The sequence below is a fragment of the Calypte anna genome, chromosome 9 (assembly GCF_003957555.1).
Source record: "Calypte anna isolate BGI_N300 chromosome 9, bCalAnn1_v1.p, whole genome shotgun sequence".
NCBI classification, from domain to species: domain Eukaryota; kingdom Metazoa; phylum Chordata; class Aves; order Apodiformes; family Trochilidae; genus Calypte; species Calypte anna.
Window position 1 is genome coordinate 5,396,747 of NC_044255.1, and position 67,065 is coordinate 5,463,811.

The window sequence follows — 67,065 nt, forward strand, 5'->3', positions numbered from 1 at the left end:
AGCTTTGGGAAGCTGCCCAAGTTGGGGAGTTAATTCACATCAAACTGGAGTGACTCCTGCAAAAAGGAAAAGGATACTGTCCTGCACATCTACAGAACCCAGATGCAGGCAGTAGCTTGAGGCATTCCTGCCTAAAGCCCTTGTGCTGACCTTGTGCTCCCCCTTGCCATGCAGAGATGCTCACCTGCATCTGCCCAGCCAAGCAGAAAAGGGATTTCCTCTCATCCTCAAGCTCCAAAACCACAGCCCCAGCCATCCTGCAACTTTTCCAGCCCGGCAGAAACCCAGGAGGGAAGAATTGTGTGCTGAGAAAGGTAGAGATGAGATTTCTCAAAAAAACCCCAACCCATTTCTCAAATAACAGCTCTTCCTGGCCAGTCTAAATTTTCAGAGCATGCAGGAAGCAACTTCTTAGCCTGACTTTCAGAAGGCACAGATTTAGGGGTACCAAAATGCTTTGGGATCTGTCTCTCCAGCCCCCCATCCACACATAGCTTTGCTTGAAGGCTTGGGAGTGGTTTTTGAGTCTGGTCAGACTGAGTGCATTCAGTTAAGGAGCTGCACAAAGTCAGTGCAGGATCCCAACCTGGTTTGGTTTGCTGTACATTTGAGCATAAAAATGAAAGACTTGTGTTCCTCACCAGCCACCCTGGGGGAAATTCTCAGGCTTGCTCTACAGCAGAAGTCCCTCTGGGCCTTTGAAGAGCCATCCTGTCCATAAATAGCCCATGAGAAACATCTGAAAAGTTTAAAATTAGCCCCAAAGACACGGAGATCACAAATATATCAGCAGAAAGTTTCACAAGCTTCTTTTTTTCCATGGTGAGACCTATAATAACCTCTCCACAGCAGCTCAGCCATGAACCCTTCCATCAGCAGAGGGTCTGCATCCCTGGCAGCACCCACCCAGAGCTCAGAGATGCCCAACTCAGGTGCACATGGCAAGGTCCATGTGGCCCCTTTGTGCATCACAAAGTGGGTGCTTTCCAGTCCTCCACTGCAAAAAAAAAAAAAAAAACAAAACAAAAAACAACCCCCAGCTTCATGGGTTTTGTTATCTTGACATGGCTGTTTTACAATTGAAATACAAATAAGGTAGAGGAAAAGAGAAAATGCCAACTCACTCACTAGATAACAAAAAAAATTCCTTTCAATCCAAAAGTAGAAAATAGGCTTTTTTTTATTATTGGTAGAAGTGAGAGGTTTAAGTGTTTTTTTGAAATCAAGGTTGGAGTTATTCTTCCCACTAGGATGATCATGTCTTAGAGGCAGCTTTTATGACTTGCTCTGTAAGCCAAATTGTTGCTGAGCTGGTGAAATCATCCCCAGCACCATTCAGCATTTCTGGGTTGCTGCTAAAGCTGTGCCCAGGCACTTCAGGAGACAGTGAAGAACCTGTTTGATCAGACACACAGAAAAACTTATGCCAGACCCAAAAAGAGGAAGGAAAAAAGACCCCCAAAGCATTTCTCCTTGTGTTATCTCTGAGAACAAGGACTTAGAAATAAAATGCACTTGAAGGAAAATGAACAGTGGCTGCAGGGACTCCCAGCAAAAGCACTGGAAAAAAAAAAGTATCAGGCAGGTTAAATTTCATCATTTCTTATTTGGAGGTGGGTGACAAGGCAGTGATTTCTGCTGAAGGGCTCAGTTTTCTCTGTCCTTTTGAAGAACTTCAGGAAAAAGTGAAATATTCCTAGTGCACATTGAAAGCGAAAGGGGAGCTGCCTCCCAGACTGCCCCTGCCACGTGCCTGGATTTGAGCTTGGGTATTAAAAGCCATGTGCTTGCCTTGCCACATTCCTCCGGGGCAGCAAGGCATGCACTAAAGCTATTTTTTTTCTTTTGTCTGGAGGCAGACTTCTCTAACAACTCCAGAAAAAGGCAGGAGAAACCCTATAGGGAGCCCTCACCTCACAAGATAACCCTATAGGAAGCATCTTCTTAATTCCCATAAACCAGCCACTGCTCTTCTTCCTGAAGCTAGAGGAAATGAAAAAAAAAATTAATAAGAAAAAAATAAATATTCAAATCTTAACACATTGTTAACCATCTAATTTTTCAGCCCTTGTTTCTGTACAGCTAATTTTTAGTGAAAAAGTCTTTCTGCTTGGTCAAGTTCAAGTCTAGCACCTCTCACTAGACTCCATGAATGTCCTTCTTTTACTGTAAAACCCAAAAATGTGGGCTGGCCTGCCCACATTACCTTGCTCATACTCACATGTGATAGATGGAGCTCTACAAATACAGCACAAAACCCACATCTCTTACAATGAGCTTTGGCCACAACAAGCCCATGGGGAGGTCCAGGCTGGGCACAGAGTGGCTGAGAGCAGCCAGGCAGAAAGGGAGCTGGGAGTCTGGATTGCCAGGAAGCTGAACAGGAGGCAGCAGTGTGCCCAGGTGGCCAAGAAGGCCAATGGCATCCTGGGCTGGCTCAGGAGCAGCGTGGCCAGCAGGTCCAGGGAAGGGATTCTGCCCCTGTGCTCAGCGCTGGGGAGGCCACAGCTTGAGTCCTGTGTCCAGTTCTGGGCCCCTCAGGAAGTTCAGGAAGGAGCTTGAGGTGCTGGAGCAGGTCCAGAGAAGAGCAAGGAGGCTGTGAAGGGATCCAGCACAAGTGCTGTGAGGTGAGGCTGAGGGAGCTGGGGGTGTTGAGGCTGGAGAAGAGGAGGCTCAGGGGAGACCTCATCACTCTCTACAACTCCCTGAAAGGAGGTTGGAGCCAGGGGGAGGTCGGTCTCTTTTCCCAGGCAACTCTCAGCAAGACAAGAGGGCAGGGTCTCAAGTTGTGCCAGGGGAGGTTTAGGTTGGATATTAGAAAGAATTTCTTTATGGAGAGGGTGATCAGCCACTGGAATGGGCTGCCCAGGGAAGGAGTGGATTCTCCGTGTCTGGAGATATTTCAAAAGAGCCTGGATGTGGCACTGAGTGCCATGGGCTGGGAACCACGGGGGGAGTGGATCAAGGGTTGGACTTGATGATCTGTGAGGTCCCTTCCAACCCAGCCAATTCTATGATTCTGTGGCACAGGAATAAGATGCATCTCAAGAGTCTATCAGAAGACACATAAGGTTTAGGGAAAATAAAAGAATGTTTGAGAGCATGTAATTAGGAAGACTCACAGTCCAAGGCTTCATTATCATCAGAATTATCTAACCCAGAACAGTATTTATCAGAGAATAATTTCACATTGGGAAAAGGCACAAGAGATGATAGAATAAAAAGCAGTTTGTGGAACAAAGGAAGATTTGGTAAATCCAAGCTACAGTGAGAGCTTCATTCACTCTTGTGCCCACACTCTGGTTTTAAATAGAATTTACCTAAACAGATGAGTCTGGGTTTTTGAAAGGACTTTCCATTTCCTTTTCTCTGTTAAAGGAAAACCAAACCTGACACACCACTAAATCAAAGATTTATAAAACAGGCTTTTCAATAAAAGAAACGTAGCTGAGTCTCTGAATAATACTGAAACCATCCTCACAAACCAGTTCAGCAGCATCAAGTGCACTGGGAAGGGACCCTTGCCCCTTGCTCAGCACTGTACAAATTTCCAAGCCCTTCCCTGCAGGAAATCTCTTCCTTTCCTGAATTCTCCATCTGATCCCAAACTAGAGATGTTTACCCCCTGTCTGCATCAGAAAGTTGCTCATTAACCTGGAAGGTCGTGGACATGGCTGAGTGAGAGGGATTTTCCAAGAAAAGAGAGTGGATGTTTCTTTGGGTTGCAGTTCTCCGAACCCCTTTCCAGATAAGAACGAAGGGCACGTGGCCAATGGAGGCACTGGGGAGAGAGAAAATCCATCCAGACCTGCTGGAACAGAGGGGTGAAGTGGTTCCAGAAACCAACACACTCTGGGTCAGGCTGTGCTTCCCTCCAACACCTCCCCAACCCCATCCAGATGCCAAGCATCCCAAGTCAGATGCCCCTCAGGTACCAAATGACCCATTCCTGAGATTTCTCTGGGGGACAATGGGTTGGTGGACAATCCCAAAGAAAATGCCATTTCCCTGTCTCCCAGGTGGAGGTTTTCCCAGCAAGATGCTTCAGGACAACCAGTTCCCTGGCTCCAACCAGTGGTATTTGTGCCAGTCAGACCAAGGCTTGAGCTTCAGGTTTCATTGCAGCAAAAACAACTGAAGATTTTTAGCCTCCAGCTCCCCCACCAATGCATTTTATGAACACTTTTAACAGCATTTTTCTATTTTAATAGAATTATTTAATAATTCTAATGTTTCTATTTAAGCAACAGGTAAGTATTTGTATTTTTCAGAGCCAGGAAAAAGTGATCTCAAGCTACCCAGTTACCAGGCCATTTCTCTTGCAAGTTTGTGGTCAATCTGTAGGCTGACACCTTTGGCAATCTTTATTTTTCTCCCAAATAGCTTAGCAAAGGGTCTGCAGGGAGCCAGATGAGCTAAAAGCTGGGATCCCAAGAGGCAGGAGGGGAGAAAGCACATGGACACCAAACCCATGAGGAGTTCCCCCACTCCCTGGGGGTTTATCCCACACCCACCCTGCAAAGCACTACATCAGCCACCACCTTCCCAAACATCCAGACTGCTTCCATAAAAATACCTCTCCCAAGTCTTCCCCCAAAGATACACCATGGGCACGTTGCTTCTTCCCTTCAGCAAACTCTAATTTAAGGTTGGGGTGTTTCTTGTTACTGCTGCTGGCAGGAAAAGAGCAGCTAAATTAATTTGTAATTGGCAAAGCAACTCCCAGAGATGAACAGAGGCATTAAATCCTGGGAGGATAAATGTTAATAACGTTGGCTTCAAGAAGGGAAGTATGTTAGAACATTATATTTAGGAAAAAAAAAAAAAAAATGTGCAAGAGGGCTAGAGCCACGTGCAGATATTTCAGTGGCTGAGCTGAATACTAAACCAGGGTCCTTTTCTCCCAGTTTGTTAAAAATAGACAGCAACTTGAAACTGCTGGCCCAGTGCAAGACTTTCTCTCCTGTATGCAGAGGGAAACTGGTATTTCTTCCCACCACCCCAGTTCCAGCTCTCCTGCCAAGCCTTGGCTGGACAGCCAGATACTGGGAGCTCCAAGCAGTCCCATGTGTGAGCTAGAATTAGCCAGGGATTCCTGAAATCAGGGCAGCTGGGTTCTGAGGGGAGAACACCAGCACACTCCATGCTTTTCAAGGCTCTAAACCCCATTTTAAGCACCTGATTTCTTAACCTTGTAATGAGAAAGTTACAGCTGTGAGGCTGGTTGCATTTAAAAATATTTTTATGGACTCTTTTTCCCTGTCTGTTTGTGGTTGGGGTAGGGGTAGCCTGTGGTTTTATCCCATTTAATATCTTTCCTCCGTTGATTTGGTGTTCTTTTCTTTCAACTCTATGTCAAAAATTGCCAATCTCAGGAGAGAAACTGTGGAGCAGCTGTGATCAGGGAAGAAGGAGAAGAAGGAAGGAGAGGAGAAGAAGGAAGGAGAGGAGAAGAAGGAAGGAGAGGAGAAGAAGGAAGGAGAGGAGAAGAAGGAAGGAGAGGAGAAGAAGGAAGGAGAGGAGAAGAAGGAAGGAGAGGAGAAGAAGGAAGGAGAGGAGAAGAAGGAAGGAGAGGAGAAGAAGGAAGGAGAGGAGAAGAAGGAAGGAGAGGAGAAGAAGGAAGGAGAGGAGAAGAAGGAAGGAGAGGAGAAGAAGGAAGGAGAGGAGAAGAAGGAAGGAGAGGAGAAGAAGGAAGGAGAGGAGAAGAAGGAAGGAGAGGAGAAGAAGGAAGGAGAGGAGAAGAAGGAAGGAGAGGAGAAGAAGGAAGGAGAGGAGAAGAAGGAAGGAGAGGAGAAGAAGGAAGGAGAAGAAGGAGAGGAAGGAGAAGAAGGAAGGAGAGGAGAAGAAGAAGGGGAGGGAAGAAGGAAGGAGAGGGAAGAAGGAAGAGGAGAAGAAGGAAGGAGAGGAGAAGAAGGAAGGAGAGGAGAAGAAGGAAGGAGAGGAGAAGAAGGAAGGAGAGGAGAAGAAGAAGGAGAGGAGAAGAAGGAAGGAGAGGAGAAGAAGGAAGGAGAGGAGAAGAAGGAAGGAGAAGAGAAGGAGGAAGGAGAAGGAAGGAGAGAGAAGAAGGAAGGAAGGAAAGAAGGAAGGAGAGGAGAAGAAGGAGAGAGGAAGAAGGAAGGAGGAGAAGAAGGAAGGAGAGAGAGGGAAGGAAGGAGAAGAAGGAAGGAGAAGAAGGAAGGAGAAGAAGGAAGGAGAAGAAGGAAGGAGAAGAAGGAAGGAGAAGAAGGAAGGAGAAGAAGGAAGGAGAAGAAGGAAGGAGAGGAGAAGAAGGAAGGAGAAGAAGGAAGGAGAAGAAGGAAGGAGAAGAAGGAAGGAGAAGAAGGAAGGAGAAGAAGGAAGGAGAAGAAGGAAGGAGAAGAAGGAAGGAGAAGAAGGAAGGAGAAGAAGGAAGGAGAAGAAGGAAGGAGAAGAAGGAAGGAGAAGAAGGAAGGAGAAGAAGGAAGGAGAAGAAGGAGAGAAGGAAGGAGAAGAAGAAGGAGAAGAAGGAAGGAGAAGAAGGAAGGAGAAGAAGGAAGGAGAAGAAGGAAGGAGAAGAAGGAAGGAGAAGAAGGAAGGAGAAGAAGGAAGGAGAAGAAGGGAAGAGGAAGGAAGGAAGGAAGAAGGAAGGAGAAGAAGGAAGGAGAAGAAGGAAGGAGAAGAAGGAAGGAGAAGAAGGAAGGAGAAGAAGGAAGGAGAAGAAGGAAGGAGAAGAAGGAAGAAACTACTTTTCATTTACATGTCCTTTAGTTTAACCATGAAAATTCCCCCTGCTTCTACTGGCTCACAATTTTAAACAAACCTGCAAATATTTCCAGGACCCAAATTCCAGCCTGAACTCCATCCTCATAGTGAAATACTGACTCTGAATGTAAGGAAAGGACCTGGAGACTTCCATTTCATCCCAGAGGAGAAGAAAGGGAGGCAACACGTGTCAAAAATAGAAATGGTTATGCCTGGATGACACATTGCCAGAAAATACAGAGCCTCTCAGCCCAGGATGCCCAGGCATTTAGGCACTTATCTGTCCCCAAGACAGATGAACACCTTACCCCAAACTTTATAGTTAAAATAGAAATACAGAGCAGCCTAACAAATATCAAAGGATGACACAAAATTCAGCATGGCCACACAGGGCACGATTATGGGAAAACTTTTGCTGACCCCAAAGTTATTCCTTCAGTCCCCAGAGTTATTCCAAGAGCCAGGAGTGTCCCTCACAGCCATTCTTGAACCACTACCAGAGCTTTTTGCTCTATGTAGGCAGACATACATCAGACATATATACAGATATCTATGTGTGGGTGTTATTTTAGGGATTTTTAGCAGATTCCCAACAGAACAGCCTTCTTCAATCCCACAGAATGCCAGAAATCTGGTTCAGCAAGAAGAAACCCAGCACAGCCCTTCTTGCAGTGTCCTCAGGGAGCAGTAGGTGCTGACACCAGGTACAAGGAGGGAAATGCTCTGGGTTCTGGCTCACCCCTTGCCTGCTGGAGGTTTGCAAATGGAAGCAGTTTCTGCCCTGCAGGATTTTGCTCCAGCAAAAGGAACTTAAATATTAACCCTGGACAGAATCACACAGATTGAAGCCCCTTCTGCCTGTCAGCTGGGCCTCAAGGGTGCCAAGCTGGGAAGTTTGGTGTCAAATACTTTGCCCATCACTTCTATGGTAGAAAAGGTGGGGAGCATTTTGTTTTTTTTTTTTTAATATACATAACATTTCCTGAAATGTATCTCCCAGCTCTTCCTTCTCAGCATCTATGTCATTTCCCAGTTCCTCTTCCTGCTGCTTGTCAAGATTTTTTTGGGTACTCTCTGAGAAACAAGCAAGCACCAAAGGCTGCCCTTGGTGGAGCAATCACCTCCCCACTTCAAAGACAGCTCTGCTTGTAGGGACCCTGGAAACAGCTGCCCCAGATCATTATCTTCATGTGTCACAGCAAAAGGTACATTAGCAAATAAACACAGAGCAAATTTTTAACTTGAAGGTAGTTAAGCTACAGGACTCTCCCAGGCACACCATGAATCCCTCCAAATCCACCCCAGAGAGGACACAGAGGTAACAGAGGACACAGAGCTCACCAACCCAGATGACCCTAAAAGCTCCGGGTCTGTTACAGCAAACTAGTTTGCACCAAAGAGGCATAAGAAACCCCCAGGAGGTTTAAGAATTCCTTGAAACTCTTAACTACACCTTATTGCTGCAGAACAGCCCCTGGCATCTCCTGAAAGTGGTTGCCACAGGTTGGAGCCAGCATGGGCTCCTGGCAGTGCCTCACTTACTGGTTTTGTAAAAAAAAAACGATGCCACACAGGAAAAGCACTGCAAGATCTTTGCATGAATGGAAATCAAGGCATTCCAGGTTGGTTCTGTTCCCAGCAGCACAGCTTTCTGACCTTCAAAACCAGCAGCACACTCAGGGCCACCCTGCAAGCCAAGCTCCCTGCATTTTGGGAAGTGGCTGGTTGTGATTAAAGAAATGTAGTTTCTGCTCCAAGCTACCAGCACCAAACTAAAACCCCTCTCAGTCAACTCCTTCCCTCCTCTGGCTTTCAGAGAGAAATTTGGAACACATAGCACTAGACACACAGTTTTTTCCAAAGCATTTCCAAGGTCAGCTTTTCCCCCTTCGCCTTCTGTTCTGCCTCAGCAAACACCCAAAGCACACCCCAAAAACAGGATTCTCCCCCCCCCCCCAAATACTCATTGTTTAAATTTTCTTCCCCAAATAGTTTTCTCCATTATACACTGACCCCAGGTAAAAGGTGCTACACTTCAAGTCTGGCTGCCAAAGGATGCAATTGGGATGCAATTCTCCCTGGATCACACACAAAGTTGCAAGGCAAGCTTAGACAAGTAAACAAACATAAAAATGAAACAGAGAATGTGGAGACAACAATAGTCTCTTGCATCACCCTCTGCCAGTCAGGGTGGGAGAGTTTGGTCCCCCTGGCCACCCACTGCCTCTGGGGAGGTGAAGGCTGCCAGAAGACAGAGCTGGAACTGCCCAGGTGAATGGTCCATGAACAGGGATGTTCCAGAGCTGTCCTCATGAAACTGGTTGGACTATGGCCTGAGATCCCCCCCAGACACAGAACTGACCTCCTGGAGGGTAAGAAGCACCCTCCTGTAGAGGGAAAGCATCTCACAGGGCTGGGATGAAAGATGAAATGGGAAAGCTGGGCCCTAAAGGGCTCCTTTTTTCAGTGAGATAGTGTGAGGGATGCCTTCCAGCCCAACCCTGTGTGACATGAGCACCAGCCATCCCTCCCTTGTGTTACCAGCATGGACAATCTCAGCCTTGTGTCCTGAACCCATTTTCCATACCTTCCATGAGACGAGGCTGCAAAGTATCCTGCTGAGTCCAGCCCCAAAAGAGCAGCAGTTCTTCCCTTGCAGAGAAGAGAGGGTGACTTCACAGTTTTCTGATCTGACCTTTAAAAACCAGCCCAAACAAGCACTTCCTCTTCCTTTGCAGCTTCTGTCTTTAAGAAGAGTCCTGAGCTGTGGCTCCTTCCCACCTGGAGAGAGGCACCAAGTCCCAGTTTGCTCCCAGCTGTTCCCAGGGAGCCCCTAAGCTGCAGGTGATGCTGGGCTGAACATGATGACCCCAGGCAGACCCTTCCTAAGGGCATCCCCAAGCTCTTCCCCACTCTTTTTTCCCCTATGGATACATCAGGGCATTTGGATCTCTGTGGCACACTGTTCCTGGACTGTTCCCAAGGATCTGGGCTGTACACAGCTCCCAAATGAAGCCTGGTGCTGCGCCTTGGGTCACCATCCAAAAAACCATGGACGTGTTTTCTGGCAGGCTGGGACAATTCAGGAATGGAAACTAAACTGGGACTGTGCTGGGCAAGAGCATCAGACCTCACGGGACACCACAGAGTGGGAAAAAAAAAAAAAAAAAAAGCCCCCTTGCTTGTACCTGCAACTTGAGTTGGGAGAAACCTGTGGTTCCCTGCAGAATGTAGTTTTTTCAGCTCTCCCTGTTGATGTGCCAGTTTTTTGTCAGGTGTGACAGGTCCCCACTCAACCTTCCTGTTGTTCTAGAGGAGGTAAGGAGGGGGGTGTTGCCTCTGGTGCAAACCACCTGAATTTCTGGGGCTTTTCTCTCTTTTTTTGTCCTTAGTGAAAATAAAACAAAGCAGAATACAGGCAGTGAAATCTCCCCTTCAAAGACACTGAAGCCCCCTGTTTCCCTGCCAGTAACACACTGTCATTGCCCAAATATTGCCTTGTCCACCCAAAAACCCCTGACCCATCCCTGCTCCATGTTAATACAAACAGACTCTTTTGGAGGCTGGCTCTGTCTCCACTGTGGAGAAAAAAACCTTTCCATTTCCTCAGATCTTCCCATCACAGAGCAGTTTTTCTCACCTTGTCTAAATAAATTATAATATTTGGTTATCAGAAGTCTTATCCAAGGTTTTCTCCAGAAACTGGGTTTGGAGTTCTAGGTCTTAAAAGCTATTTTTAAAATCTGGAGCAGGCAAAATGGCAAGCAAGGACCAGTGTGTGCTCCCAAGAGCCCACACTTAGAAATAAGTTATCTTGACAGCATTTATCTGTCAATCCACTGCTATATTAAAAATCCCCTTTTTGCCACTCAGCACAGCTACAGGAGGAAGTGGGCTACAGGATAATGCAAAGTTTAAGCTTTCAATCAAGACAGTTCAGGGGTGACATCTCTCTGAAATTATGGCAGAGTTCCTAGCACCTTCCAGTATTTCCCTTTCATTCCCTTTCCTTCGCCCAGCCCTCACAGGGTTTTAAGGACTGCAGCTTTTTCAAGTCCTAGAGATTAGTTTATTCTTTCAAGAGAAGTTCCAGTGAAGGATCTGTATTTCTAAGCAATATTCAGAAAAAGAAATAAAACCACAATCAAGAGGAGGTATCTTTCCTACATCAAAACCAAAAATAAATCTCTGCATTTGCCCCTGCCCAGACTTGCTGACCTTCCAGCATCCTTCCCAGCCTTTAGCCCTTCAGTGCTAACTGGCAAGGACAGTGTTGTCCTTTTCCTGCTTCCCACATGGATAGAAGGCTCTTCACTCTCTGGGAACAGCCAGGAATGCAGGAAGGATCAGGCTTTTGTTCTAGCCCACTAATTTAAACTTGGCTCTTCCAAACACCAGACTTGTCAGCACTTGCAATTTATATTAGACTTGGATCTATGCAGCCAAAAAGAGGAAAAAAAAAAAAAAAAAAAAAGGAAAATTAATGACAGAGCTTAAAACAGGCCAGTGTTTATTCCTGTAAAACGCTGCTCAGATTGTAAATGTACACGTTGGATGTAATCAACATTGTTAGTATAAAGTTAGAAACTCCACACCCAGTGCAATACTATTGCCTGGAAGTCACCAAGGGCTCTGATGTCTGATGGTATTCCTGCAGGAGCCCTTCAGAGGACAAAGCAGTTTGGAGCCTCCCAGGTGAGCAGGAGGCAAGCCCAGCCTGCTCCTCTACATTGTGCCTGCTCCCACTGCAGCAAGGTCCTTCCATCCATCCATCCACCCACCCATCTACCCATTCACCCATCCACCCATCCCACAGCCCAAACCAAGGATGGTGGCTGAGCCATCCCCCCATCCAGGGATGGTGGGGGTGGAAATAATATAGTTGAGAACTAACAAATGAGAGAGCCTGGGAAAAAAGGCAGCAGCTCCATGAATCCCAACTCACTGCACACTCACAGGCTGTAAACAGCCCCAGCTCCAAGTGGCAGAGGTATCATAGAAGCATAGAATAGAATCATAGAATTGGCTGGGTTGGAAGGGACCTCACAGATCATCAAGTCCAACCCTTGATCCCCTCCCCCCGGGGTTCCCAGCCCATGGCACTCGGTGCCACATCCAGGCTCTTTGGAAAGATCTCCAGACACGGAGAATCCACTCCTTCCCTGGGCAGCCCATTCCAATGGCTGATCACCCTCTCCAGAAAGAAATTCTTTCTAATCTCCAACCTAAACCTCCCCTGGCACAACTTGAGACCCTGCCCTCTTGTCTTGCTGAGAGTTGCCTGGGAAAAGAGACCAACCCCCCCCTGGCTCCAACCTCCTTTCAGGGAGTTGTAGAGAGTGATAAGGTCTCCCCTGAGCCTCCTCTTCTCCAGCCTCAACACCCCCAGCTCCCTCAGCCTCACCTCACAGCACTTGTGCTGGATCCCTTCACAGCCTCCTTGCTCTTCTCTGGACCTGCTCCAGCATCTCAATCTCCTTCCTGAACTTCCTGAGGGGCCCAGAACTGGACACAGGATTCAAGATGAAGTAGGAGAAGTACAGCCCAGGAGTGGGGATGAAGGAGGTTTGCTGTGGCTCTCCTCAACAACCTCTGCTGGCTTTTCGGTGAAAAAAAGGAATGCTTAACCCCACACTGTTGCTCATGGCATTCAGCACCTTCTTGGTGCACCTGAGAGTAGGCTAAGGACCTGAATTTCTGAATATCTCTACGTGACATGATGGACAATTTGGAAACACTGACAGATCCAATCCATCCCTGCAGAAAGTTGGCCTCAGAGGTAGAGAAATGGCTCTGCAGCTCCCCTCTCATCAAGGTGGGGGCCACCCAAAGGTGCAAAGGTGCTCCCAGGGTCACGGAGTGATGACATTTACACTGGTTTCACCAAGAACATGTCAATAACTTCAGAGGATTTATTCAAACCAAGAGAAGAAAAGGCTCTCTTTACAGACATCATGAAACAGCTCAGTACAGAAGACGACTGGGAAGGTGTTCTTGATGACCTACAGACATTGCAGAGTTTTATTTCCACCACCTCTCTCCAGGAGAGTCTCCTTGGGCAGGGCAAAGCTGTCTCCCCCCTTCCATCCTGCCTCTGCTCTCCCTCCCCATCTCTTCAGGAAGCACAGAGCAATTGAGACATCATTTCTGTCACCAGAGATGAGCCACCAAATAGTTTGCCAATAATTGCAAAGGTAGAGAGAGCTGGAGAGAGGTACTGCTGCTGGTTTTCCCATTTATGCCTTGGAGCATCCTTCCCAAAATGTTTTTGGAATGAGATTGCTTCTTCACCAAGGACAGAACTGTAACTAGACAAGTAAATATTTACTGGAATTTATTTTAAGTTATTAAAATAAATTATTAAAAAGCCTTTCAAGAATCACTGACTTGTGAATTGTCTCCCTCTTTCTTTGCCAAAAAGGCCACCTGAAAGATTTCAAACTTCTTCCAATTCGAAAAGAAGTTGCCATGCTTATTTCACCAACTGTTTATAAAATAAAATAATCTGTACTGAGAGTTTAGCTTATCAGAACACAGCTTGAACAGTGTTTCCAGAAACCAGCCCTATTTCAAAGAGCTCCTAGGACTAGAGGAGAGAGCTTAACATTTTTTTCTCGTTTCTCAGGTTTTTGGTTGGCACAACCCCCATTGAAACGAAACGAGGTACATTCAGCATTGGATGCTGAATTGTGCAATCTCTGCTCAGGAATCTCTGCTCCTGGACCTCCAATCAAGAGCTGGGATGAAGAGAGAGGTGTCCAGGTGCTGCATGAGGGGTACATTTATTGCAGAGGTTCACGCAGGTATGACGTGGATGTACCGCAGTGCACTGACACCTCCTTCCACTCAGGAGAAGTTGGGCAACCAAGTCCAAAGAGCAAGTGTTGCAACGTGGCAGAGCTGTCAAAACACACCAGTTCTGGGACCTAACAAATCTGACCGAGTCTGATTTAAGGAAAGTGCTTGGAGAAAAATTCTTCAAGGTAGGAAAAAGGGCTCCGCTAGCAACGCACGTTCCGGAAGCCAGGCAAAGTCACTTTCCCAGAAGTGAAGATGTCCTCATCTGTGCCCTGGTTCAAATGCTTCACCAAGTTTTTCTCAAATAGGAGGGGGTGGTAAGCTCCCACAGTACAGGCACGGTCATGAAACTTCTGGTAGTAGTGGCAGATGTCTGTCTGGCGTTTGGAAGGAAGGTACTCATAGACGTGCACTTCATTACACAGGGTCATCATGAGGATGATGCCTGGGGAGAGAAAAAGGGAGCAGACGTGCCCAGGTCAAAGCAGAGAACTCCTAAACCACCCCAGAGAGACAGGGGGAGCATCCAAGGGCTTCCTTTCTAAAAGTTCTGATGAGAGGGGGGGGAAACAAACCAAGAGTGGGCAGATGGGGCTCTTCTGCAAAGCCCAGGATCAGCTTAATGACACAGACTGCTCACCAAAAGATCCACTTTTCAGAGGGCTCCTGTTTCCTTCCCAAAAATCTGGGCACCTGCCAAGCATGCATTCCAATGAGCTGATGCAAACAGCATCATCTCCAACCTGCTGGGTAAGCAGAGGAGAGGCCTCCACCTTTCCCTCCTCCCACCCTTGGTGAGGCAGGGGATGTAAAAGTGAATTTCCAAGGAGCTTCTGCCCCCCAGCAGAGCATTGCTCCCCTCCTGTGTCCTCAGGGGATGTAAAAGTGAATTTCCAAGGAGCTTCTGCCCCCTCCTGTGTCCTGGGACAGGAATTTGAGGACACTGAGTGCCAGTGATGAGCACAGACCTCCCAGCTCTCTGGCCAGCCACAGTCACTGGGTGCTTTTCTTCTGAGTGCAGGAAATAGCAAATATTGCTGTTCTGCTTGCTAAGAGGAGGTAAACAGAAACAGGGAAAGTACCAGGGAAAATTCATGCAGTATCTGAGACATCACCAACAAGGCATGAGCAGAGGAAGACAAGTTTGCAAGGCATCAGAAGAACCCATCCGTAAAACCACTGCTTTCACCAAGATGCATTTCCAGCATGTTTTTCACCCAACCTTTCACATGACAATGCTTGTTCATGCTTGGGCCTTCCAAAACTGTTGTTTTACAAAGATAAACCTGACCCAAAGTTAAGCCCCACTGGAATTTGCTCTTTCATGGGGGCTTGGGCCTCCTTGAAGCTCCTGACTCCAGTTGACAACAATTTTGCTGCTCAAGTCATTGCCTGTGCCATTCTGCACTTCTCCCAGCACTGATGGAACAAGAGCAAGGTTGTGGAAGAAAAGGAGGCATAAACTGGACATCTGGCTGCCAAAAATAGGAAGTTTGCGCAGAGGTAGAGGAAGATATCTGTTCCCCTGCAGCAGATGGGATTAAGAACAGCAGTCAGGGCAAAAAAACCCCACAGATCCAGGCAGTGACTTCAAATACAGGTATTTGTATCCTTTTTATTCAGCTGATCATGAGATCTGCTCTCCCAAAAGAAGGAAAAAGAGAATGAGCAGATAACAGCTGCAGAATGTAGCCTGGGGGCTGGATTGAGTGTGCTGATGGACAAGAAATGAGCATGCTGAAAAAAGGGGAATATCACCCAACCTTTCAGGTCAACTATTCACTCTGACCATTCTCAGCTCCCTAGAGTTAAGTCTTTATTGATATTGATGATCTGATTATTGATAGCTGATTTTGATTTCTTTCTTCCATATTTATATATGGAAAGCATAGATAGGTAAGCAAGCACTTAGACTTCATCTGCAGCTATCAGATTTATTTGCCTGACAAAGTCTGAGGCCACAGGAGCCACATCCTTCTTCCTGCATCTCATGGGAGCTAAAAATCCTTGAGATCATCTCAGGGTTGCAATCTGCTCTCCTGTTTCCTCATGGATTCAGGCAGGATCTGCCCTACAGAGCAGGGCTGCAAACTGCTTATTGTAACACAACTGAGTTCTTGCTTTTGAAGACAGGGAGCTTCAATTCTGGCCTAAGACAAACACTGTAAAAGCAACTCTGATAAGCACCATAAATCTATGGTTGGCTTTGAGGAAAAAAAACCAAAAAAACCAAAGGCATCCTGGAGAGTTCCTGCAAATGGAATGAGGAGTTTAGAGGGCAGTTATCTTACCAAGCATTCCTGATGATGGTGGATTTGGCTGGATGTACTCTGGGGAATTCTCCTGCAGAATATCCCAGAGTTGCCACTGCATTTTGGGGTTCAGGATATAAAAGGGTTGCTCTGGATGTATACCACGATATGCCTTGTAGCTTTCAAAAAAGTTGTAGTCTGGTTTTCTGTACCACTGCAAAACAGAAACAAGTCAGACCCTTTATTTCTAGCCCACTCTTTCCCAGAACCAGTGGTAAAAGAGAAGAAATGAAGCTGCTGCTGCTGTCAGGGGGAAAAGATGCCCCTCCATCCCCCCCATCACTGCCCCTTGAATCACTGTGGTGATTTTATGTGGTGAACAGAGCAAGGAAAAACTCCCTCCCAGGGAAGGACCATTACATGAGATCAGCATCTTGTATAATTTTATTCTGCCTCCCCAACAGAAGATGTGATTGAGAACTCTGTCTTAAATGTGACTCCAGACAGGAGTACAAAGCACCCTATTCTGCAGCCAAGTGTCCCCAGAACAGTCTCCAAAACCAGGCTGAGATGATTCACACCCTAAAACCTCCTCTTGGAGTAAAAACACTCAGGGTTTATGTTTTCTTCAATTTTAAGACTTTTATTCCTGGGCTAAAAATGTCCCATCCTCGTTTTGCTGCCTTTAAACACACTGTACATCCACCCCACTGTCTCTTAGAGAGGTAGGACTGGGCACATGAATAAACATCAGGGGAAAAAAAAAAAAAAGGAAAAAAAGGAAATGCAGTCCAGAAAAAGGAATGCACAGAGCTCTCAGTTACAGACAGAGCTTAAAAGTAAAGAATGGACTATTCACTCCTACTTGCTTTCACCCTGAGCCTCCAAAGCACATCACTTCTCAAATGTGAGATGTCCCTGATGTTTATTCATGTGCCCAGTCCTACCTCTCCAAGAGACAGCCTTTTGCCATTGAAATGTGAATTCTGGAGAGGTGATTGCTACACCCCAAAGTGAAAGTCCAGCTGGCAGAGGAGACATTTGCTAAGATCTCCAGAGAGATCTGGAGACAGATGCTAAGATCTCCCATTTCTTCATAGTGCACCCAGAAGGTCTCATGTCTTGAAGCAGCAAGCATCAAACCTCAGCAGATTTTACAACACCTGTCAGAAAGAGATCATCCCCTGAGGCAGCGAGCTCTGAGATGTGACCTCCTCTCTGCAGCAGGAGAAACGAAAGGAAAGGTGGTGACCTCTTAAACTTGGCCTGAGGCCCTTCACAGGGATCAGGAATAGGCAAGGGTTTCCTTGGGAGCACCCATGCCTGGGATGCCCTCAGACATACATAAAAATTGAGCCAAGATAACAAAGAGGTAAAAAAGAGATTGGCCACATTAAGAGAAAGCAGGCTAACAGATGCACTTCAGACTACATTCATCTGATTTTTATTTTACAGAATACCCAGGCTTACCTCATTAATTTCTGCATGATAGGGTGCTGGATCCCAGACAATTAAGATTCCAGTGTTATACAGTGCTTCCCTTAGGAACTGCTGCTCCCTAACAGTAACCAGCTTGAATAACAAACACAATAAAACACAAGATGCTGTCAGAATTAGCAGGCAAGAGGTAAAAAAATACCTGAATCCCCACTGCACACAAGACACAACCTGCAGTGATGCCCACCCAGTGCCTGCTCCAGTCCCACCAACCCACACAGGATTTTGTGAGCAGCCACAGGAAAAGTTGTCCCTACACTTGACAAGGTTTTCTCTGTCCATCTTCAATACTAAAAAAAGGAGAGTGTCCTAATGAGAGTGTCAATAATAAAAAAAGCTGCAGTGTCCCAGCAGGTGTGATGGATGCCACAGTTCCAACTCCCAGGAGCAGGCAGGAATCTCAGATGCTGCCAGGGCAGTCTACCCAGCAAGCCCCTAATGCAAAGACACTTTGGCTTTATCAAAAAACTTCATTTGACCACCCCAAAAAAAAGTCTGCACCTGGGTGCATTCTCAGCTGCATGAAAAGTCTGCATCCTGAGCATCACAACCTCAGGCAGAAAGGGCTCAGCACTGGGGCAGCTTGCTGGGAGACCCCAGCACCCAGCTGAGCCTTGGAGCAAGCCCACCCCACCTCTTCAGAGCCAAGCAGAACAACTCAGGAGATGGAGATTTGAGTCTCCCAAGAGGAGCCCTGAGAAGGGAAAAGCACCAGGGAAGTGCAGGGGGTAGCAATAGTGTTAGTGGAGAGAGACTGCTCCACCACAGGCTTTCCCAAACAAGCAAAACCAGGGGGTTCAAATGGAAAAGTTGCTCTCCAGAGTCTGGACAACACCCTGACAGCTTCTGACACCCAAGGGTGACCCAGTTCTGTGGCAAAAAGCAAACATGAGGCAGAGACCCCAACCCAGAGACAGGATCCATGCAGGCACTTAAACATGTGCTGAAGAAAATAACCCTCATAAAAAAAATCAGCTCCCATTTGTCCTGATTTTCTCCCCAGACCTCACACCAAGAGCTAACCTATTTATCCCTCAGTTTCCTAGCTGCCCTGGCAGCTCCTGGCTTTCCCCACAACCACAGCACAGGGATGCTGGCTCTGCCCTGCCAAAATGCAAATTATTCCACGAGTGAAAAGGGCTTCCCCTATTCTTCCCTCTGCAGGGTGAGGCTCAGACTTGCCACCAGGTACTGCCTGGGGTAATTTCCTTCCAGTAGCTACAACAGCCAGGCCAGAGCATGAAACACTGCAGCTGGGAATTTCTGCCTCCATCCCATGGAGAGGATGTGGATGGCTCAGCCAGGGACCAGTGGGATGGAGCACCACGGTGGCACATGTCTAGAGCAAGGAACACAGAGGTTTTATCTTCATTTCATTGCTTCTATTTAAAGCCTACAAACCTTCCGGGAACTTGGCTGATGTGAAATATGAAAGAAGGAGGCTTCAAGAGAGATGGAACTTCAGAGGAAGGAAAGGTGAGCTGAGCCCAGCCACTCCAGCAGGCAGAGGCACACGAAGCCCAAAAGGGGTGTGAGAGGCACAAAATTGTAAGAAATTGGGGGGAAGGGGAGAGAAGAACATTTCCACAGCCATAAGGGGTTTGCCATTCCCTTCCCCACACTACAGAGCCATTTCTTGCCACCACTAAGCATCTATCAGTCACTTCACCTGATCACTGGAGGAATCTAATGCCCCAGATACCTATTCTTTCTGCTTAACAGCAACTGCTTCTTTACAAGTTGTTCAATTCATTTCAATTGCTACACGACTCATTTGTCTTCTCAGGCTTTTTGATACCAATTAGTTAAGTGATCTATTGACTTCCTACTTAATTTTCTCTTGAGCTGATTTGGTGTTTAGCAAGTATCTTGTCACAGTGCCCCTGCCCTTTTGGTAAATTTATAGTGATGGTATCAAAGCAAGTTCCTGCTACAGCAGTCAATGCCCTGTAATCTAAATATGTTCCCCTTTCCCATCCTGATCTCACTCTACTCCCCCAATGTGTTATCTCCTTCCTCTTTCTCCCTGTGCTCTCATTATTGCCAATAACAGCAAACAGAGCTGAGTTCTCTCCATGACAGCAGGAAAGGGGTACTCTGGTCCTTGCACAAAGGAGCTGAGTCCTCCAGGATGACACTGGCACTTCCACCACTCCTGCTTCAACCCATTTGGGCAAGAAATCCCTTGCCCATTGGGCAAATGGATGCCCTGGGGAAGGCTGCAGGAAAAGATGCCATTAAAAGAAGCAGCACAGATGAACCAGTGAAGGTTTAAAACAAGAAGCATGGCAAATTTAAAGGATTTCTCTATTTAGAACAACTACCAACCTGGTGAGCCTAGGAGCCTATCCTCAGGGTTGAGGATACCAAATTTCTCTTCTCTCTGTACCACTATCAATCTATTTGCCTTTCCCTGTGCACCCAGATGTACTGTTAAACCACTCACTTCAGGTATGTGTCAGAGACTGGTCAGCAAATTACAGAAAAAAAATATTTTCAAATAGTTATTAAGCATTTCAAGACCACTGTCCACCCACGCCAAGAGGACACTACTCCATCCAGCCTGGTTCTGACAGGTCAGATTCAGCAGATCCCATTTCCTTCATTTTGAGAAAAGGCTGAGGACTCATCAATAGGAAGAGCCAAAAAAAAAAGGGCAGCCAAACCTCAGTCCTATTCCCAGAGACCACTTACAGTGTAAGAAAAGCCTAAAGCCAGGACAAGAGCAAATTACAGCCTGCCACGCCAGCATTTGATGCCTGCAAGCAGTCGAAAAACAGAACAGGATCAAGCAATCAAACTAACAAGTTCAAATGATGATGCCATGACTAGAACAGCACTGAACCATTGGAAGTTCAGTGCTTTCTATAAATAGATCAATCAATAAATACACAGAAGAAAACCAAGGTCCCAGAGCAAGTGAGTCCTGATGATACCAGGGCTTGCAATTAGAGCTTTTTCTGCTACATGGCAGCTGTACAATCACCCCCCTCCTCCCTGGGCAGATAACTCTGCTAGCATGCAGGTCATCTCCAGGGTTTTCCTGGTAAAAAAACCTAAGTTTGGCAATGAGCACATCATCCAGAGAAAGTTTTCTTTAGTGATAAAACCTATCTGACATCAGAAAAATACACACCAAATAAAAAAAAAAAAAAAAAAGGAGAGGTCAAACAGGGCAGAGGAAGAAGGACATCAGCACCCAGCTGTGTCTGCCAAAACCAGATGGGTTGAGAAGGGACAAACTGTCCCACACTTGAGTGGTGATTTAAACCTGTGTCCCCAAATGTGTCCCACATTTGAGTGGTGACAGGGAATGGAGATGCAGGGAGTACCAGGAGAGAGCACAGGGGCAAGGGGAGAAGGTAAGGCCCCAAAGCAGCAAGAGCTTTCTCAGGGGAAGCAAGAAGCTTCTAGACACAAAATGATGTAGGGAATCTGGTGACAAGTTAGATCCATGACCAAGCAGAGGATGGGCAAGGTCCTATGGCTGCTGGGATAAATTTTTCACACTGCAGCACCTACAGACTTCCTCAGACAGGAGCAGAAAGTATCCCAGCTGTGGGGTGAGGAAGGGGAATACAAAATCTACAACTTTGCCTCTCTCCCATGGTCTTCACATGTCCACAACCCTCCCCTTCCTGGGTGAGGAGGTGCCATGCTGGGTGATGCAATGTCCCTCTGATGGCTCTTGGACTATTTGGTGTTTCACTGTCCCACTCAGTCACCAGCACACACCATGGGATTAATTCCCTTTTCTCTCCACACTGGAAAATTCCTTCCTCCACGATGGGTGGGAGGGACACGAAGGGTAGCAGCTACATGGGAGGGTGTGTAAACACTCTACCTAGAGCAGTGACTCCCCAAAAAAACCCCAAAAGCTCCCAAAAAACCCCCTCATTATCCCTACAAATCCCCTGCTACCCACTGATGCTCTGCTTCACAGCCTCCTGAAGCTCACAGATGTTTAAACACCATTTTAAAGACCTCCCAACAGCAGATGGAAGGCAGAAGCCCCCCGAGGGGAGTTTATTTCAGTCACAAAGCTCTGCCATCTTTGGTCCCCATGTCCCCAGCCCCACCTGGGAGTTCACAAGGCGAATTGTGGTTTTTTCTCCCACATCCTCTTCAAACCCCTTGATGGGAGCCCTGTTGAACCGCAAGACAGCGTCGTGGCTGTCTGGAAGGAAAAGAGGGAGGAAAAAACAGGAGCTGACAACTGCTTTTCAAGTGGTACGTACTCTAATACAAGACAGGGACTTGACAGGTTGTAACATCCATAAGACATGAGCCAGATGCTGTGAAATCATAGAATCATAGAATTGGCTGGGTTGGAAGGGACCTCACAGATCATCAAGTCCAACCCTTGATCCACTCCCCCCGTGGTTCCCAGCCCATGGCACTCAGTGCCACATCCAGGCTCTTTGGAAATATCTCCACGCGGAGAATCCACTACTTCCCTGGGCAGCCCATTCCAATGGCTGATCACCCTCTCCAGAAAGAAATTCTTTCGAATCTCCAACCTAAACCTCCCCTGGCACAACTTGAGACCCTGCCCTCTTGTCTTGCTGGGAGTTGCCTGGGAAAAGAGACCAACCCCCCCCTGGCTCCAACCTCCTTTCAGGGAGTTGTAGAGAGTGATGAGGTCTCCCCTGAGCCTCCTCTTCTCCAGCCTCAACACCCCCAGCTCCCTCAGCCTCACCTCACAGCACTTGTGCTGGATCCCTTCACAGCCTCCTTGCTCTTCTCTGGACCTGCTCCAGCACCTCAATCTCCTTCCTGAACTTCCTGAGGGGCCCAGAACTGGACACAGGACTCAAGCTGTGGCCTCCCCAGCGCTGAGCACAGGGGCAGAATCCCTTCCCTGGACCTGCTGGCCACGCTGCTCCTGAGCCAGCCCAGGATGCCATTGGCCTTCTTGGCCACCTGGGCACACTGCTGCCTCCTGTTCAGCTTCCTGGCAATCCAGACTCCCAGCTCCCTTTCTGCCTGGCTGCTCTCAGCCACTCTGTGCCCAGCCTGGACCTCCCCATGGGATTGTTGTGGCCAAAGTGCAGGACCCGGCACTTGGCCTTCTTGAACCTCATCCCCTTGGAATCAGCCCAACTCTCCGCTCTGTCCATGTCCCTCTGCAGAGCCCTCCTGCCTTCCAGCTGATCCACACTCCCCCCCAGCTTGGTGTCATCTGCACATTTGCTGATGATGGACTCAATCCCCTCATCTCAATCATCCATAAAGATATTAAACAGAACCGGGCCCAACACTGATCCCTGGGGGACACCACAGCCACCATTTTGATGCAGCCCCATTCAGCACCACTCTCTGGGCCTGGCCCTCCAGCCAGTTCCTAACCCAGCGGACCAGTTTGGGCTGGAAGGGACCTTAAGGACCATCTACTTCCCAGGTTGCTCCAAGCCCCATCCAACCTGGACTTGAACACTTCCAGGGATGGGGCAGCCACAGCTTTTCTGAGCAACCTGGCCCAGGGGCTCAGCACTCTCACAGCAAATAATTCCTTCCTAATATCTAACCTGATTTTACCCTCCTTCAGCTTGAAACTGTTCCTCCTGTTGTCCCATCAGTCCATGTCCTTGGAAAAAGTCCCTCTCCAGCTTTCCTGTAACCCCTTCAGGTAGGAAGAGGCTCTTTAGATTTCTATTTTCCAGCCCAAACTTTTTGAAATTTCCCTCACAGGAGAGGTTCTCCACCCCCCTGAACATCTTTATGGCCCTTTGGATTCACTCTAACAGCTCCATGTCCTTCCTGGACACAGTATTCCACATAGGGTCTCACCAGAGCAGAGCAGAGGGGGAGAAATTGCTACTTTCAAAAAATACGCTTTAAAAAAATCCACTTTTTTAAACTGCAGTCCTCTGGCAGGCTGAGAGAGCAGCCCTGGCCTTGGCTCTCCCTCTGCTTCCCTCTTCTTCCTCCCAAACACTTGACCAGGAGACAGACCAACACACAAGGAATTTACCACGTGGCTGGCTGCAGACTAAGGAATTATAAAATAAGGGTGAGGCAGGGTCCTCACTTCTAGCTGGGAGGCTGACCAGGCTGAGAACCATGCACAATAACCACAGTGGAAACCAAAGCTGGGGCTCCAGCCTCCCACGTTACAGAAATAAAACCACTGCTGTGCATCTAACAGGCATGGCTTGTTTCATGCTTTGGGATTCACTGCATTTTCCACTGCTGGCATCATCTCTCAAGATAGCCCAGCATTCCTCCAAGCACTCTCCTCTGCCTCAGCACAGCCTGCCAGGCATCACAGAGGATGTTTGTGCCCATCACCCGGCATCCTGCTTTCTCCTTTCCAGCCTGCCAGAGCTGCATGGGGAATCTTTAATGGGATGCAGGACCTGGACCAGTTTCCCTGCCTTGGTGCTGAGGACACAGGAGCAGAGCTCACCCCACCTGCACCTAGATCCCTGGGGAACTGCTGAGTCCCAACCAGGGCAGAAGGACCTGCTCCAGAACCAGATCTTTTTGGGGTCATTTTCTTGGGAAAAAAAGGGGTGTTCTCACAAGCGGTGCTGGAAGATCAGTAATCCCTGACTGCAAAGATTAGTTTCCCAGCTACTTGATTTTCATAGGCAAATGGCTCTTGTTCAGAGGCCTTAAAAAGCAACACTGAAAGGTGATGTTTCCCCAAACCAAATGTCCACACTGACCACTCCAGCCCCTTAACTCCACATCCTACCTTGTGCTGGAGAACAGGATTATAATTTCTGCATCTAACTTCAGCCACACACTCAGTGTGATTATGCCCTAAATCTGTATTTTCAAGGTGCATTTAATGACTGTGCAGGCAGAGCAGCAGCCTGCTCTCTGAACACTCTGGCTGGGCTGCTGCTGGTGTTTCTCATGTCAGATTTTTCCCTGGCAATTCATACCAAAAATCCAGTAAGAGAAGAGCTGCTTGAGTACAAGCTTCTGCTCTGCCAGCCTCCCTTTCACTAATTGCTCATTCACTAACGTGGTGACCTAGGACAAGTACTTCCTGGTCACGCAAGGAATAACAATTCAGCAAACCACTGAGCTCCTCTGCATAAATCCTGCATTTTCACCCTGTCAGAAGTAGCACCTTTTTGGCACTTTCCTCCAACAACCCCAGGGCTTTTCCTACGTGGAAATACGGCAGGTAAAAACCGGGGGGGGGGGGGGAAAATCATACATAAATCCACTGAATAAACCTGAATGCTTCAACATTCCCCCTGCCCAGCTCACTTATGACTCCCTAGCAGATGATTGCTTGAGCAGGAAGTTTGGCATATGTGAGGAACCCAATCCAGGGACACCCACAATCATTAAACAGCCTTCGCCTGGGACACATTAGGCAGTGATCTTTCCAGCATCCCTCCCCTTGTGATCTGGAACAAACTGGTGCTTCAGTTTACTGACCAGGCTCAGGGGCCAGCTGGAGGAACAAGGAAATGGCTTTCCATGCCTGAATTCCTCTCTGGCTGTGCTGCAGAGCCTTGCTGCACTTCTTGGTTGCCCCGATACGGGATGCAGAGCTGGCACGGGTGGCATCACCCTAAACCCCACCTGCAGCTCCCAAAAGGGTCTCCTTAGAGACAGGAGTTTGATCAGCATGAGAAAGTCAAACAGAGGCACCCTGGGACACAAGTCAGCTGTGTCAGAGGACAGTGTCCAACAGGTCACTCCTGCAGAAGCCTTTAGCTACTGAACTTCCAGAGGCAGCCGGATAAGCCAACACACGTCCCCAAAACCCAGAACAGCTTCCCCAAGTATTGAGCTACCTGGCCTCCAACACCTGGAGAAGGCAGAAATAATGACACCAACTCCCCCCTGTGATTTTTTACCATGTCCTGGTTTTGTCCCCACTTTTTCATCACAGTTTTTCACTGCATTTTAAATCCCCTCAGACTGTTCCACTCCATTTCACCACTTGCCCTGGGGAGCACACAGGAGGAGTCTGGAGGCAAAGTTTTGAGCAGCTACCAAAAGAAAACCCTGAGCTTTCCATGACCATTCAGGGACTACAATTCTGAAGACTTTGCCCAGGCCATTAATGAATAAAGCACTCACACCTATCTACTTGTTTCAGAGGTTGAAGGCTACTAATCCACTGTGCAAGACCAATGCTTCAGCATTTATTAATTAATGCATTAACCTCAGATAAATAGAAGGCTTTGCAAAGCATAATCATCCCTGGAGGCATTTAAAAGGTGTTTGGAGCTGGTCCTTAAGGCCGTGGTTTAGTAGTTAGATGATGGTGTTGGTCAAAGGTTGGACTGGATGAGCTTGGAGGTCTCTTCCAACCTAAACATTCTGTGATTCTATGATAACCAAACTTTGCCTAAAGAAGAGATAAAATAAAGGCCTGTAGAGCTTTCCCAGGGTCTTCTGGGCTATTCAAACTTTCCAGTTCAGAATGAGACAGTGCCACTTCTAGAAAGCCATGAGCAAGAGCCACAACAGCATCACTGAAGCTGGAAGGGACCTCTGAAGATGCTCTGTGCCCAGCCGCCTGCTCACCACTGGCTCAGCTCCAGCAGATTGCTCAGGGCTGTATCCAGTGGGTTGTTTTTTTTTTCCCCTTCAGTGTTTTTTCTCACTTTTTCTCTGACAGAGTTTTTCTGAACAAAACCATTTCTGACAGCTCACAGTGCAATGAGCAGATCAGCATTCCTAACCCCACCCCAGTGAAGTCCCCTTCCTGGTATCCAGCATTAGTGCTACTTTCTGGAGATGTCAACACCAGAATGAAAGCTGAAAGGATGGCTGGAATAGTCCTGCCCATGTGTCAGCTCCTCTCAGCTCAACCCCAACCCTTCCCCCTTCCACTGGAGTTCATCTGGTTTGGCCTGCCCAAAATCTAAGGCTCCTGGACACTGATTTGAGGCATCAGAAGGCAACCTATGATGTGCAGCATGGATGATCATTATTACCATCTCCTCCTAGGCTGTAACATTGCCTCATTTTAGTAGAAGTTTAAGAATAATAATTCAACTTATTCTAAGGATAATAATTCAACTTATTTTAAGGATAATAATTCAACTTATTTTAAATAACACCTTTGTGACCACATCAGAGACTCCTTGGCAGGAGCACGACAGCAGGGGACTTAAGTTTTAAAATTATGTTATTTGATTTTATGCTAATGGCAAAAAAAAAAAAAAAAAAAAAGCTACCAACCTATTTCTTGTCCCAGATGAGATGATTTCAGAGACCCTGCTGAGGACACCACAGCACAGTGACCCAGGTGGCCCACGGTTTCATTCAGGTTTTTCCTTGGGAGGTACTGATGCCATTCTGAGGTATCAAATGGATCATCTGATCCCTGGATCATGGTCACATTCACTCTGTCCCTCAGCTGGCAAAGCAGCTTCTCTGGGCTGAGTTTAGCAGCATTCCTCTTCCCCTTGTAAGTCACATTGTACTTGTTCATGGACAGGTAGCTTTTCCTGACTTTCTGCAGCCTGGGTATGAGATTCCTGGATGAACTGTCTTTATCCCATACTTTAACAAAGTTTGCTGCTTTCTTGGATTTTTCAGCTGTTCCAGAGGTGCTGCCTTTCATTTTGCTTTGGTCCCCAAGCCATGTTTTGGATATCTGACCCAATTCACTGCCTGCCTCAGGGAAAAGGCTTTGTGATTTGAGTGGGTTCCATTTCTCCAAAGTCCCATGAATCTGCAAATCATTGCTCTCAGTCTTGAAAGGGATGTAGTAGCTTCTTCTGGTGTCTCTCCAAAGGCAAACTGTCAGTGATAGCAGGATCACCACAAGGACACATATTAATTTTTTCAACACATTGATGTGAACCATAGTGTATGGTTCACATACCATGTATGTGATGCCATAGTGTATGGCATCCAACTGGGACACTGGACACGGGCTGGGAAGCCAAGCCTGGGAGAGAGGAACACATCTGGGTCAGGGCTAGGTGCACAGGCATGCATATATATAAAATTATAAATATAATTATGTGGGCAATGGGAGGGGAGAGGGAGAACATAGGGGTAGTTTTAACATTGCAGGCTGCTTAAAGCTCTCATTTCAAAGTCCAGCACCTCAAATCTCAAAGGGGAAGACTCAAGCTTGCTATCAGCCAGCTCATGCCACACAAACCTTTTTTTAATTCCCTCCCAGAAGTGAGAAATCAAGTTTAACACAGCCCATACCATGTCAACACCAGGGTAAATCTCAACTTTGCCTTCCTTCACCTCCCATGCAGCCAAGCACTATCCAAACTCCACCATTAGCATTTCCAAATCCAGCTTCTCCTTGACTGTAGCTATGAGGACCAATGAAGCACATTTATTTCAGCATGTAGCTGTTGAAATAAAAGCTGTGGGCTCATGAACACCAGGAGCTTCCCCAGCACGGCACTGACATGCTTGGTGACTTCACAAGGACACACAGGAGGCGTGCAAGCCTGTAGGGGGCTGAGCACCCAATGTGAACCCTCACCAAGCAGCTGCTGGGAGCCAGTTCACCCACAGCAGGGGCTGAGCCACCTTTGGGTCCATAAATGAACTTGCCAGCATTACCCTAGGGATGTTACTCCTGCAGAAAGCAAACCCAGATCCTGTGGAACTCTCCTCTTCTGCACTACCTGGGATTAGCAGACACCTCGAGCTCCTATCCCAGAATAAAAGGCAGAGCAATAAGGGCAGCTTAAGCTGGCCAGCACATGAGGATGGTGTAGAAAATGTATGCCAAGGCATCAACACCTCAGGAGTGGCACACAGGACCACAGAAGGTGGGAAGGAAGCTGCGAGTGTCCCAGAAAGTGTCCCAGGGAAACTGAGGACACAGATATAGAACCACAGAATGCTCTGGCTTGAAAGTGACCTTAAGGTCACCTAGTTCCAAACTGCATGGGCAGGGACACCTCCCACCACACCAAGTTGCTCCAAGCTCCATCCAACCTGGCAACCAGTGTCTCAACAACCTCTCACTGCCACCTCCACAAGAAAGAATTTCTTCCTAGTGTCTATCCTAAATCTAAACCCAAAGCTCTTCCAGCTTAAAACCACTTTCCCCTTGCCATTTCACTACCTGCTCTTGTAAAAAATCCTCGTGCAGACCATTACCCACCCCAGAGCCAACTCCTCCTTGAACAACTTGCTCAGCCCTGGGATTTCAGAGCCCCCTGAGCCACCCCTCTGTTACCTGGGCATGAAACAGCAGCTCTCCAACTCAAGGCATTTTTGGCTATTTGCAGATTTTCTCCTGAGGGTTTAAGCAGGATATCCCAAACACAGCAGCAGTTCTGTGATGCTCTGAAGAGTTTAAGAAACACCTGGAAAAAAAAAAAAAAAAAAAAAAAAAAAAGAAAGAAAGAGGAAAAAGGAACTGTCATGGAAAAAACCTTGTGTTTCTGGTGATGAGCAAAGGCCTTCAACAAACCATGGGAATTCTTACCCAGGCATGAAGGGTCCAGCAGCCAACCTATTAAAACCACAGAAGAAATTTAAATGCTTAAATGCTCCCTCAAAATGGGCATCATCCCTCTGATGCTGAATTCTATTCCCAGCTGAAGCAGGAGCTGGTTTGCAGGCTGCCTGCTCTATGTCCCCACCAGCCTGAGCAATTCAAAAAGCACAAGCAATCCCAGCTTATGGCAAAATAACTTCCCCTATTTTAACCAATCACCTTGTTTGTGAATCTTTATTCACAGACTTGATTCACACCAAGCTTCTTCAAACAACACCTGGGGCTGACTTCCAACCCAAAACCTCCCTGAGCAGCAGGACAGAGCTCCCATTGCCCCCACTGCTCTCCACTCTACTCCTTTTGACTTCCAAAGCCTGCCCTGAGGGATTTCCAGGTGCAGGTGACAGCAGGGATGTCACAGTGCCATCAGCTTTTGTCCCCCAGAGCCAGGATAATCCAGAGGAGTGAAAGGTTCATTGTGGTGGAACAAACTAACAGTAACTTCCAGCTCATTGCCAAGTTCCTGATGGAACACTCACCCCAATGCCCCACAGCAAAGGATGCCCAACAAGTCACACACCACCTCATCTCCACCCCAGACCACACAAAAGAACCTGGAAATCCCACTTTCAGCACCTGGTGCAATGTCATCCCCACCTTGGATGACTGTGCAACCTGAAGAGCTATTTTGCTTTGATTTATAAGCTGGCAGAGAAGCTCTTGCCAGCAAGTCCATTTCACCAGAGCCACAGCATTTCAAAGTACCTTTTGTTCATCCTGGGTTCACTGCAGGTTCAGTTTCATTTTTACCACTGCTTCACATGATAGGATTTTATTTAATTTGCCAAAGGAGTGTCCTAACATGTGGTCCCTCTCAAGGATCCTGCCACCAAGCCTTCTCCAGACAGTGGGAAGGCTTGTTCAGGCAAGGCAGGATAGCACACAAGTGGGGCTTTCTTCCACACCCTTAAATCTATTGTGTGCACTCCTGTATTACAGTGGTTAGCACAAATGTGCTTCTTCTGGAGGTAACAGAAATTTAGCACAAAGCACACAAGGTGTCAGCTATGAGTACTAGGAAAGAAAGGAAAAAAAAAAAAAATCAATCCCCCCAACCTATAAAAATACTTGAAAAATAACTGTTGCCTTCTTGAAACCCAGAGCTTGAGGTGGGCTAAGCCCACCCAGCAAGTCCTGTGGGGGGAAATGAATCCTGGAAATAAATCCAGACAACGTGAGTGAGGCCACACCTGCACTGCTTTTTTGTCCCAGTGTGTCCCTGGACTTGGGTCTCTGTCACTGCAGTGCAGAGGAGTGTGACAATCCTCCTGTTCCTGCCATCCCCTGGGACACTGCAGCCAGATGGAAGAAGAGGCAATGCCACCAGCTGTACCCTGCTAAAACCCAGTGTCTCCAGCTCATTAAACACAGAACCTGCCAAGCCCTTACCTGTTGCTGGAGGACCAGCAGCAGACACACTGAGAAACCACTGAAGCAGTTTCATGACTGTATTTATCTCCTAGTAAATGCAGACAGCTTCCAAAACCTGTGTCATCATCTCTCTGTGCTAATGCCCACCCTCTGCACGTTGCTTTTAATTGCTTCTTGCAACCACTCACATTCCCCAAACAGCCCCAGGTGGTCACTGTCACAGCTCTGCCTCTCTCCCACACCACCAGTCACCCTTCTGCCCTCCTCACTTCTGCCCCCATCACCCCTTCCACACCTCTCCTAACACCCACCTTTCCCCAGGCTGCATCCCTCTTGTCCCAATCCTTGCTCCTGCAGCAGCTTTTCCCAAACCCCAGCAGCTGCAGCAGGCTGGGAGCATCCCTGGAGCCAGCACAAGATTTGGGCCACACCAGGCTGGCAGCCACGGGGCTGCTCTGTTCTCCTGCCAAAAAAACTTCCTCCACTTCTCTTTCCCTTCCAGGCTCTTTCTAAGCCCTGAGCTGCTGGTGATGACTTCAGGATATTTTGCAAGCAGCACTGAGAGATGTCCCCAGCACAGGGTGGGGAGGGACAGGAAGAAAATCTGACTCAAGAGACTAAAACATGACTCAAAACCTCACCCTGTCAGCACAGATTCCTCTGCTGCTGTGCTGCAGGATCCCTCTGCAGCTTTCCCTGCTCCCAGCATCCCTCTACAGACAAAGTTGGCCATGCCCATAACAGAGCCCTTCCTCCTTGCCTCTGCAGATCCATTAATGCTGCTCCAAGCCAGAGATCCCAGAATAAATCCCTGTGGGATTTCTGTGATGCTGTGAAACCTGACCACTTGGTTTGCTGTCTGCCACTCACTAATCCAGGCTAGGAACTTGCTCATCACACAGCAGCTGAAGAGTGGTTTGGTTTTGGTTTTTTTTTTTTTTTTATGCCCCTGAGGCTCCTGGTGAGCAATGTCCCAAACCCTTGAAAATAACCAGCATGCCTGTTCTCTCTTTCCAGGTCTACTCGACTTCTGGAAAGAAAGAAGAGGAAAACAGGGCAGAGAGATTTGCAACGTGACTCTTCTGCAAAACAGGAGATAAACTCTGGATCCCACCAGAGCCCTCTGGTCCATGCAATCATCCTCAAATAACATCTTTCAATTAATTTAATTTAATTGATGACATTTGGAGAGATGCAGCATGGGGATGGGCCCATGTAGGGATCACATCACCAGTTGTATCATGGGAATCATTCACCCACAGTTTTCTTGCTTCTCATGTGTGCACCAAGTTTTTTATTTAGCAAGTTGCTCCTCAGTCTAGTTTTTTTTTTTCTTTTTAATGCAGTAACAATTTCATATTTAAACGCAGAGCATTTAATTTCTTTCCAGGATTTCCTTCATCTATGCATTTCCATCTGTACCCACAACTGTTCTGTGCCTAAATACAAAGCAGTACAGTTTTGTTGCCAGCTTTTCCTGGTGTATTTTTTAATGTTTTATGTTCCCCCACATTTTTTTTTCTTTTTTTATATATACTTGGTCCTAACCCTTTCTTTCACCCAGCACTCTCTGAGAGGAGAGCAGTGGCTGGCAGCTAAGGCAGATGAATTCACATGAAATTGTGTGAAAAGAAGATACCTGAAGAGGAAAGACATGGAGTTGTAGGCCAGGATTCCCTCCAATCAAATTAAAAAAACATCCAAGGAAACTTAAGAGGAGAAAAAAAATTTGTGATTTGAGAAGGAACCTCCAATACACATCTGCACCTAAAAGTCTCCAGTCATATCCTGGGGAAAAAAAATTATCAGGAGCCTTTATAGAATTAAATCAAGTGACCAGATTGTTTTTCAGATGAAGAAATGATATTTTCATATGCTGAATACATCAGATGGAAAGTGGTAGTAAATTTTCAAGCTAAAGATCTGGACCTAGTTTCAGAAGATGTCTCTGACACTTCCTTTAGCCTGCCTTGTTAATTCTATTGCCTATATCTCAGTTTTGTAAATATCTAAACAGGAAGGACTCCTTCTAGTAACTATTTGGGTTTTTCCAAAAAATCAATGTGCTGTGAAAAGAAAACATCTGCTGAACCAGACATTTAAGGAGTGCTTCCACTGCCAAACATAGCCCCAAAACCCAAACCAAAACAAACCAGGAATGAGGAACTTCTACATTGAGAATGAGAAGAAGTGTTTGAAGTGAAGAACAGGGCTCAATTTTCATGCTGAGAAGCTATACAAGTCACCTACTAATGACATTGATCATTTTAGTTAGTCCTGCCTGCATTAGAAGTTTCTGCATGGGCTGTAAAAATTATGTTTCTGTCACAGCTGCCAAAAATCCTCCAGAACAAGAGAGGGACAGATTTTGGGTGTGGGCCCATGGGAAAAGTTTAAGCAGGTGTTTCATTTTGATTTTCAACAAACACGGAGACTGAATAAAGGCAGGAGGCTTCATTTCTGGCTGTGCCAACCCTTGGCTCCCCCCCTTTTCCCAAGGTCCTGGGGTGTTTGTGGGGCACACTGCCTGCCCTGCCAACCCCATTCAGAAGCCCCAAATCTTCTGCCTGGCACCTACAGGAGGTCCCCACCTTGGATCCCCCCCCCCCCAAGATTCCAGGTAAGGAGCATCCTACACCCTGGTGACCCCACAGCATCCCTGTGGGATACTGCACAGAGCTCTGGTCCAGGACCACCCCATACCAGGGCATGGTCTCCAACAAAGGGCATGTTTGGAGCTGTTGGAACTCAACCCTAATAAACCATTTCACATCAGCAAGTATGACATAACACAAGGATAGGGCTGCCCCAGGGCACCCAAACAAAGAAAGCAGCCCAGTGCTTACAGCTGCCACAAGAACCAGTGTGCTCAGCAGGAAAGGCAGGATTGCCAAAGGAATATTTGCTGGAGTTCTCCTGTCTATCACACACGTGGAGGGACCATCTTCAACACAGACCCACGGAAAGAGGCAGGAATAATCTCAACAAAGAGGGTTACAGCCTATCCAGTCTGCACCAAGAGCTGGGGATTCTAAACAGGATGGTTCCCTGGCCCTGTGTTTTGCAAAGTGATTTACAAAGAGAGAAAAGGTTTCCAAAATTGAGAGCAGAAAGGCAGGAGGTTGTAGCGGGAGGAGCCATTCTTGCTCCTGATGCTCGATGAGTCGCTGGTCTTTCCCAGGACTCCAGCCACCACACAGCGCTTCCGGGGTAGAAGTGTAGTGGGTAGAGCCTTTCTTGCTCCAGAGGCTCAACGAGCTGCTGGCCTCTCCATGCCTCGCACCAGAGTGAGCTTGGGTCTGCTCTGTGGGTGTGTGTCCCACCTTTATTGGCCCCCCGGCCTTGCTCATGCCCAATAGGGGCCTGTGCTAATCAGGCACAGGTGGACTCACACCCACTCACTGGCAATTCAAGGCACCTGGTTTATCTCATTTCTCTACATTTCCCCCTTTTTTTTTTTTTTTTTTTTCTTAAAGCTTTCCCGGTTTGCCCTAGTTTACAGACATTTTAACAAACATACAGGATTTTTCAGGCCCCGCAGGACACTCAGCTAAGAGCATTGAGGGGGCCCCGAGTACAGGATTTTTACAGATCATATGGGATTTTAACCCTAGACAGACATTTTTACAGACATTTTAACAAACATAGGCAACCGAATGTCAGCCCGGGCACTTTTTCACAAAGTCTCTACCTTTTGTTCTTCTCCCTCCTGTTTCTGCTCTTCTCTTGGTTTCCCTCTGCTCAGGGGCTTCCTAAGAGATTTCTGGTTCTGGTTCCTCCGTGGGATTCCATCTCTGCTCAGGGGTTCATGGGTTTCTGGTTCCTCCGTGGGATTCCATACCCTGGGATTCCATATGGGTTTCTGGTTCCTCCGTGGGATTCCATACCCTGGAATTCCACCCTCCTGGCTTCCTTCCCTCTGCTCAGGGGTTTCCAAAGACAGAATCCTTATTTTGGCTTCCCTCTGTTCAGGGGTTCCAAATCCAAGAGCTTGCTGATTCATTACCCTTCAGGGAGAGTGTTAGCCCAGGCCATTTTTCAAATCAAGGAGAATGTTCTTTGTTGCCAGCCTTCAACAAAGTTGCTTCTTTATGTTGCCCGCATTCTCCCACCAGATGTACGGGAGGAGCCATTCTTGCTCCTGAATGCTCGATGAGTCCACTGGTCTTTCCCAGGACTCCAGCCACCACACAGCGCTTCCGGGGTAGAAGTGTAAGTGGGTAGAGCCTTTCTTGCTCCAGTGGCTCGATAGAGCTGCTGGCCTCTCCATGCCATCGCGCCAGAGATGAGCTTGGGTCTGCTCTGTGGGTGTGTGTCCCACCTTTATTGGCCCCCCGGCCTTGCTCATGCCCAATAGGGGCCTGTGCTAATCAGGCACAGGTGGACTCCACACCCACTCACTGGCAATTCAAGGCACCTGGTTTTATCTCATTTCTCTACAGGAGGTAGCTAGGCCAGAGTTAAAAAGTAATTTGATTTTTAAAACTCTCCATGTTGCGCACTGAGGGAGGAACCTCAGCTCTGCTCAGTGGCATTACCACCCTTCACCCCAATGGTGTCAGGAAAGCCTTGTACCAAACAGATGGAAAAACCATAATACCAAAAAGTTTATCTTCTTCCTTCTGCAAAACCACAAGCTTTAACTCTCACCCTAAAGCAGCTGTAAAAGTCTCTGAGCCTGCTGGCTGAGAGAGATGAGCTTCTGCAGGGGCCTTTGCATGGAGATGAAAGGAACAATTTCACTCCTAGGACAGGGAAAAACAATAATCAAGGCATGTCAGTCGGCAGAGAGCACCCTGTGCATGTTTCTTGCTTGGGGGTTATTCACCCAGAGGGATGAGTTCTTAACAAGATTCCAGAACAGGCCCTCCCTCATTACAAACCCTGCTTCCTACCCCAGACAGACACCTACTTAATGCTCCTTTGGTAACAGTAATGGCCAAGACAGATACCTGAGCTGCACGTCGCAGCAGGGCTGTGGTAACAAAGCTTTTCCATTTTTAAAGGTGCCAGTTTCATGTTCAAATTGAATGGAAGAAGAAAGTGTTCATCATGCTATGCCTGAACTGCACCAGTTCCCCAAATCAATTCCCTCTTCTCCCATCCCCAACCTCCCAGAGTCAGGACTTGACAAGGTTTTTTATCAGCCAGCTTAATCAGAACTTGTAACAAAAGTTCCCCCAGCAGTAAAAATCCACACCCCCCCCAGCTTTCAAGAGATCACTCCTTTAGGATTACTTACTTTCCATGGAACTTTACTTTCCATTTACTTTACTTTCCATCTTCAAATCAAACAAAATGCCTTCTTTGTCCCCTCTCAATCACATGTTTCTCTACAACCTTTATCTTTCCAAACGAGAGGGAAGTACTTGTCTGGTTTAAATGAGCTCTATGTGCCAGGTCACCCCATCACTGCATGCCATGACATGGAATTGTATTCCATGGCCCCAGGACAATAAATACACTTGGTGCCAGCTGCAGCCAGACCAGCCCTTCAGGAGAAGACTTCCCTGACAGCAACCTTGCTTGCAGGTGAGCAGGAATGTCTTTCTGGCTCTTCAAGGACAACAAAAGAACACTTTACAGCTTGCTCAGAAAAGAATCTAAATTCCATATAAGCTAAGGAGAGTGAAACTTCAACCTCTGCATCTACCAGTGCTGGTTTTGGGTCCTGCAGCAGCGACTGAGATTTGGGTTTCCTTCCTCAAAGCTGTGGGGCTGGGACTGTCCAGCAATGTTCCACCACTCACTTCACTGCAGGACAGAAGGAATTTAGGAATTCTGGACACTCCACTTCATTAATGAAACCCCTCCTATGTTAAGCAAAATCCTTATTGCATTGCATTACATTAAATATAAATTGGCTTTGGTGAGAAATCCATACTTGATACACACACATAAGTCAAATGCATATTGCATTGCATATTTATATTTTTTTAAAAACTGGCTTTCAGTAAGAAATCCAGACTTTACAGACACACAAAAAAAGTGTTTGTTAAGAAAGGATCATGTGCTGAGGAAGAAGGCATGGCCTGATGGAAATAGAGGATTGGAATGGATACCCCTAAAAGCAAAAAATTATCAGAGAAACTGTAAAAAAAATAATAAGTTATTTAACACACACTTCAATTCCTTATCTGGCAAAAACCAAAACAGTGCTTTTTCTATGCAAGGAACTTGAGGCATGGAAGAAAACCAGAAACATCAAAATGACAAAAATGACAAAAGAGTTACCTATTATGTATCTGACAGGAAAGGTGGGAGAATTAAAATACACTGCAGTAACAAGATGCTTGCTTTTCACAGTGTTAGGTAAGCACACATCACTGGTTTCACTGGTTAAACCAAGACTGAACTGGGCCCAGGCATAACTTAGGTCTTGAGCAGCTCTGGTCCAAATGCAGCAATAGAGCAGCTGGGGCAGCAGGAGTCCCCAAGTCAGAATATTCATCAATATTAAATTTATCCTGCAATTCAGGAACCTTGCAGGCAGTCTGAAAAAAACGTCTTCAGAAAAAAAGGAGGAGAAAAGAAACACAGGAATCCATCTATAACCCAATATCCAAGTCCTGGATGTTGCCTATTGCTGAAACAGCAGCCAGGTTCTCAGAAGTCAAAGTATTTGCAGTAGCAGATGTCAACCAGGGGTTTTGTAAAGACACATAAATGAGTCACATCCTGGCACAGGGAGCTGGCTGGACTCTGAGCAGTAATCATGGCTTTCTGACCACAAATCTGATTTATTCATCCAGCAACACTTTCCCCTTGCAGCATCATTTCCAATGTATCTACCATCAATAAGCCCACAGGAAGGTCATCAGGAAGTGACCTTGCCCAAATAAAATTCAGTTTTATAAATCATAGTCAATATAAACACATAGCACAAATCTGAGTGTACTAATAATACAGTCTAGATATATTTCATGCCATTTAAACAGCTGAAGATACTCCTCCACCCCTCTAGGTTTTACACATGTACTTTTAAAACTGAAAGATATTTAGAAAAATGTTGTGGATAAGCTTGAATTTAAAACTACCTGGCTTTATCTTCCCTCAGCAAGCCTCCAGATGCTTAGGAAAGGAAAGCCAGGTTCAATGGGTAGCTCCTACCCAAGCCCAGACTCTGTCCTCTGCTCAATCATTTGCATGGGACATCTCAGCAGGACCAACAGGTACCTGGGGGGGGGGGGATGGAGTAGTGGGCACCAGCTCCATTGGGGACAGGTACAAAGAATTCCCTCTTCCTTCCACACTTGGGATGGATCCGTGGGGCACGATGCAAGTGATCCGATTGCTGACAAATCCACAGCTGCTGGAGGGAGGGAGGGAAGGAGGAGGGAGAGAGGAGAGGAAGGAGGGAGGAAACCCCTTGCTTGTGCAATTGAAACAACCCTGAGAATTTACTGAGGTTGGTTGAGAGAGGCCACAAAGGCAATCCAAGCACCTTTCCTCTCTACTTAATATCTCTAACTCCCAAGGAGGTTTTTCACCTGTTTTTTCTATCAGAAAACCAGAGGGAAGGCTTGGAAAACACCCCCCACCTCCTGTCCCCACATATCCATCACTTGCTTCCCAACCCTCCCACTGCAGACAATCAGTCTGGCACCGAAGCTCTACAATGCCAACTGGATGGAGATTCTGAGCCACATACCTCCCCCAACCCCTGCAGGACCTTCCTCTCCCAGTGATGGCCCCTGGGGTGCCCCAGCTTGCAGGAAAAAGCCCCTGGGTGCATAGGGAAGAAGCCCAGCCAGCCACCCCTCTGGGAATCCCCTGAGGGTACCAAAAGATGAGGGTCCAGGAACAGAGCAGAAGAGACAGGGGGCACAGGGTTTGTAGATACTGTCCCCCAACCTACCAGTATCAAACAGGGAACAAGCTTGCCTGAAAATTGCAGGAAAAAAAACCCCACACCTATCTAACGAATCCCACATAGATGTTTTATTTTCATCACAAATGCCAGGTAGCAAACCTGCAGCATGGATGGAAGAGATCCTAGGCAGATAATTCCAAGTAAAAACAGAAGTGACTCCCTAAAGCCATCATAGGGGGGCCCAGACATTTTGATATCTCCACCATTCCATGCTGGCCCTGGTGCTGCTTTCAGCACAACACATTTCAGCAGTCTTCAGACAGCTCTTGCACGACCTAAACAAACTCCCTGAGCTCCCAGATCCTTGTTTCTCCCCCCCCCAAGCTAGCAATTTGCTAGAAAAAGGGATGAGATATTGAAGGAAGGATGAGATGTGGGAGATGGATTCCCCTGCTTTGGAAACTTTTAAGTCTCAATTTGATAGGGTGCTGCAGAGATAAATTATATAAACAATAATACTACAAGGGTTGGACCAGATGATCCTTGAGGTCCCTTCCAACCTGAAATTCTTTGATTCTCTTCTATGTTATTGCCAAGAACTGAGCTCTTGGCAATACTGTCCACTCAGTGCCACCTGGCCAGGAACATCCAGACTTCTTCATGAAGAAAGCTCCCCCAAACCTAGAAGTCAGGCATCTCTTCTCCCTAGGACAGATGTTTCAGCAGAGGCCATTCTCACCCACCCATAATTACTATTTACAACACTGAACTCCCCTCCTCCCACCCTGTTTTCTAAAGAGGTGCTAAAACTTTACCCATTCCCCAGCACACAGGGTGCCTGAGATGGGCACCCACATAACAGCATTCACTTGCAGAGTTCACACCCCCAAAGAAACCCACATTCATCCAAATCTGTATTATTTTTCTTTTTTTTTTTAAAGCATCACCCATTGGTTCTGTTTAAACACTGAAGTTCTTCCAGCATTTCCCTGGCTCTGTCCTCAGCTCAGGTGTTTCACTGCCAATCCCAACTTAGAATTTCAGGAAGGTTTGGTTGGAAAAGACCTTTAAGGCCACCAAATCCAAGGATGCTCCTAATCCTGCCCAGCCCACCACTGAACCATGTCCCTCAGCACCAAATCTACAGGGATGGGGACTTCACCCTTTCCCTGGGCAGCCTGTGCACAGCAATTTTAGATTTCTAGATTTGTTTTTTACAGATTTTTTTCCCCTAATATTCAGTCTAAACCTCCCCTAGTCCTACCTGAGGCCATTTCCTCTTGTTCTATCACTCCATCTTCTTCACCAACGAAATCCTCAAGGGAAGCTCAGATACACACAGTTGAAAAACCAGGTCTTGTGAGGGAATGTTCTAGATGTTCCACCTGGCTTCTCTTGGTGTCCTGCTGTTGGGAAATGCAACAACCAAAGCAGCAGATGCAACTGCTAGATGTTGGGCCACTCCTGAAAAGCTTCTTCTGGTTGGGTTTCACCTGACTTGAAACTTTTTGGATGATAAACTGCTTCCCAGAATGGGTGGAAACTGGCATACAGGAGGTCAGCTTCAATGTCACAATCCTGGACCAAAACACATCACTGGAATAGATGCCCTCAACTTCAATGCTCATCAAATCTCCTCTGTCCTGCTGTCCTGGGTTGGGCCAGGATAAAGGGCCGCCATGGAGCAGGAGGAAGGGGCGAGAGAATGGCGGCGGCGCTGAGGTAATGGCGGCTCCCGCCCCCTCAGCCCCTGGGCGGGGAAAAGGGAATTTTCTGCCTGGTAATTTTGCTTTCAGCTGCACTTGCTGACACGAACAGCAAGTTTCTCAGGCAGTGTCTGCTGCTGGGACTGATCCCACTCCATGGTTAGAGTTACAGCAGAACCAAGGACACTGCTCAGCTCTGAGGAACAGTTTGCCCTCCAGAAGGAGAAAAGGAGTCAAGAGGTCACCCCTGGAACCCTCCTTTGGGCAGGAAGGGACAAGAGAGATGCCAGAAGTGACCAAACAGAGGATTCCATCCTATCCACCTCATCCTCAGGAGAAATGGGAGGGATCACCAGGCTCAAACCCCTTCCTGCTTCCCCTTCTTCTCCTCTCCCTCTTTGCTTCAGCATCCTGGGAGGATTCCATCCCTTCCTCTGCTTCTGCTCCTGATCCATTCCAGCCTGAATCTGGGTGTTCCTGCCTCCAGCTCCCAACTGCTGCTGACTCCAGGATTCCAGGCTGGACTTTCCCAGGGCTGCCCTGCAGCCTCTGTGCTGATGTGAGAGTTACTGGGGGAGAGGGGGGAGGAACCTGGGATCCATTTTCCTGTCTATTTGTATAGATTGAGTCATTTTTCCTATTTATCATTCCTGTTTCGTTCAAGCTGTGTAGTTCAGTTCCCAACCCATCAGTCTCTCTCCCTTATTCTCTCTCCTTTCTTTATCAGGGAGGGGGATTAATAGAGAGCATCTGTTATTTTGTTTAATTGCCAGGCCAGTGTTAAACTGTGACACAGCCAACTTCTGACAGAGGAAGCTGCCCCAAACTGATAGTGCTGGTGGAGCCCTCTGTCCCACTGCAGATGCACCCCAGAAAGCACAATTAATTATTCTGTTCATTTTAACACCATCCCATTAAACATGCATCATCCTATTATCATTAAAGAGACCTGTATTAAAGAGACCAGGGTTTTGCTGAGCTTGCTCCACTGATCTGGACACCCACCTTGGAATATTATTGCTAAACCTGGATGGAGGCAACACACTGGAGCACATCCCTGTCCTTTTTTCCTCTAGAACCAACATGTCCCCAGTCCCTTTGCTCAGCCCAAGCCACTTTCTAGGGATGCAGAGGGCTCAGAGGCTCCTGCAGAGCACAAGAGAGTATGACCTCCATGTCCCCATCAGATCCTGCCATCTCACCACCCTATCCAAGCTCACACTCCAAGCCAGGTCTTAGTCCAGGCAAGAGGAAGATTTTTCCACAGAGGAAGGAGGAAGAAAAATAAAAGTAAAAAGTGCTTGTTTCCAAATAAAGCCCAAACACACAAACGAAAAAATTAACAAAAAACCCCCCAGCAACCAACCAAAAACCAAAGAGAAGCTTTACATGGCTTTTTTTGAGCCTCTATGCCATGCACAAATCCCCACCTAAGAGGAGTCAAGCTGTCTCCATCTTAGTTCCCTCCTTTCCCCATGAAAACAGCAGCAGTCAGAGATGCCTGAGGCCATGTGCCACCCTCTTTCTTTTCCACTGATTTACCTCCAGCAGGGCACTGCTACTCCTGCCAATGCTCCCCAGGCTCCACACTGCTCCTCATCTTCATATCCCTGCAAATTTGGGCTCCTCTCTGTCTTGTTTGGGGATGGAAATCCAGCAGGCAGCCCAGCCCAAGGGTTTCAGCTTGCAATGCTAAAGGTAATACAACCCTGGGAGGGAAGGAGGAAGGGAGGGAGAAGTGTTTCCAGGCCAGAAAGAAAGAAAGGGAGGTGCATTTTCCATATTAAAGATTCAGGTTTGAAACAGAGGAGAGGAGATGTTTCCAGCTCAGGAGGAAGTGGGGAGCAACATCTGGCTCTGACTGCCAGCAAGTTAGGGATTTAGGGAAGCAGCTCAGAGCTTCCTCCCAGGTGAAAACAGGCAGGAACCCAATACCTGGATTTGCAGTCACCTCTAAAAATGTCCTCCACCAAGTCACCTTTCCCTGTGGAAGGAAAAAAGAGGGGAGGGTCCCAGTACCACCACCCTCCCCAGGCACTGCAGAATTTTGCTTTTCAGGATCAAAACCTTCCAGTGGCCACTAATTTCATGCCAAAGGCTAGCAGCTTGCAGGCAATTATTGGCCCCCTCAGTCTCAAAGCTGAAAGACAGGGCTCTGAGAATATCCAGTGGGGGATGCAGACCTTTTGGCCAAGCTTACCCGGGAGGCAACTGCTGAAGCCCTGCAGGGCTGTGATCAGGGAAAGGGGCAGGATGTTGGCAGCCAAAAGTGGCAGAAAGGAAAATTAGTGGCATCAAGAAGGAAAGCACTCGAGGCAGGTTCAGCTAGGAAAGCAGCTGGCTCATTGCTCTAACCCCCAGCAACATCTCCAGAGGGTTTCTAGGGAAAGCCCAAACCAAAATGAACCCTAGCACACATCTTACATTAATTTTATGCAGATCAGAATAACCACTGGATCTTAAACACAGATCTCTGGAACAGGACCAAAATGCATGAACACCTACAGGGCCTCCCACACCAAGCAGAAGAGGTGTTTTATTTCGCTCTGAAGGAGAAATACAGGCTAGCTGCAAGGGGAATGGCAGAGAATCCTCTCCCCCCCATTGTTTTAAATCCTCCTAGCTCTGCAGGCAGCAGCAGTGCCAACAGCAGAGCCCCTGAAAGGCCACAACACATCTCCGGCAGGCACATGTGTGGAAAAGGGGCAGGAAAAAAGCAGACAGACATGGTCATCACCTTCATCTCCAGGTTCCTTTGCTGTCCACAGCAGTCAAGACCTTCCAGGCAGATGCAGGTTTCCAGGTAAGATCTGTAGGAGATGCCACCTTGAGAAGCACATCTGTGCCCTGCAGGCAATTCTTCGTGCTCCCATTTCCTTTTGAATCCAGTTCTCTAGCCTAGGAAAGAAACGAAAGGGAAGATGTTAGACTGATCAGAAACCAGCAGCCAGAACCATACAGCAAGTCAACAGTGCCATGGAAATGCAAGGATGCCCTGGGCTCAGAATAACAACAAAAAACCTTGGGGTCAGAATAATAACCAAATACCCCAACTTGTGCTGGGGTAAAAGAGCACACAGAGCTGCTTTTTCAAGGCAAAACCTGCTGGTGAGGACCTGGCTTACCAAATTCCCAGGAGCCTGACACCAGGAGTCAGGGAATGCCAAGACCAGGGCAGAATTCTGGGTCCCTCAGGTGTTCTCAGGGATGCAGAGGGTAAAACCAGAGACATTAACACCAAACACTACCCAGATGTAACTGAGCTGCTCCCTGCTTATCTGATGGCCCTTGGCTGGAAACACAAAAAGAACCTTTGCAGAGTTGATTATTCTAACCTCTCCCCTACTCTTGAAAAGAAATTCACAGTCCCTGCAGCACGTGTGCTAAAATCCTCTTAAATAAGGTATTAATCACAAGACTCTTCAGGCTGGGAGCACCAGCACTGCTTGAAAAATGTCAATGTCATCCAGCCCTTTTTGTGGATTGGTGTGACATTCCCCAACTTCCAATCATCTGGGATGTCCCCAGTGAGCCAGGACTGTTGGTAGATGACAGAGAGAGGCTTGGCGAGCTCTTCTGCCAGCTCCCTCATCACCCTTGGGTGGATCCCATCTGGTCCCATAGATTTGTGGGGATCCAAGCAGCTCAGTAGGTCACTGACTGTTTCCTTCTGGATTACAGGGGAGCTGTTCAGATTCTCGTCTCTTTCTACAAGCTCCAGAAGCCTCAGCCTTGGGTCTTTTTCCTTTGGAAAAGCTATGGAAAAAGCTTGCCATGAACCATCCCCACCAGCACAGCCTGCAGGTACCAAAAATCCCTACATTCCTGGCAGGATGCTCCCAGCTGCTGCCTCTGCTAACTGGGAGCACTGGGGAGTGTTGAATCCCACTCCAGGTTTTTGTTTACTTCCAGATTAAGGCAACCAGGAGAGATGCCCAGGGGTGGAAGCTGGGCAGGCAGACCTCAGGCCTCCTGACAGCATCACTTTGGTTTATTTTATTATTGGTCTGAGCACCACTGAGGTGCTGAGAAGGCTGAGCCACTGCCCAATAATTGCTCTGACAGATGGGCAATGAAAGGCTAAGTTTAAATGGAGTTTAGATGGGAAATATCCAGCCAAATTAATGGCAGGCATGAATTTTAAAAGTCATATTTATATGCATTCATGACCTTGATACTCCTTTGCATCTGTAACTATGGTAAGCTTAAATCTCATCCATTTCCACTCACTCCCAGCATGGACTGAACTAAATTCCATGCTGAAACTTAACACCATTTCTGACAGCAAACTTTACAACTAATCCTTTATTAACTTTCATGAATTTTGCTCCTTAGATTGCAAATATATGATTGCCTCTCCAGCTAATTAAACAACCCACAAATATCTAATAAAATATTTATCCAGTTGCACTCCCCTAGTAACAAGGAGAGCATCTCAAACTCAGAACATCAAATTCATTGAAATGCATTGCTGGTCTCCATCTGCAAGAGACTGGTGTTTTGCAAAGTGATTTACAAAGAGAGAAAAGGTTTCCAAAATTGAGAGCAGAAAGGCAGAAGGTAGCTATGCCAGAGTTGAAAAGTAATTTGATTTTTAAAACTTTGGAGTTTTAAAAACACGTTTCTAGCCGCATTTGGAATTGCTGAGCCACATTCCTAGGACCTCAAATACTCCCAAGACAGCAAGCAGTGATTGCTCTGCTGCAGATAAATCTCTTTATTTACCTATTTATTGCAGGTAAATCTAAAGAAAATTATCTTCCTCCTGAGCATCTCTTCAGTGCTTTCCACACGCCCTCTCAAAGCAGGCAACCTTGCTGACAGCCCAGGGCCACTGCTCAGTGTCATCTCTGTCACCTTTTCAGGATTTCTCAATCCATAGGAACTACTCATTTTGCCAGACTCCAGAAGGCTGTGTTTATTCCCAGGTTAAACTAAATCTAAAAATGCCAATGACCACTCAGTTCCCACTTTCTATCGTGAGCAGAAAATCTGACAAACCAACCCAGCATGAGTGCTTCTTCAAATCTTCTTCCTGCACTGCTCCTCCTTCACCCTCACCTCTCTCCAAATCCCCTTTTCATCTTACAAGTGCTTCAGGAATCCCCCTGCCTCCAGCACTGAAATTCATCCTTGGGAATATTTCCTTCATCTCTGCTCCTGATGCTTTCATCCTGCATCCCATCCCTGCTCTGCTAAACCCTGGCCCTGCAGCAGTTTTGTTGGGAATATCCCACAACACAGAACTGCCTGGAGAGGAGGTCCCCCTCCAGGACCCATTCCCATCAGGAGTTTTTGTTTGGAAAACAAAACCTCAGGAGTTAAGCAGAGTTCCAGGCTTCACACAACATTCACCATTAAGCTCTGGGAGGAATTTAAGGCACAACCAGTGGCTCTCCTATTATTATTCCAAGAAAAGCTCCACGACATAAGCATTTGTGAAAAGTGAATTCCAATATTGCAAGATCAGCTCTTAATAGAAATTTATTTAAAAAAAAAAAAAAGAAATTTATACAAAACTGTAAATTAAAAAAATAAACCCAAACCAAAAACCAACCACAAAAACCCCACCACAGCTTGATTTCAACAATTTTAATATTACTTCTGATTTCCTTAAGACAAGGACAAAGAATGGCAAGCCAGGTCAGAGGGACAACCAAGAAATACCACAAGTGATCATCCATCCTTGGACCAAAGTAAAAGCCTCAAATTATGTAGAAGTAGATCTTGGGGGAAGGAGAAAAAAACAAAACCAAACCAAAAAAATAGCCACAGCCAAATAAAGAAACACACCATCCCAAATTAGGTGGCAAAGGCTCACACTCAAACTTGCAGTCTTGCTAGGTAACACAACTCTCAGCATCAAGTTTTCTTGGAGCAATCAGGGAAGATTTCTTGATTTAAAACCCAAATTAAATGCTTTCAAGATGCTCTGTGAAGGGCTTTTACCAACCCTGGTACCAGGGAATACACAGAGCAGGCCACTGGTACCTGCTGGGCAGCACACACACCAGCACCTGCATCCCAGCATCCTGCAAACTAAAGGATTTATCTTGCAGAGCTGAACTCATGGCACCAGGTAGGGAGGGATGGGCTTCAGCCCTGCTTTGCAGAGCCAGTTCTGCTCAGTCCTTTTTAGTGTTGCTCACCCTGGGACTCCAGGAATGAGAAGGAAAACTCACTTGTGAGTCCTGGTGCTGGGGACCATCAGGGGGCTGGAGGGAGGGATGGCAGGGAGGAAGCTTTGGCTTCACCTCTCCCTAAAGGCTTGCAGAAAAGCCAGAACTCCTGATTTTGACATTTGAGCCACTTGCTTACAGGTATGTTTTGCTTTAATCCCCCAAGAGTATCTGGTAACAATGATTCCTGCTGGCTAGACATCTAAAGAGTACTTTATACTGAAAGCATCTCATTTCATCTTGGTTTAATCACCATTATCATCGTAATTAAAGGAACATTCAAAGGAACTGCTTGTATTTCACACTTGTAGACAAGTTACCAGCCAAGCAGCAGAGACTTCAAGCACATCTGAACCCTCCAGGAGTTTTAGTCAATCTCTTTGAGTAATCTCCATGTGAAGCTTCTCCAAACACAAAGGTCTCCAGCAGTTGCCCACCTTACACTCAGAACAAAGCCTGTCCTCAGCAAAGCAGCCACAGTGAAAGCTGGAATATGTAGGTCAGCAATCTAAGAAGTGCAAGGGTTAGGCCAAAAGTAATCAAGATGTGATCATAAATGCTCTCTGACTGCTAATCCTGTGATTCAAATTGTGATTCAAATTGCCAGCAAAATCTTGAGGGCTACAGAAAAGGTCTGTGCGTTAAAAAAAACAAAACAAAACAAAACCCACAAAAACCAAAACTACAAACCCATTTTTTGGGATTCTTTTATCATGATCTTAGGAATGTCAAGCTGAGAACAGGAAAATGACATTTTCATTCACAGGCTGGCATACCCTGGTGTAACCTGTCCCGAGAATAGGGAGACCAGGACACTGCGCCTCCTCTCTGCCCTTTCAAAAGCTGCCGTGCAACAAAGCAAGTAGGGTCAGGAGAAGCACACAGGAGGTGGAAGAACTTGAGTTAAACATCTCAGAACCAGCCACCTGAGAACAAAGGGCAGGACAACCTGACATGGATTTCTGGCCAGCATCCATTCTCTATAGATCATAGAACATAGAATTGGCTGGGTTGGAAGGGACCTGCACAGATCATCAAGTCCAACCCTTGAACCACCGTTGCGGTTGCTAGACTATGGCACTGAGTGCCACATCCAGTCTCTTTTTAAATAGCTCCAGGGACGGAGAATCCACTACTTCCCTGGGCAGCCCATTCCAATGCCGGATCACTCTCTCCGTAAAGAAATTCTTTCTATATCTAACCTAAATTTCCCCTGGCACAACTTAAGACCCTGCCCTCTTGTCTTGTTGAAAGTCGTCTGGCAAAAGAGACCAACGTCCACCTGGTTACAACCTCTTTCAGGTAGTTGTAGACAGCGATGAGGTCTCCCTGAGCCTCCTCTTCACCAGGCTGAACAGCCCCAGCTCTCTCAGCCTCTCCTCATAGGGTCTGTGCTTGAGTCCCTTTACCAGCCTGGTTGTCCTCCTTTGGACCTGTTCCAGGACCGCGATATCCTTCCTGAACTGGGGGGCCCAGAACTGGACACAGTACTTGAGGTGTGGCCTCACCAGGGCTGAGTACAGGGGCAGAATCACTTCCTTGGACCTGCTGGCGACACTGTTCCGGATACACGCCAGGATGCCATTGGCTTTCTTGGCCACCTGGGCACACTGCTGGCTCCTGTTCAGCTTCCTGGCAATCCAGACTCCCAGGTCCCTTTCTGCCTGGCTGCTCTCCAGCCATTCTGTCCCCAGCCTGTAGCGCTGCATGGGGTTGTTGTAGCCAAAGTGCAGGACCCGGCACTTGGCCTTGTTGAACCTCATCCCATTGGAATCAGCCCAACTCTCCAGTGTGTCCAGGTCCCTCTGCTGAGCCCTCCTGCCTTCCAGTTGATCGACACTTCCCCCCAGCTTAGTGTCGTCTGCGAATTTGCTGATGATGGACTCAATGCCCTCATCTAGATCATCAATGAAGATATTGAACAGAACCGGGCCAACACTGATGGGGACACCACTAGTGACCGGCTGCCAACTGGATGCAGCCCCATTCAGCACCACTCTCTGGGCCCGGCCCTCCAGCCAGTTCTTAACCAGCACAGGGGTGCTCCTGTCCAAGCCCACGGGCTGATAGTTTTTTTCAGGAGATGCTGTGGGAGACGTGTCAAAGGCCTTGCTGAAGTCCAGGTAGACCACATCCCACAGCCTTCCCCCGCATCCCACCAGCCGGTCACTGATCATAAAAGGAGATCAGGTTGTCAGGCATGACCTGCCCTTCCTAAACCCGTGCTGGCTGGGTCTGATCCCTTGCACATCCTGCCAGGTGCTGTGTTATTGCACTGAGGATGATCTGTTCCCATGACCCTGCCAGGCACTGAGGTCAGGCTGACGGGCCTGTAGTTTCCTGGTCCTCTTTCCGGCCCTTTTTGTGGATTGGCGTGACATTCGCCAACTTCCAATCATCTGGATGTCCCCAGTGAGCCCAGGACTGTTGTAGATGATAGAGAGAGCTTGGGCAAGTTCTCTTCTGCCAGCTCCCTTCATTACCCTTTGGATGGATCCCATCTGGTCCCCCATAGACTAAAGATCCAAGCATCTTAGTAGGTCACTGACTGTGTCCTTCAGGATTACAGGGGGGGTGTTTAGATTCATGTCCTCTCATGCATTTCAGCTCCTGCAACACAGGACTCTGCAGGCTTCAAATCAAGATTTAAGCACTTGCTTACTTTGTCCCTAGCAAGCAAGGTCTCTGGGAATGCTGGTGCCCCCTTTCCACAGTTTGGTTTTAACCAAGTATTTGCAAACAACCAGTAGTTCTCAGCACAAGCAGCTTGCTTATACAAGCCTCATCAACCAATATCTGTTTGCACAGGAATTAGCTGGGGATAACCAGGTATTCTTCCTGTTTTCCAAAACCTAACCTCACGTTTGCTGTCATCAAGAGCCACACATAGGCCCAGCTGCCCACTGGCACGGGGTGTCCATCTGCATTTTCATTTTCCATCTGCCTTTTCCAGAGGCAGACACTTAAGACAACACCAGATACACCCACAAAGCCCACACCAAGTCACCATTGCTGGGTGTGAACACAACGCTGAGCTCCCTCCGGGTAATTTGGCCTACCTAAGGCGAAATGACCCATAAAAAAAGAGAGATTCTCCAGAGCCAGCTGCAGCGCCTGCACAACTTCTCCTGTCCCACTCTGTGCTGGTTCACTGGAGTCCCTCAGGACACAAACACTCAGCACCAACAGAGCTGCCATCCCTGCAGCAATCACACCTCCAGCAGCAGCAAACCAACCCATCAGCTGAGCCAGAAGAAACATGAGAATTCCTCTTGAACTCTGCAACCCACATCACTCAAACAGAGTTTTTGCCCAAAGGTAGCAGAGAAGAGGAGATCCCTGGGGCAGAGGCAGCCTCGCCCTCGAAGACCGCCCAGGTCCCTCCTGCAGCTTAACCAGGAGCATTTGCCTCATATCAGTCCTTGGCCTCTGTTCCAGGGGCCTTCTGTGGGATATGACTTTATCCCCGGGTTGTATTCTTCCTTCCAAGGGGGAAACGTATCCAGCATCACTCACGTACTTATAACCCACTATCCTTAGTTACTCCAAGCTTCACTTAAACCTCCCTGACCTGGTGACCCAGGCAAAGGGCACTGTAATGAAGTGCAAGGGATGTGTGCTCTTACTATTAATCTTGTCCCAGACCTCAGCAGATGAGGGCACAACCCAAAGGCAATAACAAGATCTTGCAGCAGAACCTGAGGACTGCCTGCTGCCCTTACCCTCCCCTGTAAAGCTTTATTTTAGCCTTATTTTTAGCGCATGTAAATGCTTATTTTAATTCAGCCTGCCCCACAGTGTCAGTCCCGCTTCCACCAACCCCCTAAGAAAGCAGCACAGACACCCAGCAACGGTTCTCCCACTTATTTAAGGTTCTCCAAACTATGGGAAATTATTCTTTATTAATCTTATGTGCAAGGAGGGTTATAAACTTCCATAGGTCAGATGCCAACCCTTTAGGCCAAGTGCCTCTAAGGAGGGAATTGCTCACTGCAAGTGTTACCTCACGCATTAACAGGCAGCTCTGGTTTCTCATTCCCTGCAACAGCCAAGAAATCTCCTGCTACATCCAGCTGCCCTGTGATGGCACCTTCTCCCTCTCAGATATTTTTGTGTTGACACTGTCAACGATTAGATCCAGTTGCAGCAAAGCACTTATGGAAACCATCTCCATTCCTTTACCTACCCGATTTGCAGGGTGGACTCGTAAATAAAACCGAGATTTGCGCCTGACAGCCACCACCCCAGCATGGCAACACACCCCCTCCCCGAGGGTAAATATTCCCCTCTGCTGCGAGCTGTTTAAAACAAATCTGCCTACTTATAAAAAATTAATCCAGTGCCTATCCCTTGCTACAACTCATGGGGGCCGGGCAGCCGTACAAGGATCAGCCAAATTCAGTTGAGAATAAATAACAGAGAGGGGACCAAGGGGACTGGAGGGAGGCACAGGGTCTGCTGGTCTGCTTTCGTTGGCATCATCTGCCTCGCCTCGCTCCCCCCCCTTCGACCTTCCTTTGGTACCGGTACTGGGCCAGAACTGAGCAGCAAGTTCTGCTGGCAAAGCCCGGGCAGGGTTGGGTCCCCTTCAATCCCCCAGCCAGACAGCACCGGACCGAGGCCGGGAAAGGGGATGGGGGCGGACGGACGGGCATCTCCAAACAAGCTCTGCTTGCAAGTTTATCCTCCCAGCTTCTAAGAATAAACCAAATAATTATTAATACACGAGGAACTAATAATAAAGTTCAGCCGCGGCGATCGCCCTCCCGATCCACACACCCTCACTCCAGCCATGCCGAGACCCCCTCGGCGAAGACCCCCGGGCTGGGGGCGGCTCCTCCGCGGCACCTGCGCCCCGGCCCGCTCCCTCACTCACCCGCACCGGTTCCGCACCGGTTCCGCCGCCGCCCGCCTTTTGGTTGCCGCCGCGGCCGCGGTTTTTAAGCGTCGTTCCCCAGGCAGGGGCGGGGGCCCAGGGCAGGTGCTGCCAGCCCGGCTGCCTCCGGCGGGCACAGGGAGAGCCGCTCCCTCGGGTTTTAAGGAGGGAGCTGAGCCGGTACGGGCGCTGAGCGGTACCGGAGGGTTGGCTGCGGGAAAAGCTGGTCAGGAGCTGGTGAGGCTGGGAAGGACGAAGTCGTACAGAGCAGGGAGAGAGGGCTGGCAGCATCCTCCATCCTCCTCCTTGCCACGGAGCGGAGCAGCAGCCACGGCCCTGGGAACACCCCGGCAGCGATCCGGAGTGGGGTGTCCACGCACCGTGTGAGCAGGGTGGAGTGGGGTTGGTGACACTGCTGGGAGGGAGCAGAAGGCCAGGGGAGAGGGGCTCGGGGGGTGCTGTACTTGCCTGAGAGAAAGTTTTCCCCACATCCCTGCAGAAAGCCCTGGATGGGAGCAACACGGTACCTTTGCCTGCCTGCCTGCCTTTAGGGAGGGTTTTTCTCTGTAAACATAGAAAAAGTGACAGTAGCCCTATTATTAACTGCCAGTTTTCTCGATCGGTAGAGCTTAATTTAAATATACAATGCAGCTACATCAGGATTTCACCAGTATAACCCAGGACAGCTTCCCCCAGCCCCATATTTCACTGCTGCTCCCAGGAAGAACCCCACAGCCCCAGTGCCCATGTGGGGGGTGTTTGGCCTGAGGGCTGCACAGAAAATGGGGCTACTTTTTGGCTTGAATTACTTTCAGGCTTTAACCACTTTGAGCCTCCTTTGTTTCTCTGCCAAACACACAAGGATGGGTAGGGATCAATGTGTGTGTGAGTACGTTTAGCTGAGTTGTGTACTAATTAGGCTCCAGGCAAGCTAACATGATTAGAGTTATCATAAAGCTTCAATTCTGGAACAAGAGAGACCCTGACCATGCGAGCCAGAAAAAAAACCAAAACAAACAAACAAACAAAAAACCCCAAACAACCCAAGGTCCTCCTTAAATCAGCACCATTCCCCACTGGGGGCTGCAGGACATGGTATATAGGACCTACCTGCCTGCTGCACTTCCACTGCTCATCTGGAAAAAGTAAGCAGTGTCTGGGGTGTATCCATGGTTATCCACCTTGAAAAGAGTTGCTTTGTGGTCTGGGGTCATATCCTACAAGTCTGTGTCCAAGCTTGGCATCTTGCTGGGCCTAATTCCCACCTCAGCAGCAGGTGATGTTCTCTTGCACATGAACCTCTCCATTCCCACTGGAGCAAGGTCTTCCCAAGGGCTCTCTGAAAATAAATAAGGCAGAAAATAAACAACCCAGCCCCACAGAAAATAAATAAGCCCACAGTGCTCCTGCAGAATCGAGGTTCACTTTGCAACACTCTGCTCTCTCCAGGTGCTTCTGTTACAGCCATACCAACCTCAGCCAGGCTCCTGGGGGGGCTCCAGCTTTTGTGTGGGATGAAGCTGCCTGCTCCTGCCTCTCCCCCACTCCAGAGGGGCTGGGTGGGTGCTCCCCACAAGCAATTTAATAATACACTGCCTGCCAGAAGTGGGCTGGGGAAGGCAGGGGTACAGGGTGCCCTTCAGGACCACAAGTGCTGTTGTCTGAGCATCAGCAGCAGAGCAGGGTTTCACAGCAGGCAGATCCTTTCCTGCACAAACAATCTGTAATTTATGGCACTTCCCAGCATTTAAAAGCTGGTTAAGCCTTACACACACACTGAACCTGAAGGCAGATGAGTTCTTGCAGCTCTTTTGAGTGGGGACATAAGTGCAGTGGGCAGCTGGCCAGCCCACATTTACCACTAATTATGGTATGCTTATGGGGCTGTTTGCTCAGAAAGGCCTTAGCCTAGCCTGAGATCCTTCACTAAGCATCTTCCCAGTCCTTTTGCACTTCAACTGCATGGAGGTACCTGCTGTCAATGCAAGAAGCTGGACAAAAGCCTCCCCCCTCTCCTTTTTGGTCTGGAGGGAAGTAACAGATGGGCTTGCTCTCTGCCTCTCCCCCCACCCACTCCCCTTTTGCTCAAACCCTCTTCTTGCTGGTCCTCAGGTCAGTCTCAGAGTCTCCTGGTGTCGTGCTGCTTGCAGGAATGAGCATAACAAGTTCACCTGCCTGGATGGTACAGAAATCCCCTCCTGACACTCTCCATCCCCCTCTCCCTGCTGTACCCAGGTTTCAGGCTCTGATGTTGCGTGGAGAGAGATCACCCATGGTGGAGGGAGACCTTCCCCTGCCTTTGGGAACTCTTACAAAACCTGCAGATAACCAAGAGCCCAGGAACCTCTGCAGGGTGAACCTCACCCACCTGCCTTCCCATGGCCCTCGGGGTGAGCAGCAGAGGAGACCACAGGGGGAGAGTGGGAGAGCATCCAAATTACAAAGTGCTGTGCTGGCTTTTTTTCAGGCTCCTGACTCCTACCTTCCAGCAGTGTGCCTGCCTGGGGAATAAAGCCAGCGTCAGCATCTTTGACTAACTCATTTTTCCCATGCAGCGGAAGAACAAGCAGTTCCAGGAGCCCTGGGAGTCGCCGGCACTGCCCTCCATTTGTCACCCTAAGGAGATGTGCAGCCTCCAAAGAGGAACAGCAGAAAAAGAAAGCTTTTCTTCTGGCAAGACTGTCCCAGCCACATCCCAGTGGGCTCTTCTACCATCTCCAGCATCAGCAGCTGAATCAGATCCAGGTTCCAGTGCCCTTGGGTCAGATCCATGGGTTGCTGGCTGACAGCTTTTTCCCTGTGGCTACATTCATCTGACTTCTTGTCCTGACTGTCATGCTGGGGAGGGGGCACTGTGAGAAATATTACACACAAGTGCTCAGCTGCTTATTAATAGTATAATTAATATTAATAAACTAATATTAATAAATTAATATTTATGCTCCATACTTGCTAATATTAGAAGTTCAGGAACAATAGATAATTGCTTTTATGGGGCTGTCAAAAGGAATCTTCCTCAGAAACCTCCTTTGCCAAGAAGCCTATAAAAGTGGAACTCAATATCTTTTACACACACACACACAAATATTTTGTCACATCCTCAATGCCTTCACTCTTTGATTAAAGCTTTATGACAAAAATTTGCCACCTCCTTGGTTGCCTCAGCTGCCACTGAACCAAAGGGAAACCACAAGTGCTGGGCAGACCCATTGCACAGAAATCCCCCTGCACTTGGGATGTGCATCAAGGCTTTCACCCTGTGCAACAGCAGAATTTTTCTCCTGAAGCTCCTGGCTTCAACCCAGTGAAACCAAGCAAACAAAACATATGAAAATTAAGAGGACCTGAATGTCCATTCCTGATGCTCAAACCTGCATTCTTCAGAGAGCTTTGTCCTAAAAACATCTATTCTTGCAGAGATCCCAACCTATAGCTTTTCTAGGCCTTATTTATCCTGCAGTTGTCAAGTCTCTCTCAATGACATTAAAAAAAAATTATTGTAATTTTTCCTCTGTAATTTTTCCAATTGACTGCCTTCCTCTGTGGCAGCCTCTTACATGTTTAAAGCCAAAACAAGATTCCCTACTTTTCCTTCCTCTGGATTAAATAATAGCAGTTCCCTCAGTCTACCCTCACAGATTATGTTCCCAAGTTCTCTGCTCCTTCTCACTGCCCATCCCTGGTTCCTCTCCAGCCAGGCTTTATCCTTGGATGTCTGCCCTGCCCTGCCCTGCCCAAAGGGTTGCACAGGACATACACACGTGCTTTTCCCTGGATTCTCCATCTCAGCTGCAGGGTGAATTGTTGTTAACCAGCACCTCTTCACCCTGGCACAGGGATTTTTTGGTAAAACTTGGCCAGACCCTTGCCAAGACCTCCCCAGGCAGCAGCAGCAGCAGCCAACCCCCACCTTGAAAAGGTCTTTGGGCAGAGAGAACCATGGAGAAGCAGGAGAACCATGCCCCTCATTCCCACATTCCCAGTCCCACATTCCTCCTTCCATCCCTTTCAGGATCCTGGATTCTTGCACAGGCAGGATGAGTCTTGTTTTCTGAATTCCTGTGGGTGCACTTGCCAGGCAAAAGTGAAGAAAAACAAGAGTTGGGCTGTGGTGTTTCATCCTTTGGCCAGCTCTTTGTCTCCTGGGGTGAGCAAGTCTAGCAGGGCCCATGAATCATTATGGCTCTCTTGTATTTCTCTCAAGTGCTGGGAGGTTGCTGTTCATTAAAAATACCCCTTTAAGTGGCAAAGGAATGGCAGACCCCAGCCAGCACCAGCACCCAGGATGCTTAATTCCTGCTGGCACATGTGCAGCATCAACACACAGCAACAATTAAAAATTAGGCAGGTTGAATTGTCTCAGATTGCAGCTGCAGACAATGTTACAAATGCAAGTCCACACACAGCCCCAGCTAAAAAAAGGCAGATTCTTTTTTTTTTTAAGCTGGAAAATTGTGTGTCACTGAGTTGCCACACATGGAAAATAGCAAAAAATCTCACTCAGAGCCAGAATTCTGCCTGGGAATGGGTAAGCACAAGCCCAAGCAGCCTGTGGGCCACATTTTCTTCTCCAATCTCTGTCTACCAAGTAGAGACATTAGGATGGTAACAGCAGCTTGTGAACTTGCTCCAGTTTAGGAAAGAGATTGAGGTCCTGGAGTGGGTCCAAAGGAGGCAACTGGGCTGGTGAAGGGACTCAAGCACAGATCCTATGAGGTGAGGCTGAGGGGGCTGGGGGTGTTCAGCCTGGAGAAGAGGAGGCTCAGGGGAGACCTCATCACTCTCTACAACTCCCTGAAAGGAGGTTGGAGCCGGGGGGGGGGTTGGTCTCTTTTCCCAGGCAACTCTCAGCAAGACAAGAGGGCACGGTCTCAAGTTGTGCCAGGGGAGGTTTAGGTTGGAGATTAGAAAGAATTTCTTTCTGGAGAGGGTGATCAGACATTGGAATGGGCTGCCCAGGGAAGGAGTGGATTCTCCATGTCTGGAGATCTTTCAAAAGAGCCTGGATGTGGCACTGAGTGCCATGGGCTGGGAACCACGGGGGGAGTGGATCAAGGGTTGGACTTGATGATCTGTGAGGTCCCTTCCAACCCAGCCAATTCTGTGATTCTATGATTCCTTTCATCCATTCGAGGAAGAAGAGGGGCCAGGTCCTGAGCTGGGACATCAATTCCTCTGCTCAGGTGATGCTCACCCTGCAGGGAGCAGCCCTGGTTTGGCTTCAGCAAACAGGAATCAAAGCATTGGGGGAAATTATCAGGTTGAAATATTCAGAATGCATTCAAGGCAGCACCCACTCGTTGCTCTAACACCAAATTTTACTCGGCTCTGGCAGGGCATAATAAATCCAGGTCTGGATTTATTGCTAGATCCAACTCCTCCCAGGCAGAAGGAGCAAAGCCCAGCATGACAGAGCACAGGAGCTGGGTTTTTTTTTTTCTCAGATGTGCTTTTAATCAGGTTGAGTGACCACATCTGTTCCCTCTGCATGGGACCCACCCCATGCTGGGACTCCCTGGATGCAGCACAACCTCCTGGGCACCCTTGAATAAAACTGAGATTATTATTATTATTACTATTATTATTATTTTCCAGCAATCTGGGGTGGAGCAGAGTATGTTCAGCCCCAGGTAAGCCAGCACAGCATGATGCACAGCAATGTGCAGACAGGAAAAATCACACCACTCCCTTGGGAGCTCTGCTCCAGCCAAAATAACTAAAAATAGTGACTGTCCAACTGCAGGTTGCATTTTCGTTGTTTTCTTCACACGGGAGAGAAGGTTCAAGTCTGAACAATTTTAACACCTGGAATGATTCCTGGGATCAGCATCCTAACACAATTAAGCACCCTCCTAATGGCTTCAACTCCTTGCAAGTATAAAACAGGGAATAAAATGGCATTGAGTGTTATTTAGGTAAAAAAAAGAATTTGTGTGCTTTAAATCTTAGCAGAAGCAGACAATGTCACTAACTTCTTTCACTCCCACCTCCTTATATTACCTTGATTATGGTGAGAATTAAAAAGCTCCTTCATTTAGCCTTTTTAACTAATAAAACAAGCAACTCCTCCTTGAGCAGGAAAGGATCACCCAGATTACACAGCTTCAGCAGGGGAACCTGAAGTCCTTGCTATTGCTAGAGAACCCATCATCCTGAAAAAAACCAGTCTGTAGGCTGGTTAAGTTTAAAGTGCCAGGGAAACATCTTTAAATTAGATCATAAATAAATAAAGCACTATCATGATGCTGAAAGCAAGTGCAGTCCCAGCTACACTGCAAGACATAAACCTCCCAAGGCAGCAGCAGGAGAAAATTGGGTTTCCCCATGCAAAGCAGAAAGGGATGGGGGAGGTCTGGGAATTTTTCCCAAAGGTAGGGCATCCCTCAGCCCCATCACTGCTCTGGAGGAAGGGGACATCTCCCTTGGGTCACAGCCAGCAGCCTGGGAGGTCAGGGATGAGGAATTTCCTTGGACAGGACTGTCATTCCCCAGCTGAGGCTTAACTCTGCCTTGTTAAGCTCTGGTTTATGTCTCATGGATGCCACTGTGTGGTCAGTGTTTGTTCCTTTGGGTCACCAGAAGTCAGTGTCCATCCTTAAAAGATTCCCTGCCTGCAAAAGAGCTGCTGTTCATGCTGCAGGCACCTGAGAGAGGATTCCCAGCACTCAGACTTGGGTTTAAGCTAGTCCCAAAACTTCACTTTTCCTCAGGTAATCCAGATTTTAACAAATAATAGAGAACCACAGAGATTTTTGGGGTTGAAAAAGATGCAACCATTAAACCATATCCTTCAGCACATCTACATAAGCTTTAAATACCCCCAGGGATGGTGACACAACCACCTGATAATCCTTTTGGTGAAGAGATTTCTCCTAATATCCAACCTAAACCTCCTCTGGCACCTGGTTTTGTGGGGCTTTTTTGGGAGCAACAGTCTTCCCCATGAAGTTCAACCTCAGGGTTCCAAACCCACCCTTGGCCTCTTGGTTTCTATATTACAAACCATCCTGGGTCAAAGATAAAAGCACTGTGACCTAGTCAGAAGTTTTGCAGGGTCCTTTTTTCTTTTCTGGAGGAATATTCCAAGCCAGAAACAGCTTTAAAAGCAAGTTTGAATTTTGTTCTCTTGTTCCCTGTGGAAGGCAAGCAAACCACATGGCTCAAAAATCCAGTGTGCTTGGGCTGGGGCTGGCTGGGTCACCTGGGTTGATTTGACTGAGGGCACTAAACTTTTTCAGCACAATTCAAGGCACCAGAAAATTCAGACCCCAGAAAAAAACAGCAGACACTTCAGCCAGTGCTGTCAGCACCTCTCCATTAGGGATAAAAAAGTTGTAATGAAAACCAAAACTCCACCATGGGAAACCACTCTGTTGGAAGCATTTTTCTTGAGGGAATTGAATATTTTTCTTAAGTTTGTTGGGAAAAGAAACACACAAACCAAACCACCCATTAAAAACTTCCTAAAGGGAAAAATCATTTAAACAAAACTTTTTCAAGTGGTTCTTATCAGGACATAAAACTCTACCTTGCTCCTCAGACTCCCAGAAGGATGCAAGCAGGCTCCAAAGGCAGCTTTCTAGCCTGGTGATATTCCAGCAGAAAAACAGAAACAGCAGATGCAGAATATCTCCCTCATGCTCCTGACTGTGTGTGAAGAACTGAAGGATTCAGAGCTTATCTGAGCTGAACTCAATGCAGGAAACCTAAGAAACCTTTAAAGATACATCACAACTTGGCACACACTAAACCAAAAGGTGACTTCAGCAGAAAGCATCTTTTCCAGGTCCAGCTGGAGTGGTTTTGTACCTACCATGCAATCACAGGGTCTAGAAGAGGAGTGCTTTGGGTTGGAGCAGAGATTTTGGCTCTGCTTCCCATAGGGCACCCCCTCTCCTCATTCCTTGTCCATAGCAGGGATGCAGGGATGAGGTCCTGGTGCAGGCTTCTCACTTCTGCAGGGTGTTCCCATGCTGGCTGATGGAGTTGTCTGACTCACTACAGCAGGGCTGAAAAGAAAGGATGTGTTAGACAAGATTTAAAAAAAGAATTCAGTCCTTGCCTTCCCTTTAGTGAAGGCCCACGCGCATGCCCCTCCTGCCTGCCTGTGTTACTCTCTGAGCCCTTCAGTGGCTTGAAATCCAGAATCCTGCTTTGAGTAACATTTCTTTCTGAAGTAACCAGCCACATGATACTGTGCAATGCTTTTCCACTGTTCCCCAGGGAGGTGGCAGGATGGTTTTAGCATGTGTCATTCATATTAAAAATAAGCAGCTTCCCCTTGGTTCTCCTGGGCATAGCTTAATTACCGTGTGTGTACCCATAGTTTAATTACCATATGTGTACCTGCACCCTTAGCTCCCTTTACACCTGGAGATCCTGAAGCTAATTCACTGCTTTTTCAAATTGCAAATAACTCAGGGACAGATTTTATGGCCCTTACACCTGCTGATCCATTCTCCCAGGTACCAGAATTTCAGCTGCACCAAGAGGGAGGGATTCCTCACTTCAGCAACAGGCCCCAGATGATGGATTTTTAAGATTTCCAGAGAAGTGGTGGGGTGGTGAGAGGTCTTTGGTCCCTCATTTTGTGGTATTTCATTGGAAAGCCAGGTTTCCTCCTCTCTGATTCAGGAGATTTTAAGATGTACAAATAAAATTCTTCCCTGCTCAGTCTTGATGTTGCTTCTTGAAGAAGTGCAGGGAGAGGATGGAATCTCACAGGATCTCTCTCCCAGTTGTCCCAGTAGGAAAAGACCTCTAAGATCACTGTGTCCAACTGTCAACATCCCCCCAATAAAACATATATATATATCAATCATATATAAATATCATATATATATTACACTACAGCACGTCCTCAAGTGCCTCATCTACAGAGTTTTTAAATATTTCCAAGGATAGTGATTCTACCACCTCTCTGGGCAGCCCATTCCAACACCTAACTCCTCTCTCAGTAAAGAAATTCTTCCTCATATCTTGTCTATAATTCTCCAGGTGCAAGTTCAGGCCATTCCCTCTAATCCTATCAATGTTTCCTTGAGAGAAGAGGCCAGCACCCACCTCCCTACAACCTCCTTGCTGTTAGAGGTGCTGTAAATATTCATCACAGCATGTCCTGTGCTACCTGTAAGATGATAGGTACTTTGAATGAATGAAGATGATAGGTATTTTGAATATTTATATATATAAATGTAAATACAGTAGGGAAGGAAAGGTGTCCAAAAGGACTCAACTTTCCAGCATTCTGGCTTTTAAATCCACATCCAAATTAGGATTAAAAGGACTCTACTTTAGCAGTTCCTGGAAAAGCTCTTCTCAGCAGTGATGCTCATGGTACTTGGCTGCATGTGGTGTAGCCACACAGCAGAATTCACTCCAAAAAACCCCTAAACCAAGGCCTGGGACTGAGGCTGTGCTCATCAGAAGCCTTTCAACCTTGTGATTTAATAAAATACCTAGATTTTTTTTCTACTAGAAGCACTCTGGTGCAGAATTTGATGCCTGGGCAGTGTCAATTAAGAGTGCAAGACAAATGGCAGTGGATTTACACAAGGCAGTAGCATCCCCTAAGCCCCTGGCTGCTCTTTTTCAGCCCCTCAGCAGAGGGAATTTAGAGTTTTCAGCACTGCAGCATCCCCAGCTAGTTTGGGGCTGGCACCCTATGGGAACAACCAGACCATTCTTTTACCCCAGCAAGAACAGGCTGTGCTGCAAGAGGCACTCCCAGAAAATTCCCCAGCTTTGCCCCTTCTATGCCAAATCTTACTAAAGTTTTCTCTCTTTAAGAATCAGAGCACACAACCTTTTTTTTTTTTTAAAAAAAACCAAACAAAACAGTCCTTCACAATGCTTACAGGGGACTCACCCACTAGCACTTGATATTATGTGACTGGTGGGTTTCTCAGAAAAAAACTGGGAAGGAGGTGACAAAAATAGAAAAACAGAAGAGCAGAACATCTGGGCAGGTTTTTAACCTCCCTGCCAGAGGTGTAGCTCTGCTCTAATGCCATGAAATTGGTGAAGCATGAGCCCAGCAGGCACTCAGCCCTTCCCTCTGAGATCCCAGCAGAGCAGATCAAAGCCACAGAAATAAAACATTTGCAGTCTCAGCTGAGATGGTTACACCCAGGAGCCAGGATCCAAAGAAAACCTGGAGTCTCCCCATCCCCCTGCAAACCCTTTGCTGGCTCCTCAGCCCTCCTGCATCCCCCCAGGCTTCAAAGGAGGTGAGGATGAGGAGGGAGCAGCTGGAGCCATGGAGGTTGCCATGGCACCAGGAGGGACCTTTTCCCAGGCTGGTCCAGGAGGATTTGGGATGCAGGGAACAAGAGGCTGTAGGGGAGGTACTGCTGGAGGCAACCCATGGCAAACCCTGCTCTGCACCAGAGCATGCACAGGATCCCTGAAAACATTGGAAGAAGTCCAGGGGTCCCCAGCACACTGGAAACCATGCAGCTGAGCCAAGAGATAAGTGAGGTTTATGGTGAGGAAAACCATACAGGACTCTTCTCTGGCATTTGGAACCCAGATAGAGAAGGAATCAGGAGAAACAAAGAGGTCACTGGTTGATAATATATGCAGAGGAATTCCCAGGCAGGGATTTGTACCAGCTCTGCTGGACTTGCCAGTGTAAAAAACAGTCACAAGCAGAGCTCAGCCCCCCACCCTCCTAAACATGTCTCACCCAAGCCATTTGCTTCAGAATTGTTTCAGTGAGGGTCTGGGGATGCCTCCCAAGCATTCATAGTGTCTGCTTAGCTGGTTGCCCCTAAAGCCTCCCTGCTTTTGGTCACAATGCTCAGGAAACTCTTATAAACAACTTCCCAATTAATATTGAGGTGCAGGAGAAACAAAATCCCAGTTTCTTCACTGCACAGGCAGGGGAGCAGAGCACTGGTGTGACCAGTTAGGATGTCAAGCTGCCCTTGCCTTGGGGAAGATTTAGACACATCACAGAATATCCAAGATACTGGCTCCTCTTGGTGTTAAATTAAAATTATTGCCCAAGCTCCAATTTGCTGAGGGTTGCAGGATCCTCCTACCCTGCACATCTCATTGTAATTATCCCACGTGGAATACAGTTGCTTCTGCTTTCACTGGAATCCCTCACTGGAAACCAAAAGAGGGATCTTTTTAAGTTGAGGAGGATGGCAAACATCTCTGCTCTCCTGAGACCCCACCTGGAGCACTGGGTCCAGTTCTGGAGCCCCTATCACAAGAAAGACATGGAAGTGCTGAAATGTGTCCAGGGAAGGGCTATGAGGATGATCAGAGGGCTGAAGACAGACTGAGAGAGTTGGGGTTGTTCAGTCTGGAGAGGAGAAGGCTCCAAAGAGACCTTAGTGTGGTCTTCTAGTATCTGAAGGGGCTACAAGAAAGCTGGGGAGGGACTCTGGGATCATGGATAGTGGCAGAATTAGGGGAAATGGGTTGAAATTAGAGTTAGATTCAGATTAGACATTAGGTTCTTCCACAGGAGGGTGGTGAGATCCTGGCACAGGTTGCCCAGAGAGGTGGTGGAATCCCCATCCATCCCTGGAAGTTTTTAAGGCCAGGCTGGACGGGGCTCTGAGCAACCTGAGCTGGTGGGAGGTGTGGCTGGAACTGGATGATCTTAAAGGTCCCTTCCAACCATAACAACTCCATGATCCTATGAGCTGTGAAGGTGGCTTCCTGAAGCATTCCTGAAGCTCCTTGCTGGTACCTCTTGCCCATGGTCTCCCTGCCAGTCTGCCTTTACCACTTGCCCTTGGCACATTTAACCCTCAGAACTGCCCCATTCCCACCTAGGGAACTGACACAAAATTTCTGTCAATGACAGAGGTCAAATCCCTCTCCAGGCTTGGCAGGCAGAGGTGGGAGTGCCATCATGGGCAGCTGAGAAGCTCAGCATTCTCATTTCCTCATGGATGCAGGGGCAGCCATGCTTTAGACCTCTCCTCCTGCCTGGGAGGCTGCACAGCCTTCCTCAGGGACTCAGGTGGAGCCAGCACTGAGGAAAAAGTGACCCCACTGATCCTGTCACCCCTGGCCACCCACACGTGTGACCCCCTTTCAAGGTGGGGGCTGCCATTTGAAGGAAGATCTCCTGCCAGTGAGATGGCCTGGGAGTCCAAAGGGAGGAGGAAGAGGAGGAGAAGGAGAGCAGTGATGTGGAGCTGAGTCCTGCAAGAGATGTCAGGTGGGGTCAGTGTGGAGCAGAGACTCCTCACCAATGCTGTCAGAGCATCAGCACAGGACCCCCAGGGAGGATGTTTCCCTTCAAAAGGCAGTGCTGGGGCTAACTTTCTCATTACAAGAAAAGGACAGATGTGGCCTTCCAGCCTGCCTGGCTTAGAGCACAGGGAGCAGAGCCCTTCCTTGCCCTCCATCACCTTTCTTTGCCCAGAAATCTTCCAAGCCAAGGAAGCAGAAAAAACCAATACTGGATTCTGGACACTTAAGAAGAGAAAAGCTCAGAGAAAGCCTGGCTACCCCAGACCACAGAGGTATCCCTAGGGGTGTCCCTGCAAGTCCTGCAGACCCAGTTCAGGACCAGTCTGTCCTTAATGCCAGCAGACTGAGGTGTCTGAGCCCCAGCCCAGGCTCTGCCTCTCACCAGGCTACAGCCAATACAGAGGAGGCTTCTTGATGGTTACTGTCAGCTCCACCTCTTCCTGGAGCTTTATCCTTCCATCTCTCACTGTGCAGACACCAACTGCACATCTCCAAGTGCCTCCATCCACATCTTTTCCATCTCTTCCATGATGTGACTTCAAAATAGGATGCGACCTGGGAGCAACCATGAGCTGAGAAAAGACCTCAAGGAAGTGAGGTTCCCAGGGGAAGAACATTTCTACATTTACCTCCAGTGACAGAGGAAGGAAGAGCCTCACTCTTAGATAAGAGGAGCTGCTGTTGGTTCATCTTCTCGGCATCCAGCTCAGCTGTGAGAAAAGATTTATCCTTCCACCACCTTTTTGGGTGCAGGGTGGGTGCATCCCACCCTCTCCTCTGGCAGGAGACTCAGCCTGGGATGGCCACAGGGGGTGGGATGAAGGCAAATATCACCAAAGGGAAGATGGTCCAAGAAAAGGGATGGACACCACAGCTCTCTCCATGTGGCTGCTTGGAAAGAGGGAGCTGCCCTTGGCAGCACCTTCCTGGAAAGGAGCTTTTTTCAAGCCTTTTTTTGGCAAAAGACCACCTGCAGTGGTTGGCTTTATTCCCTCAGGCATGTCTATTTACTCACAGGAGCAGAGAAAAGCAGAGAATTTACTCACAGGACTAGCAGAGATGCCCAGATTTATAGAAAGGGGCTGTTGTTTGCAGCTCCATCTGCCAGGAGCTTGCAACACAAATGCTGGAAGGCTGGTTTGGATAGGCTGAAAGGTGGTTTGGATAAAGAGCAGCTGGTGTTGGTTTAGTAGCAGCAGCTTGAGAAAAACCATGCACATCTGTCCCTATATTACATGAAGGACTCATCCTAATTGCATCAGAAGCCCTTCATGGTGACTGTGCTGGAAACAGGTGGGAAAAGCAGAGGTAGCAGGTGCTAGAAGTGGGAGAGTGGCTATAAAAACTACTTCACCTCAGCCTCCCCAAAATCCTTCTGACAGTTGGAAAAGACTCAAGCAAAACTCTCAGCTTTTCCAAGGAGGCAGAGGGATCCTAAGAGATGAAGAAAAGAACCTTTTTTATTTTTTAAAACCTCTAAATCAGAGGCAGTGGGTCTGTTCAGAAGTGGGGAACAGTAAAGAGGTTATCATACTGTGCTACGTGAATTTTAAAGATATTGCATTAAAAGATGAAATTAAACTCTGAATTCTGTTGTCTTTAAAAGCAACAAAAGGGGAAGAAACTTACTCAGAAGCTTTTGTATACAGAGATATCCAATTTAAATATGTTCTTCTGGAGGACAGGTGACTCCTTCAGCCAGGCTGGAACAGGTTCAGAGATTTGAAAGATGCCAGAATATTCCTCCTTGAAAGGAAAAACAGAAAAATCACAGCTGGAACAGGGCAACATCCACAACACATCAATGAGAGGTGGCAAAGCAGGGCACAGCCACCTAGAAACCCCAGAACATGTTGGAAGAAAGTGGAAATAGGAGCCCTGAGGAAGTGCTTCTTGCAGAATCCCCACCAAGTGAAAAAGCTGAAAATGGACAGGAGAGAACAGAATAACTGAGCTTTGACATCTCTCCCTCCCTTGCTTCTGTTTCTGGGCTTTAGTTCCAACCTTTGCTTTGCTGTGTGGGTGCCTTTACTGAGACCTCTGCAAATAATTGGCTTTAGGCCTTGGGAATTTTTATATTTGTTCCTGAAAGGCAGAAAGCGGCATTTCTGCACGAGTTCCTCAGTGACTGCTGTTCAGGATTCAACTAAAAATTTGCTGAGGTTTTTTCCCCCCCCAGCAGCCCCTGCCACCATCCTGGCAAAGCCTTTTCTACCTTGTTAGCAATAGGCTTCCACCTTCAAACCCACCTTCACTGGGAACAGGAGGTTTTCTGCTGAAACAAAACATTCCCATTCTCTCTGCTGACTCTGCCAACTCCCTGGCTTCCCCACTTCCAGAAGGGGAATGGCCCAGGGATGCTCTTGGGAAAGCAGGATCCTAAAAGTGCAGGAGCAAGAGAGGCTCCAGAGGAGCAGCTGGGTCACCCAGAGCAGCCCAAACCCAGAGGACAGAACTGAGCAGAACCAAACCCAAAGTACTCAAAGGGTTTTCAGAGAGTGCAGCTGGGTGAGCAGGAGGGGTGCTGAGCCCCCAAAAGGGTTTAAAGCAGAAGCAGCAGCAGGGATGGGATGCAGAGGGGTTGCCACCTCTGCTGCTTTTACCACCTCTTGTCCCCAGCAGTTCCCAACCCCCCTCTTCTTAGCATCTCATCACACATAAGGTCTTGACCCCAGCCCTGTCATTATTTCAAAGGAATAATTGGGGAAAAGAGGCTTCAGGTGTTGTTTCTGAAAGGCAGAAAGTGTCATTTCTGCACGAATTCCTCAGTGACTGCTGTTCAGGATTCAATTAAAAAATTGTCTGAGGTTTTTCGCCCCCAGCAGCCCCTGCCACCATCCTGGCAAAGCCTTTTCTACCTTGATACCATTTTCCAGTTAGTGAAGGAAAGGTATTAGAAGAGCCTTTCCCTTTGGGACAGCATGCTCAGGCTGCATGGCAATGACTCCAGGCTGCAGAGTGCTTCTGACATCCTGAAACAGAGAAAAAGCAGCCCTGAAGCCATTGCTTGGGCTGAGCATTTCTCTAGGGATGAAATTACCTGTTTGATGTATAAAATGCAATTAAGATAAGCAGAGCTGGTCTCTTCCCTCAGCAGACCCCAGCCAGGTCACCTCTGTCCCCTGGGCTGTGCTGGTCCAGGACTCTCCTGCTTCCTACAGCAGCTCTGACATTTGGGGAGAGGTTTTTGCACAAGCTTATTAAAGAGAAGCACCCACCATGATTTATCATCCTAAAGAAATGTTCTTTTTCTGGGCTATTTTACCCCTCAGCTTCTCTGAATTTACTCATTGCTCTTCTTTCTGGCCACCTGATATTTGTTTTGTTCTGCCCTGCCCTCCTGCAAATTCAGGTTGTGATTTGCAGCTGTTCCTGAGCTGAACAGGAACCCAGCAACACCTGAAGCCTCTTTTCCCCAATTATTCCTTTGAAATAATGACAGGGCTGGGGTCAAGACCTTATGTGTGATGAGATGCTAAGAAGAGGGGGGTTGGGAACTGCTGGGGACAAGAGGTGGTAAAAGCAGCAGAGGTGGCAACCCCTCTGCATCCCATCCCTGCTGCTGCTTCTGCTTTAAACCCTTTTGGGGGCTCAGCACCCCTCCTGCTCACCCAGCTGCACTCTCTGAAAACCCTTTGAGTACTTTGGGTTTGGTTCTGCTCAGTTCTGTCCTCTGGGTTTGGGCTGCTCTGGGTGACCCAGCTGCTCCTCTGGAGCCTCTCTTGCTCCTGCACTTTTAGGATCCTGCTTTCCCAAGAGCATCCCTGGGCCATTCCCCTTCTGGAAGTGGGGAAGCCAGGGAGTTGGCAGAGTCAGCAGAGAGAATGGGAATGTTTTGTTTCAGCAGAAAACCTCCTGTTCCCAGTGAAGGTGGGTTTGAAGGTGGAAGCCTATTGCTAACAAGGTAGAAAAGGCTTTGCCAGGATGGTGGCAGGGGCTGCTGGGGGGGGAAAAAACCTCAGCAAATTTTTAGTTGAATCCTGAACAGCAGTCACTGAGGAACTCGTGCAGAAATGCCGCTTTCTGCCTTTCAGGAACAAATATAAAAATTCCCAATAGAAATCTATTTCTATTACCCAATATAAAAATTACCATAAAGCCAATTATTTGCAGTAAAGGCACCCACACAGCAAAGCAAAGGTAGGAAATAAACAAAGCCCAGAAACA

At 47.7% G+C, this 67,065-nt stretch overlaps 1 protein-coding gene across 1 annotated transcript; it reads right to left on the bottom strand.

Annotated features, from left to right (window-relative positions):
* Window positions 1-13,029: 13,029 nt before the first annotated feature.
* ST6GAL1 (ST6 beta-galactoside alpha-2,6-sialyltransferase 1) lies at window positions 13,030-50,733 on the bottom strand. The gene is made up of 9 exons (XM_030456391.1): window positions 50,680-50,733; window positions 42,362-42,522; window positions 28,411-28,540; window positions 27,104-27,131; window positions 26,430-27,070; window positions 21,347-21,444; window positions 17,241-17,342; window positions 15,810-15,984; window positions 13,030-13,963 (listed from the first exon to the last, which is right to left on the bottom strand). Exons 2-9 carry the CDS (start codon window positions 42,365-42,367, stop codon window positions 13,722-13,724), a joined length of 1,422 nt encoding a protein of 473 aa, XP_030312251.1. The 5' UTR covers window positions 42,368-42,522; window positions 50,680-50,733; the 3' UTR covers window positions 13,030-13,721.
* Between the last annotated feature and the right edge of the window lie 16,332 nt (window positions 50,734-67,065).

Bases quoted from the DNA above. Each gene is read 5' to 3' on its own strand.
- ST6GAL1 (XM_030456391.1), bottom strand. The intron at 27,071-27,103 runs CATACACTATGG...CATGGTATGTGA, and splicing joins CCAGTGTCCCAGTTGGATGC to ACCATACACTATGGTTCACA. The intron at 17,343-21,346 runs GTGGGGCTGGGG...TTGTTATTCAAG, and splicing joins TTCGCCTTGTGAACTCCCAG to CTGGTTACTGTTAGGGAGCA.